The sequence below is a fragment of the Podarcis erhardii genome, assembly GCF_964252035.2.
Source record: "Podarcis erhardii genome assembly, chromosome: 10".
In the NCBI taxonomy this organism is placed as follows: Eukaryota; Metazoa; Chordata; class Lepidosauria; order Squamata; family Lacertidae; genus Podarcis; species Podarcis erhardii.
In genome coordinates, this window is record NC_138500.1 from 43678232 (window position 1) to 43741459 (window position 63228).

General features: G+C 41.0%; 4 protein-coding genes and 2 long non-coding RNA genes across 13 annotated transcripts; 3 read left to right on the plus strand and 3 right to left on the minus strand.

Moving 5' to 3' along the window:
* The first annotated feature begins 11430 nt into the window (after positions 1-11430).
* Positions 11431-18573, plus strand: KRR1 (KRR1 small subunit processome component homolog). 2 transcript variants are annotated; one of them, XM_081878703.1, is made up of 10 exons: positions 11431-11583; positions 12424-12602; positions 13427-13561; positions 13807-13932; positions 14112-14195; positions 15013-15069; positions 15425-15595; positions 16874-16951; positions 17045-17138; positions 18180-18573. In XM_081878703.1, exons 1-10 carry the CDS (start codon positions 11505-11507, stop codon positions 18311-18313), a joined length of 1137 nt encoding a protein of 378 aa, XP_081734829.1. In that variant the 5' UTR covers positions 11431-11504; the 3' UTR covers positions 18314-18573. The 2 variants fall into 2 exon arrangements, with proteins under 2 accessions (XP_081734829.1, XP_081734830.1); XM_081878704.1 differs by having other exon boundaries at positions 12427-12602.
* A 373-nt stretch (positions 18574-18946) lies between these two features.
* GLIPR1 (GLI pathogenesis related 1) lies at positions 18947-30671 on the minus strand. 7 transcript variants are annotated; one of them, XM_081878716.1, is made up of 7 exons: positions 30177-30662; positions 29230-29289; positions 28651-29109; positions 25161-25406; positions 23572-23678; positions 20722-20804; positions 18947-19479 (listed from the first exon to the last, which is right to left on the minus strand). In XM_081878716.1, exons 3-7 carry the CDS (start codon positions 28831-28833, stop codon positions 19301-19303), a joined length of 798 nt encoding a protein of 265 aa, XP_081734842.1. In that variant the 5' UTR covers positions 28834-29109; positions 29230-29289; positions 30177-30662; the 3' UTR covers positions 18947-19300. The 7 variants fall into 7 exon arrangements, with proteins under 7 accessions (XP_081734842.1, XP_081734839.1, XP_081734843.1 ...); XM_081878713.1 differs by having other exon boundaries at positions 30067-30662; XM_081878717.1 differs by lacking the exon at positions 29230-29289.
* Positions 30672-32923: 2252 nt separating this feature from the next.
* LOC309351262 lies at positions 32924-33525 on the plus strand. The gene is made up of 2 exons (XR_014160768.1): positions 32924-33286; positions 33354-33525. It is a non-coding gene; the product is annotated as an uncharacterized lncRNA (long non-coding RNA).
* Positions 33526-34499: 974 nt separating this feature from the next.
* LOC309351253 (GLIPR1-like protein 1) lies at positions 34500-44960 on the minus strand. The gene is made up of 6 exons (XM_081878706.1): positions 44726-44960; positions 41194-41451; positions 37335-37438; positions 36168-36253; positions 34886-34918; positions 34500-34796 (listed from the first exon to the last, which is right to left on the minus strand). Exons 1-6 carry the CDS (start codon positions 44909-44911, stop codon positions 34633-34635), a joined length of 831 nt encoding a protein of 276 aa, XP_081734832.1. The 5' UTR covers positions 44912-44960; the 3' UTR covers positions 34500-34632.
* A 2377-nt stretch (positions 44961-47337) lies between these two features.
* Positions 47338-56001, minus strand: LOC309351254 (glioma pathogenesis-related protein 1-like). The gene is made up of 6 exons (XM_081878707.1): positions 55698-56001; positions 53251-53496; positions 51637-51755; positions 48659-48747; positions 47970-48002; positions 47338-47879 (listed from the first exon to the last, which is right to left on the minus strand). The coding sequence occupies exons 1-6, from the start codon at positions 55869-55871 to the stop codon at positions 47725-47727; spliced, it is 816 nt and encodes a 271-aa protein (XP_081734833.1). The 5' UTR covers positions 55872-56001; the 3' UTR covers positions 47338-47724.
* Positions 56002-56141: 140 nt separating this feature from the next.
* On the plus strand, positions 56142-60714 carry LOC309351260. Its single transcript, XR_014160766.1, has 2 exons — positions 56142-56238; positions 60507-60714. It is a non-coding gene; the product is annotated as an uncharacterized lncRNA (long non-coding RNA).
* The last annotated feature ends 2514 nt before the right edge of the window (positions 60715-63228 follow it).

Here is a 63228-nt window from a genome sequence, read left to right on the forward strand (position 1 = left end):
CATGAGTTAACAGGAGATTGCAATCAAGAACTGGAAAGGGGGAAACAGCCAATTTACACAGCGGACTTCCTCAACCAAGAAGATGAACTGCCACACAGGAAGTTCTGTATTTATATCCTGTCCAAAAATATACAAGGTCTTTCCTAAACCGATTAGTATTAGCTGCTCCTATGGAGAGGGTAGGAATGTGCAGCTGTGCTCAACAGTCTGATCCTTCAGGGATCATAATGTTGAAGGAGGGGGAAAACCCAAACATTTGCAGACTGACAAAAGGGAATATAAATGTGATCAATTATGGCATAACAGTGTCTGCTCCAGTGATGATTTTGGAGAAGATCACATGAACATTTATGAACACATTGGAAAATTATGCTAGGATGGGTTGTTCACATACGTCTTGAAACAATGGGATCCTCAGACTGCAGCCATTCATAAAACACGGCTGTGTAACATGAATTTTGGAACTCCCTGCCTATTGATATCATTCACTGTATTCTTTTCAGCACCTGCTGAATACATTATTATGTATAAGTTTTAATTATTTTTTGTCTATGCTATTGTAGTTTTAACTTTCATCATCAATATATAAATTTATTATTTATACCCTGCCCATCTGGCTGGGTTTCCCCAGCCACTCTGGGCGGCTTCCAACAAAAGATTAAAAATTCATTAAAGTATCAGTCATTAAAAACTTCCCTAAACAGGGCTGCCTTCTGATGTCTTCTAAACGTCAGATAGTTGTTTATTGCCTTGACATCTGATGGGAGGGCATTCGGCAGGATGGGCGCCACTACCAAGAAGGCCCTCTGCCTGGTTCCCTGTAACTTTGCTTCTCGCAGTGAGGGAAGACAGCGCAGGCTGAATATGTCACTTGCACTCTGGTGTGCAGGCAGCAGATTGGTGACGATACAGACAATAGCCTATAAATCGGGCAGAAATAAGGCTGTGTAAAAAGTCAAAGGCTTAGCCAGAGATTTCCTGGCTCATGGAGAATGTATATAGCAAAAAACCATCTCTCACAGCCCTACCTGGAGATGCCAGGGATTGAACCTGGAACCTTCTGCATGCAAGGCAGAAGTTCTTGCCATGAGCTATAGCCCTTCTCCATGTCAACTGTTGAAAGTTACCTGGGGTGACTGCTTGCATAATGAGAGACAGGATGCATTTAGCGCATTCCCCTGTCACTTTCCTAACTGCAAAAGGTCTTTGTGTGTTTGTTACAGTGGGTTTGCTGCACCAGAGCACTTAAATCCGCTTTAATTGCACAAGCCTAAATTTCTGGTATGCAAGTGAATCCCTTCTGCCATTTACTGAAAGTCTGGCAGTGGCTCAACTCTTGTGTGAGTTGGCCTTTTCCAGGTTGAAATGGGAGCTTTCCACAACACTTCCAGATTGCAGGTGAAATCTTCTTGATATAGAAGATTTGGATCAAAAGGCTAAAGTTCTGGGCCCTCATTCTAATCTGGAATGGGCCCTCTAAGCTAATTATTTCTTCAAGAAGAGTTGTGCCTTTTTCAAGGGCAAACCATGTGATTAGCACCACATGAATTTGGGCTTTCTAGAAGCCACAGCACCCTGGACCAATGAGAGGGCAATTATTTCTCACCTAGGAAACTAGCTGGTACCTCATAGAAATGTCCCAAAGCTGATTAGAAAGGCTGTTTGTGCCAACTATAGCAGATAAGAGTTCCCTGAGCTACCATTAAAAATGACTGCAAATAGTTTGTTTTTCCGTTTTCTCTCATCCTCTTGGATTTAATGCTGCTGCCAAATAGTTCTCAGAAAATAACCACATCCCTTTGCCACATATGCTGCAAACAGTGGGAGTTAAGAAGTTTGAAATAAAGCCAGCTTGAGGCCTTGAAAACAAAATAATTTTTGTGCTGTGCTGTTTTTTCTTTAAAAATGAATCGGCTGTTTGTGCAAGTGTGGACTGAATGTTTGATTTTATTTTCCGAAAGTAGATGTCACTGGTACTTCTGCTTTGCCGTCCTCTTGCTATGCATTCTACAAATGCATGAACTTTTGCCCTTTATCATGTTACAATATTGTCGGATGCAAAGGAAATGAGAATTCTGTACCTCCAATAGCTGCAGAGAAGAGAGAATTTGGCTCCCTCTTCTACTTGGGCATTTGTTGACATCAGTCCGTCTCGAGAGACAATGGAGTGTCCCTCTGGGGGTGAAGTGAAACCACTGTGTTAGCAGCATTTGGGCATAAAGGTATGGAACTGTACCCTCATTGCAGCCACTCACTCTAAGGGTGCCTACAGACTGTCATGATTTTATGACATGTACTATAAATTTAGGTTAGAGCAATTAAAATTGATTAGACTGTTCTGTTGCCCTGGTGCAACAAATACACTTTAAAAAAAAAAAAAAACCAACACCTGACTTTTTGCAGTTTGGAAAGTGACAAGGAAATGCATTGAAAAGCATGGGAGGAATAAATGGTTAAATGGAAGGTGTGGAAACACTCCATAGGCAAATCAGGATGAGTGTTCTTTGTCATATAATCGGCTGAATAAAGATCAGGCATAGTCAAACCACCATGTCAGCTAAGTGCAAACAAATCAGGATAAATACGGAATAAAAATGTCATCTGGAAAAGCCCTGAATATTGTACAGCTAAACATATTTTGTATCCTCCTGATCAGCATCATTTCTTTAACAGGGGCAATTTCTTCCTCCCTAAGAACAAAAGGCAGATCCACACACCGTACATTTAACGCTCAGCCAATGCACATTTAAGGTACACAACTTTTCTCAAAGAATCTTGGGAACTGTAAAGGGGGCTGGGAATTGTAACTCTGTAGGGGCAAAGTACAGCTCCTAGAATTCTTTGGATGAACTGACATTCTTTGCAAAAATGTCCATTAGGCAAAATTGCATACAAAAGCGTGTTCGTCAGGAGAAATTCTCACTAAAATGCTGGTGAATTTTCATGAGGATTTAAGAAGAGAGACAAATTGCTGCAGAAAGGTGAAGAACTGAATTTAAGATTGGAAAAACAGAGAAAACCAAGATGGAGAGCTCCATTGATCCTTGCATAGCTGTGATGACCAACAAAATTCAGGGTAATAGGTGATGATATTCCAGAGCCTTGCTACTTTACACAAAACAGGCTGAATCCTGGGACTTCACACATGGAAAACTCTAGTCTTTTCTAAACACCAATATCTCCTTTCACTAAGTACGTGAGAATATCCCATTGATTTAACAAGCAGTACTCATCAACTTCACTTTAAGCCTTTACTTTAAATGCTTTGCGGAACTTGGGTTGGAGACTGCCGTGGAGCTTCCTTGCATTGAAAAGCCATCAGTAGTTCAAGTGATTACTGAACAAGCTGTAAACACCACCTGTTGATTATTCTCCTTCCTTGGAATCTCAGGTTACAACTCTGTCCACTGACAACAGCTGTGTTGTCGACTACGTTGTTTTATCAGGAGCGGATCTATTCATAAGCTTCTGAACATTCTGGGGCTGCATTCTGCAGAGCTTTTGGGAAGATGCCTTCGCTGTCTGGTAGCTAATGATTTGGCAAGGCTACTTATTTTAATGTCTGCTTCTGTGTTTTTGAAGGAAATGTTCAGTTGGTGGTACGCAACTTGCATTAATGGGAATAGGAACCATGCAAGGAAAAGGATCTGTGTACATCGTTGATGTACAGATATTGTGTACATTTAGACAAGCACACTATGCATGAGAAGGCCTTTTAAAATGGTTTGGAAACTTCTTTATAGTTATGACTCAGAATAGACTAACTGGTGCTGGGTGTTGAAATTGTGTCAGTGCTATGTCATTTGTGCTTTCCTCTTGGTCCATTTCTGGCCTCAAAGTGCTGGTGTTGACCTCTACCAGAGGGAGCACAACCAGTTTGCCTGCACTGGGCACTGAGCTGAGAGGGCAACAATGGAAGGTGAGAGGCACAGGGTGCTGATTTTTGGTGCTGCTGGACTGTGAAGTCCACCACTGCCACCACTTCTTAAGAGCAGGGTACAATCTCCTCTCCAGGAGTCGGCATGTTTGCAGTGCCATGGTTTGAGATAGCGTAGCATGTGAACCAGACCACTGTGTGAAAAACCATCTCCTCCTCTCTAGAACAGCAAGGGGGAAATCATAACTTTATACGAAAATAATTGGCCATATTTACAAAATAATTGGGTAATACTGATCTTGAACTAACCGAATTAACTATCACGACCTAATGTAAAAGCAACCTGATAAATCTAATCTGTTCCCTGAAATCCTTCAGAGAGATGCCCCTTTAGCTACTTACAGAATGTAATATACATACTTCTAAAATGTCCTCTGCTTAATGAACAGCTGTTGTTTTCTTGGCTCATTGAAGTCAGAAAATAAGAACCAGCTGCCAAATGTATTCAATGAGTGGTGAAACTAGCAGTTTGTATAGTACAAAGTATAATATTTTATGCAAGTTATTTCCTGCCTCTTGAATAGCGAAGATGTGTAAGGAGTATTGGTGCTGGAGTTATGGAATTCGCTTTCACTGTCGATGGGAGCTATTTATTCTGCCATAATGTTGTAATAAAGGAAACAAGACAGCGATGCTTTCACCCTTTGTGTAGTAGCTATGAATTATTCAGGTAGGGGTGTCTTCCTTTGATGGCAACCTTTGGCAGACTGCTGTGTCATAACAGGTGGGTGGCAGGGAGAAATGCAACAGGGGAGCTTTCCATCTCCACTTGGCTATCTTGCGGAAAGCCACACTTGTTGAACTTCTGCCTGCTGCACAGAAACAGAATACAGAAGAACAGAGCAGAAAAAGGTGGCAGATGTTATTACTTCCTCCCTTCATCTACTTTAAACAATAACAGTCAAGCACAGTTAGGGCAATTTGAACATATTTCAAATCTATAAATTACATGATTAGAAGATAATAACGGCCGGTCAATTCTGTGCTATTGATCAAGGTGCAAAACATGTACTGGGGAGTAATAACAATCTAGAAAGAGTGAATCACTTACCGCTTAAGTTATTAAAGTCAGAACAATCATTATCCCCTGTGTAGAAATAATAAATGTGTGTTTCAATTTTTATTTAATGGCTGGATGGGGGAAATATGCTGCTGTTGTCTTTTGGAATTATTACCACACAAGGTATCTTAGAATCATTGTGGCTAATTTCCTGGAGCACTGGAAGGCAAGCAAAGTATTTGGGACTTAGGAATGTGATAGAAATAATACAGAAGTACATAGTATACATTTAAACCAATCTATTTTAAAAGCTTCTGGACATTTAGAGTGTAAAGGGGGGGGGAATAAACCAGAGATAAAAGTCAAGGGGAGAAGCACTGTAGAGAGCACGAGATTTTGGGGGATTTCCACATGCTGGCTTTCAAATTGTCTTTGTGTGGCATTATTTTTGGTTATCAATGGAGCTAGATAGTTTGTGGGGTATGGAAGATACTATGTTGGGCAAAACAGCAACACTGACACCTCTGTGTCCCTCTGTGTCCCTGCACCCTTTCTGCTGTTTTGGTACATTTGAAAGCACCATTTCAGGCACTCCCAAGTGCTGTGCTTCTCTGGAATCTGGTCTGAAACAAATATGAAGTGATTTCTGTGACTCAAATATCCTTAAAAAAATGAGAGGCGAGAGTTCATATTTGGCTTGGGAGAGGAGTTGATAAATGCATCTGTGGTGTTGTCATTTTCTGAGTGTGCATTTTAAAGTTAAACATTACTAGTTGTGTAAATGATTTTATGTCTACCCAGTGTTTGAGTTTTGTGTGTATGTGGGTGTGCACGCACAAACAAATATGTGTGTATGTGTTTTTAATTTCAATCAGTAAACTTTTTCATTGATTGGGTAAATCTTATGGCAATAGGGAAATTTAATTACTATCAAAGGAGGATGGTATAGACACCCAGAGTTTAGCATTTATTAGAGGGTTTCAGAATTGCTGTCTAGCTGATTTTTTTTTTACTTAACTCTTTTAGATTAGTGGCAGGTTTAACCAGCAGTCATCTTCTCCTCCTGACTCTCTTGCAAGCCAAACATGCTGCTGCGCCTACAAAAATAATCAAACTGCAAAAAGTACGGAAGTCATAATGAAAGGAAAAGAACAAATACTAACCCAGCTTCAAATAAATGGAAACGACTCCCACCTAGTGGTAGGAATTTTTTTAAAAGCCCTCTGATGTTACAAGACATTCCTCTCTTCTCCCACCCTTTGTCTCTTCCACTTTGCACATACAAGACTGTTAGAATCAATTCTCATCTGCATCAACTTTATGTGTGCGGGGTTTTTTGTTTTTGTTTTGGCTTTCCAAAAGGCAGTTGTTCCAAGAGATGTTAGCAGAGTTTTACCTGCACACACTATACATTTGCCTACAATACTCAGTTCGCATTGGAAAATTAAATTGTCGGTGTCAGAAAAGGAGACTGTTATCAGTGTTTGTTTTCCTATACCGGCTGTTTAATTTCTCAGTACAGACTGCCCTATCTTTTCAGAGCATTTTGTGGTTTCAGGACAAGGTCATGCAAGAAGAAGGAACTGCAAATGAAACAGTCCCAAATCCTTCCTGACCCATTAAACTCTCCCTTTGCATCCTACATCTTCTCACATGTTCCCTGGGTTGCTGAGTATTTACTGCACTAACCCTCTTTATTGATGCTTTTGAATTATGGTGCTGGAGGAGACTCTTGAGAGTCCCATGGACTGCAAGAAGATCAAACGTATCCATATCCATTCTTAAGGAAATCAGGCCTGAATGCTCACTGGAAGGACAGATCGTGAAGCTGAGGCTCCAATACTTTGGCCACCTCATGAGAAGAGAAGACTCCCTGGAAAAGACCCTGATGTTGGGAAAGATGGAGGGCACAAGGAGAAGGGGATGACAGAGGACGAGATGGTTGGACAGTGTTCTCGAAGCTACAAACATGAGTCTGACCAAACTGCGGGAGGCAGAGGAAGACAGGAGTGCCTGGCGTGCTCTGGTCCATGGGGTCACGAAGAGTCTGACATGACTAAACTACTAAACAAACCCTCTTTAACTATAGAATGTCCAGATTATTGTTCTCAACATCTCCAGATTATAAATGTGTTATTATTATTTAACATGTAATAAAATACAGTCTAACATTATTATAGGACTATCACACTGTCAGAAATCTGGCAGTAGTATGAGACTCAGTGCAATCCTATAAATGTATATTTGAACTAAAGTCCAACTGTTCAGTGAAGCTTCTCAGAATAAGCTTTAATTCATTCCCATGAATAAAAGCAATAGCTCTAAAATCACACTTCATGTGCTTTTGGTTTATTTTTGCTCATATTTGACAAGCCTCATAATTTGCTCACATTCTGAAAGAGGAATGTTCTGTGAGAGAGAGAAGGGTTAAGGTATCAGTTTCTGGAAGTGATTGCCAATTAACTGTGGACATTTTTAATCAGTGGGAAATCTTTGATGTAATGAGTTCAGAGCAGTAGAGGCAGCAGGAAAACCTGAAGGACTGGACAGATTCTCTTTGTTGCTGCCACAGCTTGGGGGCCATATGGTACTGTTTTTTATATATGATCTGATTTTATTGTGAATTATTACTATGAATTAATATTTTAAACGTTCAATTTAAGAGTGGTTTACTAATATTGTAAATAATCAGAATGTGGGAATGCAGTGTGTCATGTCCCGCCACCCCCGCCCCCGTATTAATTGATGAACATTTGTTTGGAATATATTGTTATGAACTCGGAGGCAGGGTAAACTGTATATTCCTGGAATACCTGGCTAGCTACCCAGTGAGGTGAAGTCTAGGTAATGGGCCATTAAGAAAACAAAGGAAGTGGCTCAGTGCCAGAGGACAAAGGGATGGGCCCTCTCCCTCAACTCACTGGCAATTAGAAAGATAAAGGCCAGGAGAAAAGTTGAGGGATGTGAGCTAGAAGCTAGATGCAGGAAGCACCAGGCTGCAAAGCTAGAGAGGTAAAGTGATGCCTGATTTCTGTTGGAATCCAAGGCTGCAGCTATGGGGGAAGCAAGGCCCCCTTGGGGTGTTAATGCTGTGAGCTCCTCCTCCATCTTTCAGGTTGTATATATGTGTGAACAAACCATCTATCATAAAGACACCACAGTCTCTGCTGTCCCTCATTCCGAAGGAAACACGAACCCTGGGTAAGCACCTGGCACCCCTGGAATCTTGCAGTGCTCAGAGGTGTGGTGTGCAACAATATCTTTTTGCAAAGGGCCCCAGCAACTTTTAAGAGGGCATGTTGCTGACTTGCTTTCCAACAGACTTCAAGGATTCTTCCTGTTTTATATGCAGGGGGGGGGGGGGAATGAGACGGAATACCTGCTTGGCATGCATACAAGAACTCGCCACCAAAACTATCAGCAAGATCAGCATATTTTGTACTTCACGGATCAAATTGAATATTCATGTGTGTTCTTTAAAAGCTCTCTAGGTTATAGTTGAATCTAATATAGTGGAGTTGTAACCTTTTCTCAATTACAAAGCTATGAAAGCTTCTATATGATTCATTGGGCACTAGGCAATTGTAATGGTGAAGATAATCTATACAGGGCACACAACCGAAGCGTGCCAGACAAAGGCATCTCTCTCAAGCTCCAAGTAATTGAATTTTACAGGACAGTGTAACGAACGAAAGCAATCCGATCACCTGGGACATTAAAGACCCTATTTCCAGAAAACTGGCTATGTGTGAAATAATCATAATGTCTCTTAGCAAGGAGAGGAATGTAAATTTCTCGGGGGTATATAATAAGTGGTACAGTAAAGTGCCACACGAAAAGGAAACCAATAGAACAAGGAACTGCATTCATAGGTTCACCACTCTATTTGTCTTGCTGCCGCTGAGTTTCAAGGTTGGAAAAAGTTGCAGTGGCTGATACTGGTAATGCTTCAAGGAGAAGGTCATGCTGCAAGCTCAATTCAAACTGCTGACCTACTAAATCCCACCCCCCTACCAGGAATCCAAGGGCTCACCATCTGAGACTCAGAGAAGCTTCATGAGGTTTGCATAATATGCTCATTTGCATATGGCATTTCATTATGGTTCGATCATAAGGTTACTGAGAAAGCAGGCTTTGTGATTGTTTCAAAGTGATTTAGTGTAGCATTTATATAAGCATTCCCACCCCCACCCCCATGTTGTCCTTCTCGAGGAAACAAGATGAAGAAGACTGCCCAGATAGCTCAGTTGGTTAGAGCATGGTGCTGATAATGCCAAGGATGCCGGTTTGATCCCCTTAGAGGGCAGCTGCATAGTCCTGCGTTGCAGGGGGTTGGACTTTCAACTCTATGATTCTAGGTATTTCTGTTCCAATATGTACTGAGTGGGCTATTCATGTACAGATACTATCACTGCATTTATCCAACTCCCGCCTTGAATGGTTAGAACTTATGAAATACAGAACATAGGGAAATCAGAATCTTAATTGGAATTTCTTTTATTATTATTTTTATTTCCTTTATTCTTAGACTGAGAATTGCAGTAAGAGAGCAATTGTTGTATAGTTGCTAGAGTATTGGACTGAGAAGGCCAGTGTTTGAATCTCTGCTCCAGGTGACTTTGGGGAAATCAGAGTTTCTCAGCCTCACATACCTCTCTTAGTCATGTTGTAGGGATACTATGGATCATTCACTCAGTGTATGCCACCCTTAGCCTAACGAAAGAAGAGTGGAATGGAAATGGAAATTTGCAGATGTAAAGTGCTTCTCATTGAAAAGCCATTCTAACTGAAGCTGAGAGCAAGCTCCTGAGTCACCCCCCAAACCTTTTATATCCACATCCATATGTGCACATGACTGCCAAAAAATTCCTTTTTGAGGAATACAGATGTCCTGAACATTTGAATAACCACATTCTTTTTTCTTTTTTACAAATAGGAGTACTGAAGTGTCATATAGGTAGTTGGCTACCTAAAAAGACACTAAAAAGTCTGGTTGTAACCAGAGGATTTGAATAACTAAGGCTTGGATATGTGTTGTGAGTTGAAGGCATTTTTGCTAAGTAAATTTTCACCAAATGAACAGTGAATTCTAGTCTGAGAACATGGAGTTCTTTAAAAGTTTAGGTCCTCGCTTGCTGAAACTGACCTCAAATGATTGCCCAAACTATTACTCAGTAAGATTTATTTCCATGTTTGGAAAGAGATCACATTCTTTTTATTGTTGTGGGACATGCATGGTAAATCTTGGGCTTTGATGAAGTAAAATATGCTATCAGTACAGAGATGTGTATGTAAAATGTAACATTAGTGAGAACTACAAACAGTAGCTACATGTATTGAATACATGTATCAGTACAATCCTTTCCTTTTTTGGGGGGGAGGGGGTACATCAAGGTTTCAGTGCCTGCTTTGAAGTTAGGGATAAAAGTACTGTGTTCTGCTGCATATTTACCTGAAACTGATTGCCACTGAGTTCAAACGGATTTATTCCGTTGTAAACGACTATCGGGTTTCAGACTGCCATTTCAGTATGAATTGCTTTTGAGTTCATGCATGCTGCATATCTAACAGGGGTGCCGACTTGAATAAAATATTGGGGAGGGGGAGGTAAACCCCGCCCCACATAATCCATCACAAGATGTGGCATACGCATACTATTTGAATGGCAACTTTTGGGGGGGGGCAGGACAGCCCCCCAAATATTTTATGGGGGGCCCTAGGAGTTGGCTCCTATGATGTCTAATCACTATGCATGATTCCAGTTACAGATAGGTAGCCGTGTTGGTCTGCCATAGTCAAAACAAAATAAAAAAATTCCTTCCAGTAGCACCTTAAAGACCAACTAAGTTAGTTCTAGGTATGAGCTTTCGTGTGCATGCACACTTCTTCAGAACTAACTTAGTTGGTCTTTAAGGTGCTACTGGAAGGAATTTTTTTATTTTGTTTTCACTATGCATGACTTGGTGCAATGGTCTGATCCTGAGAGTCGGTACCAAAGGAGGAGATTTAAAAGGTAATACATTTTAGGGGAGACCTATTTCTTTTGGTAAAACGAGCGTGCAAAGTTCTGAAATCGCGCTCTGAATCTGTTGCGGGTTGCCTTGGCAGCGGCAACACACACAAAAAGAAACCCGCGTGCCCAGCGGTTTATATGCGTCCAGGAGCTAATGATGAAAACTGCAAAGCCCAGAAGGCATGGCTGCTGGGCGGGGCGAGGAGAGGTAAGAGGCCATAGAGGTAGAAAGAACAAGAGGCGCGCCCCATCTCTATCCTAAAAATAGAATGAGGTTTCCACTTCCAACGCAGAGTAAAGTGCTTTTTTTAAAACAACAACCACCTGGCTCTGGTATCAGTTGGCGCAACGGCACGATAGTCCTAGAAAACCTGTGGCGGCTTTTCGCTTTTTGGTTCCGTTAAGTTTTCAGCCTGTTCTCTATTTTCCTATCTCTACATAACAAATCCTAGAGGCAAGATGGCGGCTCCCAGGAGGCATCGCGCTCTTCCTCTTCCGCGCTGCGCTTCCGGGTCGCCCGTGTGGAACGTTTGCCGGGTGGAGCGAGGGGTACCATGGCGACCCCCAAGGAGGCTGAGAGTGGGGAGGGAGCCGCGGGGGGAAGGACCCCCAAGGCCAAGAAAGCGAGCAAAGGTGACGTCATATCCCCACCCCACGCGAAGGCGTTTCACGTGGGTTCCTCCCGCCACGTGTGGCGCCTTTTCGAGGCTTGGATCTGTTTTGGTCGCTTCTTCTTCTATAGACCCCCGTGAAACCCGCCTTGGTCTTGGCACGCCTTGGCTGCTTTTGTTGTTGTTGTTAGTGCCTTGTTTCCTTTGGGGGAGAGGGAAGAAGGATTAGGAATGAGTATTAAAAAAATTGGCAACTTCTTGTTTGTGTTTTTCAATAATAATAATAATAATTTTTTATACCCTGCCCATCTGGCTGGGTTTCCCCAGCCACTCTGGGCAGCTTTCAACAAAAGATTAAAAATACATTAAAACATCAGTCATTAAAAACTTCACTAAACAAGGCTGCCTTCAGATGTCTTCTAAACGTCAGGTAGTTGTTTATTTCTTTGACATCTGATGTCTGCTTCTTGGGAAACATATAGAAATTGCGCTATTTTCTGGTGGTGTGAGCTTTCTTGGTATGCAGAAAAGTTGTGCCCAGTGGGTAGAGGACTAAATCGAGGCCGAGACGGATAACATGAGTGTGAACTAACTTGTAATAGTAATGTTTTGCTTGGGAATGATTTCCTAGAAGCCAAGTTGCATATGTTTCTTTAAGGTTGTGGTTTGGAATATTGCAGGGCATTTTTGTACCCTGGTTTATTTTTTTTACAGCTGTTGTACTGCACCTCACGTGTTTTTCTCACTTCAGAGTTCAGAAAAAGTCTAGAGCAATAGTTGTGGCACCTTCCTTGGTCTCTCCTGCATTACACCCTTCCCACTTTTTCATTTAGGGAAAACTAATATGTTTCTTTATTGCTAGCAGTGGACGATTCTGAACTTCTCACTGTTCCTGATGGGTGGAAAGAGCCAGCATTTGCAAGAGAAGATAATCCTAGAGGTCTCCTGGAAGAAAGCAGCTTTGCCACTCTGTTCCCAAAATACAGAGAAGCTTATCTGAAAGAATGCTGGCCACTGGTGCAGAAAACTTTGACGGAACATGTAAGAATACTTTCTATTCTTAAATGGAGTGTGTTAACTTTCTACTTAAGAGTCTAGATTGCTGATGGCCCAGGTTATGTTCTTATTTCTGCTTCCATGAATGGAAATGGGCACAGGTTTCAAGCTACTTAAAATAATAAATGACTGTTTTCACAGCATTTTACATTACTCTGTGAGTGTCTAGCTACTGTTTAGAAGTTGGAGCAGCCTGCAAGATCCATTGGAAATAAATCACATGTGTCTCTGCAGCAGATGTTTGAAGTAACATGAGATCTATGTGATGTTAATGGACATTTTTGCAGTTAGCAGGAATAATTATTGGGGAATCCTTAATGCTGGTTGCACATTTTGTTTGGAGGGTCCTTTGGCCAATATGTTCTCAATGGGATTTTTTATCTGCATGTGTCCACTTCCTCCTCATTGTTGTAAGTTTGTTTAGCTGCCTCTCTGGGCCCATTCTGACCTCTTTTCAGAGGGAGAGGATAAGCCATGTGCAGACTACTGCTCTTCTTTGCTCCTCTCTTTGTTCTTTCACTCAGAGAGAGTAGGTAAATAAGCTGCAAAAGCAAGGAGGAACAGCAGTAACAAGACCAAGAATGATCTTCCTACTGGAGCATGAAACCAGTCCTGAAAGTCCTGTTAATTTAAAAAATACATTTTCTTTACAATTCCTATGTCATGAAAATTATTGAAATAACATCTTTTTTGTTCGTTTGGTATTCATATATATTCTGACTGTAAAATTTGTTTTTCAATTTAAAACTCTGAGGCTGTTAAACAGTAAAGTTTTTATATAGACTGTTACTTCCATCTTTGTCTTACAGCACATCAATGCAGCTTTAGACTTAATAGAAGGAAGCATGACTGTCAGCACAACAAAGAAGACCTTTGACCCATATATAATCATCAGAGCCAGAGACTTAATAAAGCTTTTAGCAAGAAGTGTTCCATTTGAGCAGGTTTGCCATTGCTACATTTCTATTAAATTGTCAATTAATATTGTCAGGAAACCCCCCCCCCCACAAATCTGTGAATTAATAATCTGATAGATATCCTGGATTTATTAGAATAGTCATTCAGTGGAAGTGGCAGTCTAACTTGAATATAGAATCATTTTGCAGAATAGTTTCTCAGAGTGAAGTGATATTAAATATCTTTCTGCCTATATTTGTGTCTGTTTAACTGTCTCTGCTGTTCCATTTAGGCTGTACGTATCCTTGAAGATGACGTTGCATGTGACATCATTAAAATTGGGTCCTTGGTCAGAAACAGAGAAAGATTTATAAAAAGAAGACAAAGACTTATTGGTCCCAATGGATCTACTCTCAAGGTTGGTCTTACATACTTACTGATCAATCATATGTATGTTTACTTAGAAATAAGTCAAAGTCTGTGCAGTGGGTTTTACTTCCTGTGCGTGAATTTAAGACTGAAGCCTTAGCGTTTGTTAAGAAAGCTGCTTACATGATTTGAGTCCTGAAATATTTCCCATATCTTTTTCTGACATAGGCCCTGGAACTGCTAACAAACTGCTACATCATGGTTCAGGGAAATACTGTTTCAGCTCTTGGACCTTTTAATGGCTTAAAAGAGGTAAGATCTCTTTTCCACAGGAAATAATGTTTTAGAAGTTCCATGCATTTAACCCCCCCCCCCAAAATCTGGTAATTATACCTTATTTAAATGTTCAGTTTTTGTCCAAGAAATTCACTTTGTTATTACACTGTTGGTTGCTGGCATAGAACTTTTATCATGCAGCTAAGTTCTGTGGTCCTTTTGTACAGGGTGAGTCCTTTAAAAGAGGCCCCGTGGATACAGAGTACACATGTTCCATGGGGCCTTTTTTAAAAGGCTCACCCTGTATTAGACAAAAAGTGCTTTAAGCACCAAGTATTTGCATCCATGCAAGCTGAAAAGTAGTGGAAGTGCACTAGGACAAGTGGAAAACATGATGACAAAGTTTTTGCTACACACAAATTTCCTTACATGGGTGCAGTATTGCTTCAGGGTACAAGTACCAAAAATCTTACTATTGCTTAAACCAGGCTTCCTCAGCCTCGGCCCTCCAGATGTTTTTGGCATACAGTTCCCATGATCCCTAGCTACCAGGACCAGTGGTCACGGATGATGGGAACTGTAGTCTCAAAACGTCTGGAGGGCCGAGGTTGAGGAAGCCTGGCTTAAATTGTCCATAGCATGCAAGCTTTTGTGTAAACTAAAGGATCAGTTTTTCGGTCTGCTTCTTCTGAAACTTAGTGAATGGTTCTGAAAAGATCAATTAAATATAAGATTAATTAAATAAGCTTTGCTTATTGAAATAGGCTTGTTCTTAGTATTATCTTTTAAAATACAGTGATTTATAAATTTAGCCATTAAAACTACTCCATTTGCATTCTTAAAAAAAATCTAGGTTAGGAAAGTTGTTCTTGATACAATGAAGAATATTCATCCCATATACAACATCAAGGTCAGTGCAGTTTTCTTTATTGTATAAGATGTTTTATGTAAGTATCACTCTTTCCTTACTGTAACAATTTTCAGTTGAGGTGCTGGTTACCTTTTAAACATTCTCCTATAACAAAATTCTTTTGTCATTGGTCATGTTAAAAAACATGAAAAGAACATGGCATAATTAGGCTTGATTACTTAGTTTATAAATTTGATCATTCTCACATTTGATACCTTATGTTATCTGCTATAATTAAATTATGTTGTTTTTATCTACTATAACCTCGCTTTCCCTGTGTCTCTGAATGTATTTTTTTAAAAGGAGCAGAGCAAATATTATGTTCTAATTTCTTGTTGTTTTAATGTGATTGAAGACTCTGATGATTAAAAGGGAATTGTCAAAAGACCCCGAATTACGATTGCAGAACTGGGAACGGTTTTTGCCTAAATTCAAACACAAGAATTTAAATAAACGGAAAGAACCACAGAAGAAAAATGTCAAGAAGGAATATACTCCCTTCCCACCACCACAACCAGAGAGTCAGGTCTGTTATATCTCACTTGAATTTTACTGCAGAACTTTGATGAGTTTGAATTAAATTGATTGCACGTCAAGGAATCCAAATATACATTTAAAAGGGAATTTGCTTGCCTTTCTGTCTCAACAAAGGAAATCTCAAGGCAGTGGCAAAGAAGAATTAATATTCAGAAGAGTGGAATGCTATCTACAATCTATATAAAAGTGTTGCAGTCCTAACACTTGACAGAGCTGTGCAGTGTTCACAGCATCTAGAGCTCCACTGCTTGTGCCAGCCAGTGGCTTGAAAAAGTCTATATGTTTCCTGTGCCAGCTCTAGGTTGTCACAGCAAACCAGCCTAAATGAAGCCTCTTGCTATAGTTTGCTGGAAGCTGAAGCAGCTTAGGAACCAGGGCTGCTTCTTGCTGACAGAGGCAGACATAACTCTTCTGCTTCACTCAAGACCACCTCTAGTTTGGTGGATCAGGGGTTTGGATTGCTCTGTAAAGCAGTTGACAATTTCCTACCAGAACGATAGCAAATGTATGCAGGCTGTTTTGAATTTATTTTGTTTCACTTAGGTGTGAGTGAAAATTATGCTGGCTTTAGGGTGGGCAGTTGAGAAAGGAAAACAGGGCTTCTGCATTCTTAATAGTCATGTAACGGGAAATTTCAGCAGGGGTTGCTTACATGTTAAGTTAACCCCCTGCTGAAATTTCCATGGTCACTGTTGATGGGTTTAGTGAGTTGTAGTGTTTAAAAAATGTTTCCTCATATGTACAAATGACTGCACAATTGTATATTTATTTGGTGCTGGTGATTAAATATTATTTAGTATTATTTATAAAGACATTTTAGTTTTTATTAAACAGTTTAAGTAAAACAGTTTAAGCTACCATTCAGTTTTAAAACTCACACGACCATTCATATAAAATTATTTGCCATACAAAAGAAATTTGTTGATTGCTTGACTCTGCATGCTTCACTCAGAAATAAGTCCCATTGAGTTAAGTGGATTTTATTCATAGTACTGTACAGTATATGGGTATTAGAACTGCAGTCTAAGTTATGGTAGTACTTAATCCATTTATGATCCTTTGTGTATTGTGTGCTCTTACATAAAACCTTGGTTAAACACTGCCAATTTTGTAGAATTTGCTGGAGCTTCATTTCAATATGTACTTTTGGGAGAAAGGAAAGAATACAGATTTAATGAATTTTTTAAAAAATGCTTTCTGATTATTTTATAGTTTTTTTAAAAAAAATCAGTATGGAACATGCTAATCATAATTTTTATTTTTACAGATTGATAAGGAATTGGCAAGTGGTGAATATTTCTTGAAAGAAAGTCAAAAGAAGCGTAAGAGGGTAGAGGAGATAAAGGTATGGCCACTCTGATGTCTTTTGAAGTTGTTTTAAAATATGCATGTTAATTGTATGTGCTCTGTCTGAAATGTATGACCTTTTTAAACTTAGGCAAAACAAGCAGAAGCAATCAGTCGGAGGCAAGAAGAGAGAAACAAAGCTTTTATTCCACCCAAGGAAAAAACAGTTGTAAAACCAAAGAAAGGTAAGATGAGTTCAAATTATTATTTGTTGTAAAAAACAACACCTTTTATAATTGAGTTCTCTTTTCAGTATTGACATGATGAAGGGAAATTATTTTGGCCTTTCTGTGTAATGAATTAACATTGGTCTTCTATGTTGACATAGTAACAAGTTCTTCTGAGGAAGAGAAAAGTGAAGAATTATGTTTCTGGTTAGTGATGTATCACACCAAAGGCTCATCTCGTCTAGCATCCTGTTCTCACAGAGGCCAAACAGGCCTGCTGCAAGGCCATGAGCCCACCCTGAGTGCTGCATCCATGCTGCCTGTCCCACTTGTGATTCCCAGCAGCTTGTGTATGGAAGCATACAGTTTTGCTACCGCCAGGGGAGGGAAAACATAGCCAGTATGGCTAGTAGTCATTGATGGCTTTAACATTAATGAAGGATAACACCAAGTAACAAGTAGTGCCATAGTTCTGGGGAGTTGCTTCAAACTACTTGATCATTTTGGTTGCTTATTTTTGAACCTTTTCCAGCGCTACAGTATAATTTTGAGGTGAGAGGACCAGAACTGTTCACAATATTTCAGATGCAGTTGCACTATATATTTGTTTAATGGCACTGTATTGGCAGTTGTATTTTTTAAATCCCTTTCTTAATGACTGCTAATGTAAATTGCTTTTCACAGCTGCAACACACAGGGTCAACACTGTAGTCAAAGTTAGTCCTGTGGTTAAAGAAGAGAGCCTTTAACCACCATCACAGGTTCTGATGACACACTAAACCCAAATCTTTGCTTAACTGCCGTCCTGTGCTGCCCTAAAAGAGCCTGAGGAGGAGCAAAGTTGGTGCAATCTCTTCTCTGGGAGGCAGTACATTCACATGGTCATGGTAATTCACTCTAGCCGATCATGACATGTGAATCAGGACAGTTGTTTGCTAAGCACAACTTGATGTCATGTTACTTGGTTCAGTGGATGTGTGTAAAAGTTTTGAATATACATTGGGTCTAATTTGTTTACCTACAAATACATAACCCATATTTTATCTTTTTTTTATGTAGCTTCGGCTGAAACAAAAATTGATATCCAAGCTATTAAAGAAAAGGTTAAAAAGGCAAAGAAGAAGAAGTTGGGAGCACTTTCAGAGGAAGAAGTAAAGTTAAAAATTGCAGCAGATGCAAAGAAAAAGAAATGATCTTTCCTTAAGGTTGTAGTGCTCCATTTTTTCCCCTGGAGGAAGTTTTCATAAACTGCAGATTTATAATTGACTAGATGCATTGTCGTAGTGCACATCAAACTACTTGCAAATTTTGCTTTCTCCGTGGCCTGGAAAACCCCCTCAGTGATTTCAAGGTTTGCAGAAAGTAAAATTGGCAGCTTGTTCTTTGCATTGAAAGTTTTTGGTATGAAGGTTTTTAGCATACACAATATTACCAGATATTATTTTGTACAGTATATTGTGGTGTCATTTGTCAGAATGAATGGAAACACTTACCACAGCCCCTGATCTCTGTGGGGAAAGTCTGCCAGGGGGCTTCTACTTGGTTTTGTTGAAACTGTGCAGTCACAAGTCCTGTTTTATCAGGTCTCCCTTATGGTATAGACTAGTATTCATATCTCTTGCAGGCCTTCCCTCTGTAACAGAGGAATTTGGGGTGGGGATAGCAAAGCAAGACTTGTTTGCATGCCCACTCTATCCAGCTACCTGCACACCTGTACTTGGCATTTATTTGTGGTATTGTGATGTGTGACTTATGGAAAGAAGGCAGCGTCTGAGAAAATGTTAAATCTTATTTTCCCCAAGTACTGTTTACATTATCACTGCTCATTTTTAAAATAATACAACATTTTATTAATATTGTGGTCAAGATGTCATAAATTATGCCTCCCTGTTATGTGTTCATGTACATCAATAAAGCATAACAAATGCATTAAAATCAGGTAAGTAAAGAAATAACCCACCCCAGAAACAGACATCACTTTTGAACCATGAACTAAAAGGGTGCATTGTTTTCTGCTATCAATTGTTAAACAAAACAGGCAGGGATAGCCAGTGTGGTGTCCTGCGTCTGACTACAGTTCATGGGATTTGTTGACTAGCCTGCTCTAAAGCATTTAATCGTTAATGCCATATACCAGCTGACTATGCTTAATCCACCAGCTCTTTATCTCCATTGCTAGTTTATTCATAAAAAAATATTGTGGGATAACGTTGCTTCACAAAGAAGACTGCTGCTAAAGTCCCTAAAGCAAAAGATGGTCTCAGTATTAGAATGGTGATACAGTACTGGTCACAAATTGACCCCTTCTGGGTACGAGTTGATTCATCCTGGTCAGAAATTGACTCCTCCTGGACTTTACCTATAAATAAAAGTAAAAAGACATTAAGAGTAGTTCAAGTTTGAAACTTCCTCGATTATTAGGCTTGTAAATTATGAATCATTCTAAAGCTGACAAAACTTCTTGGGGTCTATGTAAAAAGCCAAAGTTCATGGTCTTCATTCTAGGACCCTAGGCAGCCTGCTGTTTATGAAATAAATATGTGACCCCCCTCCCCCCCGGTTCTTCCATGTGTACAGCAAATGCATCTTCCGTGCCTCTACAAAGTCAAAAGTCCCTGGAGTGTGCTGAAAATATTAGTCAACTAATTAGTTTTCTGCATGTATCTAATTCTACAGCATGCATCAGATTTGCAAGGGAGTCTGCATTCACAGCTGTCTAGATATCTGAAACAACATTTAATCTGGTGTAGCCTAAATTCTATCAAGATCTTATAGACTGGGGGTTATACATATGTTGTCTCTGAAAAACAAATCACGTTCTAAGAAACCACATTTCTCACTACAGGGTGCATTGTGGAATGTATCTGGCTGGATATTGGCTGCTGCTGGAAAACTAGCAAAGAGGTTCCAGCTCTCACTATGTTCTAGCTCACCTAAAATAATGGGGAACTTTTTCCCCATGTAAATATTCTGCATGGAGAAACTTCAGTATGAACAAAGCTGTACACTAACAGCCCAGTTCCAGCACTACTTTGCAAAGCTGCTACAAGTACAGCAATTATTGGTGGCAGGTGGCAACACACAACCAACTACATAATTGCAATTAAAAACCATTGTGCAGGCACAAAAATGGACATAAGAGCACTCCCCAGGATTATACTTCCTTCCAAGCAAATAGATACTTCACCATAAATTTGCTTTGTGGTCCATTGTGAAGGGGTGGAGTTCCACAACAGACATACCACCACTGAAAAAAAGCCTGAAAATGTGTGCTGATTGTCTTCTCCACACTGAACTTTTATAAAGTATCACCTCCACATGATCCAATAGACAGTAATGAGCTTAAGTCATCTGTTCTCATATGAGCTTCTCCTACAAACTTTACATTTCCAGCTTCAGGACCTTGAATATTTACAGCCATCTCTGGCTATAATGGTGTGACGTAGGATTTCCCTATTTTTCCAAGAGGAGGTGGGACTTAACATTAGAACTAGGAGAGGAATCTACTATGGCAAGTTCTAAATATAATACCTTGTAACAAATGCTCAAACGATCGTCACACTTTGTTTTCGCCATGCAAGTCCAATTCATTTTCACTTACCACATAGTTTGTCTACACACGGTTCTTCGTCACACTCGCTGCAGGGTGTTCCTCTTTTGTATGGCCATGTTGGAAAATTGCCACTGTAAAAGAACAGCTTTGTCAGATCACTTTGTGGAAAGGGGGGGTACAGAATGTGATTTAAAGATTCTTATTCCAGTTACATTCAAACTGCTTGCTGTCTGTATAAATTCTTAATAATAGAGAGTAGGAATAATTAGATACTTTCTCAGCCAGACATAAGAAGGGACATTTCAGGGCATTAAACTGGTGATGCAGCCACCTTTTCGAAATCAAGACTGAACCTACTACACTCATCAAGTATCAATTCCCAGCTATGTGCCTGAGTTTAATGATAGGTTAAACCACAGTTTGGATTCTTGCTGTTATCTATTCGACAACTGCTGAAAGTGGCACACGAGCTTTCAACTCCACCTAAGGTATTGATGTATCATGATCCCTTTCTTCTACACACTCATTTAACTCATACATTTTGAAAATTAACATAAACCGAGAGGTGATGCATTTGTCATGCAATAGCTGAAAGGAATTGTTTTATATTGATAGTGCTGATACTGGTCTAGCCATCCCAATGATTAACTGGGAATTCAAACCCTCTCCTCCAATTTAAGATAGGAACCATACATTTGGAGATTTAATTTGAGACCAGGTAGGGACATCAATGTACGAGGCTAGGGAAACAAAAAGAGAAAGGGCATTTAATGATTTTCTGTTGAGTTCTATTTCCCCCTTTTGTTTATGTATTTACATTTGCTGAAACCTGGAGACTGGGAATTAGCAAACTAAATAAATATTAATGTTCTTAATGTACAATGGAATACGTTTGTTTCCATGTCAACTTGTTTTAATTAAGATGTTTTGGGGAAATATTTGTCTCTAATGAACTCTCAAACCAAAGCACTGGTTTAAGGAATGCCAGAGAGTGATAATCTGCAATATTACACAAAAGCTCTGGTATTTATAGCACACTGAGCCAGGCCACTGCTTACAATGGTAAATAGTTTGTGAGAGTCTTGAACTCTAGTCTTCAGGAACGTTTTGCCTCCCTTCCTCACCATATTCATAAGGAGTATGGTAGAAACACAAGGCACAAGGAGAAGGGGACGACAGAGGACAAGATGGTTGGACAGTGTTCTCAAAGCTACCAACTTGAGTTTGACCAAACTGCGGGAGGCAGTGGAAGACAGGAGTGCTCTGGTCCATGGGGTCACGAAGAGTTGGACACGACTAAACAATAAATGGTAGAGACAGGCCGCCTCCATCATCCTGTCTAGGACCAACTTCCATTGACCCTTCCTCTCCTGGAACTTTCTGTCCCCAGCTATTCCACCTACCTCTATTAGCATTGAAAAATATATTCCCCACCCAGGGATCAGTAACTATTTTATGATGGACCAGAGAGCAGGCTTAGAATGGTTCATATGTGCAGCATCGGTTCTTAAGATAACCTGATCTTGAACAATTCAGAGCTCTCTAGGGTTAACATATTCACTTTAAGCCTGGATAGAAACTGGTAACCCATGTGATTTGTGTGTTACATGCTGCCTTGCTCCCCCAACATCCTAGTAATGGTGTCTTCAATTAACATTGTATTTAAAAGCAGTCCTGTGTAGAGAGCTTTACAATAAACTACTCTTCTTGGCAGTGGCACCCTCCCGGTGGGATGCCCTCCCAACTTTTAGAAGACATCTGAAGGCAGCCCTGTATCAGGATTTTTAAAAATGTTTGACCTTTAATTATGCTTTTATATATGGTGGAAGCCACCCAGAGTGACTGAGGAAACCCATCCAGACGGGCTGGGTATAAATAATATTATTATTATTATGGATGAAATCAGTATACAGTGGTGCCCCACAAGACGAATGCCTCGCAAGACAGAAAACTCGCTAGACGAAAGAGTTTTCCATTTTGGAGGTGCTTCGCAAAACGAATTTCCTATGGGCTTGCTTCGCAAGACGAAAATGTCTTGCTAGTTCCTGCGTTGTTTTTCCCCCTTCCCCCCCCCTTTTTCTAAGCCGCTTATCCGCTAAGCCGCTAATAGCGCTAATCCGCTAAGCCGTCAATGGGCTTGCTTCGCAAGACGAAAAAAACGCTAGACGAAGAGAATCGCGGAACGGATTCTTTTCGTCTTACGAGGCACCACTGTATATGTGTAATGAAGACTATGTCTACATTCGCCAGACTAGGTCTATTGCTGGATATGCTGTTCATCTTGAAACTGAACTTTAATTCTTACCATGATCAGAAAGGACTTGCTGGCCTTAACCCAGAGTTGCCAGCTTCTTGATTCTGGAAGATGCAAGAGTATTTCCTTCACAAGAAAACTTCTTGCATTAATTATAAATCAAAAAGCTCCCTGTAATGTTGCAGGAGTTCCATACCATGCCCTGAGTGCTCAAGATCACTGGGTCCAGACTCCCTGCAGCCTTAACCAAAATAAACAGCTGCCACCACATTATTCTCCTGCTGTTTGGTGTACTCTGCATATCAAAGCTAACACATGGGATGAGATATACCGGTATTTTTCTTAGAATTCTTCAGACCAGAACAAATCATTCATAATTTTAAAAAAGCAAGCAAGAGAAGCACAAGCTGTGATTTTATAAATAAAATAAATCATCATCATCAATTCTGTCTACTATCCTACCATACTTGACTTTCCTCTGTTTACTATACGGACCATCAACCTTTAATGAACAGAACAACCAACCTCCTCTCCTCTGCCTAATCCCATTAAGCTCCTCTAATTGTCCAACTGTGCTTCTCAACTGACCCTCTCCAACTCCACCACATACCCCTTGCGGTAACTCATTCTTCCTTGACACTTACCTAGGCCCATAGTTACAAATGAAATGTGCAGCATTCGACGTAAAGCCTGTTACTTGACGACAGAAGATAACGGCACAACCAACTTTGTATGTTGTTGCCCAAACCATCTGAAATTAAATGGATAGATTGTGAAGATTATTTAGTATTAAGACTTCTCTAGAGCAGTGTGCCATGGCACCCTGGGGTGCCTTAATTGGTCAGCGGTGCTGCAGGCAACACTGGCCTTCTTGTTCCCTCCCCTCTCTGATGCCCCCTCTCAACTCTGCCTCCCAAAGGCTTGCACAGCTATTTGTTGCAGCAGCTCCCCAGGCGAATGGTGTCTCAGGTGCTGGTTGCCAGGAGCTGAGGCGGCCTTGGAGTAAGCAAGCAAGCAAGCAAGCGGGCAAGGGAGCCCAGCTAGCCAATCCGCCAGCCCTTGCTGTTGGGAACAGACATGAAGTTCCAGAGCCCTGTGGGCAGTGTGAGGAGGCACCTCTCTTTGAGGGAGGGCAGTTCAGAGACCAGGGGCAGCAGCTGCGGCTGCCCAGAGGACTCTGAACGAGAGGAGGCTGTTCAAAAGGGAGCATGTTAAAAAAAAAAAAGGGTGAGAGGCTGCCAGTTCTGCAGGCTAAGTGTGACATAACTGGGCTCCTGAGCCCCACAGGGGTGCCGCAGAAAGAATGTAGTTGGTCAAGGGAGCAGTGGACTCAAAAAGGTTGTAAACCTCTGATCTAGAGTAACAGCTAACTTACCCAGCTGCTTTGTTTTTCAAAGCAAAGCAGATTAAGGGATATTGAGGGCTCCCTCCCCCTTTCAGAGTCGGAACTGTAAACTAGACTACTACTTTCTCTGCAATTAAGTGTGTGCAACTAAGATTTCAGTGCTGCTTTCCCTCTGACCAGAAAATAATCATAACACTATTGATGTTTCAGTGGAAAAACCTTGAGATTTAGATGGGAAAATATAACATGGAGCACTTATACAGTGGTGCCTCGCAAGACGAAAAGAATCCGTTCCGCGATTCTCTTTGGCTAGCGGTTTTTTTGTCTTGCGAAGCAAGCCCATTGACGGCTTAGCGGATTAGCACTATTAGCGGCTTAGCGGATCAGCTGATAAGCGGCTTAGCGGCTTAGAAAAAGGGGGGGAAAGGAAAAAAAAACCCGCAGGAACTCGCAAGACATTTTCGTCTTGCGAAGCAAGCCCATAGGGAAATTCGTTTTGCGAAGCACCTCCAAAATGGAAAACCCTTTCGTCTAGCGGGTTTTCCGTCTTGCGAGGCGTTCGTCTTGCGGGGCACCACTGTACTGCGCTTCAGAATGTTCAATGCTTCACATATACGAATTAACTTTAGAATAACCCTGTTATCATCAATTCAGCTTCTTTCTTACACTTCACAAGGTTCCAGGACAGATTACTGCTATTTAAAGATACATTAACAGTTTAAAACATCTGTTAGTAGGTTACTACTCATATCTGCATCTGTGGGATACTGTTATGCTTACTGATTAGTAAAAAAATCCGAAGCAAAATCCGAAGCAGAGATTTTCTGACTCACAGCACATGTTAGAAAGCATACAACATGAGCTCTCAAGATGTAAGCATTGGCTTACCTGAGTGTAATGTCCACATACATCACTGCAGTATCTGGTATCATAGTTGTAATGCACGACTTCATTGTACCAATCAGTGAGGGCCGAAGTCACATTAAAAATCTGAAAGGAGCCAGTCCAAATATTTTCTCCAGCTGTTGTGAAGTTGGGGTGTACCTTCCCTGGTATTTTGATGTCAGAATTATGTTGAAATAGGCACTTCTTTGCCCAGCCTTTGGCAGTCTCTGCTAGTTTGTGGTCCCAGCTCTACAGAAAAGACAGATTATTTCATTTACAATGTAATTTTTAAAATCCTAAAATTTAGAAGAATTAAGGCTCTTACAAATTTAGTCACCACCCCTCCCCCAAAACATGGAAATAAATGCCAAATTAAGTCTTCTGTGTTAACTTGAATGCATGGGTGGAGATCACAAACCATATTGTGCTGATCCCACTCCTCCACTACTTGTTATGTAAAGGTACCTTGCACCTTTAGATTTTATTTTCTTAAGCTATAATTTTTTACTTATTTTTCTAACCCCTTTACTGTTGGCACCATATATCCACGTACCAATTTATGCCCTACGTTTACCTACCAGCAGCTATAAGTGTAGGACAAAATAGCACAGTATCAACTCAAAATATAATTTGCTTCATTTTCACTTTAATTTCAAATAATTACTGTTATAAACAGATGATATTAGCTTGTATGGTTACTATATGTTGAAGTTCACTATGCTACCGTTTTTTGTTTAAATCAGAAATGTTACACTATAAGGCTATTGTTGTGTTTCAAAAGGAAGATGGGAGATTCAGTTCCATCCCTCTTCAGCTTTATAGCCAGTTCCCCTAAACCATGCATACCCAGGTAACACTCAGCTAGGCACTGAGAACTTGCACTCTTCACTCAGGTCCACCACCTCTTCCCTATAGAGCAGGATGGTCGAAATTTTCATACCAAGTAGGCCACAATAGTACTTCAACATGGAACCTGTGGGCCACACACTGCCTTGTTGCAGTGACACCCCCTCAGCCCCTGCACTGCCTTCTCAAAGGCGGCTAAGTGGGGCGCCAGGCTTTGGGAAGGAGGTACAAGTCTCTGGCAGGGTCCTACCACCTCCTTCCCAAAGCTGGGAAAGCGCTAACTAGGCTTTGGGAAGGAGGTGGGAGGACTCTAAGACTCTGAGCCCTCATATTTCCTTCCCAAAGCCCAGTACCTCCTTACTTGCAGCTCTCTGGCTCTAGAGTCCTCTAGGTTTTTCTCAAAACTTCTGATGCAGTCTTCATCCTGGTCCAGCACTCTCTGCTACCTCAGGCATTCAGCATCTGACTGACTTGCCTATAGAACTCTCTTGAAGGCTGCCTCTTGGGATGTATGTTCTTCAATGGTTGGATCCAAGGAGGTTTGCAGAGATTTCTGCTCTTGGATTTTCTTAGACTTCCCAAACCTCTAAGCCCCAGTGCCCCCTGCCTGCCTCCAGCTCCTAGTTCTTCCTGCAACTGATATTCTGTCATCTTCATGTTTCCTCTGACTAAGCATGATTGAAGTCTTAAACAACCCTTTTATTTTGAGGCAAGGTCTCTTTCCAGCCAATCATTTCAAATTTCAGCGCGTCCCCGCAAATCAGGTCATGACTATGGTCAAATGGGTTGAAGAAGAACATACAATGACTGGCTAGTTAGAACCCACAAGTTTTTACTCTACTGTGCCTGTATATAAAGACAGAAACTTTGCTCCCAAACCTATCCTTGTTTTGAAAGAATTTAACTGGCAGTTAAACAGCCAAACTACCTTATTATCTCCACAACTCTCAACAGAAAGTCAAAATAGTTTACCTACAGTTAGCCATCTTCATTCAACAGTGTGAACTAACACCAACACCAACTTTCTTGTACCCCACCCATCTAACTGGGTTTCCCCAGCCACTCGGCAGTTTCCAACAAAATATAATGGAAAACAATGAAACATCAACATTAAAAGCTTCCTGAAAGAGGAACTATATATTCATTTAAAACAAAATCTTTACCTTAGAAATAAAAATGATAAGAGTGCTACATACAGTTTTAATTTAGTTTAGGCTTTATGCATCCATACTTCAGCCCACTCTCTCTTCTGCAAGCTAGGGAGTGGCAACATGAAATTAAGGCCAATATAGGAAACAGTGAGCACCTGCTAGCTGCTAAATGATTCCTTGCTCTTCTCAGGTGATAACTGAGTGAGCTATTGCAGAGTTGGTTATGTGGGGCAGGCAGGAGTGGGGGAATTGTGTTGGCAATGGACATGGAACCTGGAAGTCATCCAGTACCTTATGGGGAAGGGTGGGTAAGGTAAATGAACAAATAATGTTCTGTGTTAATAGCAGATTCTCTCCCGTAGCTCACAGCCGCTGGGGGATTTTGTTTTTGAAGGAAAGGGTTAGCTACCCTACACTGTCCTGATCTCTCCCCGCAGCAGCAATTTAACTAAATTTTTTTTCCAACATCTGTTTAATGTAACATGTAGTTTGATCTTCAAAAGGAAGTTGGATCTACGCCTGATCATCATCCCTGAAGTTTTAAAGAAAATTAGGGGAAATTGCTGCTAGAAGCATAAGCATAAAAACAGAGTGGATTCTAGTTTGGCTATTGACACCAATTAGTGCTGGCTAGTCTAGCAGCAACCTTAAAAGGAAACTGTAAGATCCAATTTGTTTTAGAGAGCAATCCAAATAAATGCAGATTTTATAATTTTCAATAGTTGTGTCAATATGCTTTAAAGCCATCTACAGTTGAATCTAAGGGGCACATTGCAAAGTTTTGAATCACTATCTTAAAACTGTAAGCATGAAGACAAGCCTCCTTCCACTATCAACAATGTATCATTTCCTCATAATCCTTTCTCTAAAGAATAATTTATTTTTGTACATTGCTTTGGGTTGCATTGGCAACAAAAGGCAAACAATAAGCTTAATTAATAAAATAATAAAAATAATAATAGTTGTTGTGGAAGAGTTCTTTAAAACTCAAAAGCAATGACTTTTTGTTCTGATGCATAGCTGTTCCTAATAAAGGTATTGAATTCTTATCTTGTCAGGATTTACCCATAGTTAGTGCTGTGTGCTTTTCAAGCTCCCAAATAAATCCAAACATTATCATGCAAAAGGCACCAGTTTTACAAGGCACCAGTGTATTCATTTGGACTTTGCTACCCAGGTTGAGCCCCTTAATTCCGATAAGTTTGCATCAGATGATGCTCTGAAAGCAGCATTGGTGCTATAAAGGAAATAAGTGCCTAAGAAACCCCTTTCAGTTAAAAACAAAAATGCAGAAATGCATTCGAAAGAACTTTAGAGGCCATGGCTAATAAAACACAACATACGTTTCATTAGGAAATGTGATAATTTAGGGTTACGCACACACCTGTAGCATCTAATACCTTAATTAAAAACACCTGCCAGTAAGTAATTTTAAATCTTCAAGACACATAATGCAATGTTTACATTTTCCATAGCTACAGTGAAGATTCCCTTACCATTCGTTTCATGTTGGCAGCTGGTGGATTCACGTTGGATCGGAATTTGTTATGCACTCTGACACATTCCTCAATAAACTGTGCATTTCCAATGTCTGGGAAAGTATTTGACTCATAAAAGTAGCATGAGAGAGAGAGATTCAGGAAAAGCAAAACACCAAAGAAAAAATGGATTTCTGGCATTCTCTAATCACTGTGTTGATTTCTTAGAGTGCCAAAATGTATTAGCTTTTTTAAAAATGCTCTTTGTTGTGCATTTGATATTTAGCTTGAAAACATCAGGCTGCCTTTTTCTCACTTGTTCTGCTTTATAAGCATAAAGACTACAGGAAATTAGTCATCGGAAGGAGCTTCAGTAGAAGGCGGAGACCATGAGTCAATTTTGCATCTGAACTGTTCCTTTTCTTATACTTCCTTATATGCTTCTCTAACATCTCTTCGTATGGTATAAGTCCATTACTATTTAAGAACCATAAGAAGCATTATAAAATGTCTCATGTGAGCATGTACAATAATCCTTTTTCAGTAGCTTCTTGATGCAATTTTTTTAAATGAAATAAATAAACTTCATAAAAGCACCTCTTTGGCACTGGAAATGTGTTTTCCGGATCCACTCTATTCTTTTTACTAATTTGTTTGCTGGGGAAGAGCAGGAAATAACAACAACAACAACAACAACAACATGAAGTAAATAATTAAAACAAATATGAAATATAAAAAAGCAAGTAAACTTTCAAAAATCCACAACTGATTACTTGTCCAACAGAATATTGGAATTGCAGTGTCCATATACAGAAAAAATTGAATCACTACAAATAATATAGTAATTTAAGTAATAATAGTTCACAATGTCAAAATATTGATAGTTGCCAAGTCTGCAGATCTGTCCATATTCCAGAATTGCATGTATAAGATGTGCAATAATTTTAAAACCTCTTCACTCCCCCCCTCCCATTTTGGCTTCTACACCAGTCCTAGCCACATTTTGAAGTGGTTTATGATTTTAGGACTCTTTAGGGAAAAAATTACAGTACTACACACAACAGTAAAATATGCAGTCCAGAATATCTAGTTCTCTCAGCAGCATTTTCTATCAACACAGGTTTAGGTACCTGCACTTATTTAATTTGCTCCTGCCACCAGTTTCCCTCAGGCGGCTTTCAAAACCTCCTAATGGCATGTATATAAAACTTAGATGTGAGATGGGCACCTACACTATAGACAGAATGAACTTGAAATTAAGATCGTTCGTTTATTAAAAGGATACTGTGTTATGTAACAGGATACTGACACTTACGGTATATTGGGGACCTCAAAGGCACTAGTTGACAATATCTGAGGACTCAATAGACAGCAGCCTCTAAACAGCTTTTACCTCAGGCAATATTCTTTATACCTCCCACCCTAGCCAAATACCTTCAATATCCTAGTCCTGCTACTGGATACAACCTGCCTCCTCACCCCAAGTCTCCTCTGGTTGTATTTCTGGCTTGCTTGGACAGCTTAGTCAACTTTAAAAAACCTGCCTGTGTAACCATCCTCTGGTAAGACTTAAAATAGATCAGCATCTCAGACCAACTCAGTCACCAGCTCCCTTCCCTTGATCTTCGCCAGAAGGGAAAAAAATAATTCAATGGGTATAAATACCCATGCCTGTTTTTTCTTCTGTTTTTCTTTGGTCTATTCGTCACCCCCTCCTCATCAACTCTCTTTCTCCCCTTCAACTCAACTGACTAAACTCAACTGTCTCCCGTATTGATGGTTAACTCCCAACTGACTGGAACTTCCATTCAGTTGGATTCTGCTGTCAGCCAGATCAGAGAGAATTTACCTGATCCTGGCTCCACCTAGTAAATTCACAAAGCGATCGTGTCTCTCTCCCCACCCTACAGAACCTTGCCACCAAGATCTACTGCCACAGGCCTGCAACACTGCAAGCCCCAAACCTTTACAGTCGCAGAATATATTTTTTTCTTTCAAAAAACACAGACATATATACAGCATTTTCCCATATCGATATTTTATATTTTCTGTTTGCCCTAGTAGAAAAACCATGTGGCCACCAAATATTTCACTATTATAGAAAATAATGACTAACCACATAGAGACATATTACTGGAAGAATTTATGAATCTCTCCATTCCAGGGTCAATGTGCAAATTCACGTGTTTCAGCTATGTTTTTTTAAATGAATGTGAGAATGCCAGATGTACAAGTAATGATCCATTTGTGACACAAAATAATACACAAAGCAGGTGCCGTGGGTAGACAAAGGGGTGGGGGGCAGCTGCCCTCCCCCAATCAAGTAAATAAATAAAAATACTTAACTGACCAATCATGTCACAGATAGCTCGGTTTTGCCCCCCCCCCCCCAAAAAAACATAAATCCTGGCTACACCCATGGTAGACACCACTGCATTTTCAAAAGTGTGATGTTCTAAGCATGCAATTCCGTATTGATTGAATTGGACCCAAAATATATATGAACAGTATGTGAAGTGGAAGTTAAGCAGCATCAACAGATTTTACAATATATAGTTGGATATGTAATTTTGAGTGGGGCTATGGATCTCAATAAGAAATTCCCAATTTTGGGGGGGGGGTTGCACATTTCCCCTTGACAGCTAGACTATTAATACAATTTAAGTTCCTATTCTCAGCATCATTCAATGACAGTTGATGCCCACTGGACCTGCCAGAACTGCTAGTAAGTCATGTAGGAGTGGCCCATGGGATCACATAGGCATGGCAACTTGTTCAGGTTTTCTCCCCATTCTCTTCCATGCAAACAAACAATGGACACTTAAGCAGCAGGATTATGGATACTTAGGACACAACTAAGGGCCCATCTGCACTATACCTTTAAAGCATTATCATATCACAGTCATGGCTTCCCTGCAAAGAAGCATGACAGCTGTAGTTTGTTAAGCGTGCGGAGAGATATTAGGGAGACGTCTATTCACCCTATAGAGCTACACAGAATGGTTTAACAATTGTAGCTTTCTGAGATCAATAGAGGTCTGCTAACAATGGAGTGTGTGGATTTGATGGGGGGTTTTTTTGGAGGGGGGGTAGTTAATGTCTGGCATTCTTCTTGGCAGTGCTGTGCTACACCAGCTCTAGTGTGGAAGAGCCTCCACTGGCATCATTGTTAATATTGTTGGGAAGTTTGTTTACAATTATTAGTGTTCAAGTATTATGAAGTGTAGAAAGCAGAGGTATCAACTAGTATCTTAGCATAGGATCCCCAGACCACATTAATATAGACAGACAGAAATACAAGAAAGTTAGTGATCACATACTGTCTAGGCATTTGCACACCAGTCCCAAATATGTGTTTGGCAGTAATACAACCACAACAATTCATTCATGGGCAAAAGATTCAATTCCAGATTAGTGAAACTAATTAAATATAAGGTGTATATTTTGGAAAACTGATCACTTGTACTTCAAACATATTTTTAAAAAACAGGAAAGAGTTGCATCAGTATTCTGAAACATTTGTACAGGAAGTGGCTTCTCTAACATGCACGTTGAAACAAAACCAAAACAGGGAAGCCCAGATACAGCATTTTAATCTGATGAATAAAAAATGTTTCTGGTGTATAGCAAGCTAGGACCAATTCTGAGACAGGGTGCAATTAATTAAGGGCTTATCCAGAGAAGATGGAGGTATGTTTCATAGAATCATAGAATTTGTAATCTAGTCCAACCGCCTGCAATGCAGGAATCTTTTGCTCAACATGGGATTTGAACCCACAACCCTGAGATTAACAGGATTAGTAGTAGTAGTAGTAGTAGTAGTAGTAGTAGTAGTAGTAGTATCATGCTCTACCAACTGAGCAAGACAGTGGTGGTTTGTCAAGCCACCTTTAACTTTCTTAAACCCTGTTGGAGCTCCAAATGCCCACATGCAATGCTTTGGGAATTGTAGAACTTAAAGGAGAAACAATGAATTGGTTGTTTGGTTTTTAAGACTGTGGGCTGAATTTAGAACCATTCTTGTGTGAACTGGCCCTAAAGCACTCTGGCTATATAGATCTCACTCATTTGAATAGGACTTCCTCCAAACAAAATATGAAGTGGATTCTGCCCATAGAAGAATACACAAGTAAAATATTGTTTAAATCCTACATTAGATTCTTTCTTTGAAGAAGCACTTTCCCATATTCAGGCCCTTCTACAGGATGGGGAAGCTGTTTGGCCAGCACTCCTGCCAGACAGAAAGAGAAACGTGACTTATTTAGAAGAACATTTGGCCTAGTTGAAGACGCCAATGAAGTGAGACTATATCTCCCTCCCCCCACCCCAAATAAATTATTGCTAGCTTATCGAAGGCTGTGACCAAGGCCTCACATTTGTGAGGTCACAAATCCACTGATATTCCCCAGCTCAGCATTGTAATAGTCAAATAGGATGAACACAATAGCTGAGTTGCTGAAAAGCTCTTGTCAGTCATCTTGTCAGTACTAGGAGTGCATGCAACCTGGTTTAGACCCTATCCCAATTATAGACATTAATGTCCCATGGTAACTATATTTATTCAGTGTGGGCTTGCACTGGCCATTGTGTAAGGACTAGGAGGAGCTGTTCCCGTATCTGATGTGTGTTCCTCAGCTGAAGGCTCCTGAGTTCAGTGCCTTGAACCAGTACAGTTAGCAGGAGACACTGCTCAGCAGGCTAGGGAAACACGTGTATACCAGGCCTGGCTACTCTGCAGTCTTCCTACTACCTGTCAGTTGCAGGGGTTGAAGGTGTACATTTTTGTTTCTTTCTGCACCTGAAGAGTCTTTTGCACGTGCAGGGGCTCACTTGATTATCCCTGCAGATTTTACTGTTCAAGCCCTGGGTTGCTTCCACACTTTGGGTCTAAGGTATTGCTTTATCACAATTAACTGGAAATGGAATTAAAACAGTACACTAATTAACGCAATGCACTCTTCCATAGACAAGTTTTTCTTATGATATTTACTTACAAGTAGAATCCCATTAAGCAAAGATCTGTGGTAACTTCAATTTAAAGTATATGGTTTTAAAATGTAGCTAGTTTTATTGTTTCCTGTTCATCCCTGCAGATGAATAGCCTGTTAATTACCCTTTGACTAACCACTTTGAATTGCCCAGTAGGAGTTTCTGGTACACTTCTGTGCATGCGTAGGAATCCTCTACAGTCATACCTTGGAAGTTAAACGGAATCCGTTCCGGAAGTCCGTTCAACTTCCAAAACGTTCGCAAACCAAATGGTTCGCAAACCAAATGGTGGCTTCTGACTGGCTGCAGGAAGTTCCTGCAGCCAATCAGAAGCCATGGAAGCCCCATTGGACGTTTGGGTTCCAAAAAAAGTTTGTAAACCGGAACAATCACTTCTAGGTTTGCGGTGTTTGGGAACCAAAATGTACTCCAGCCAAGGTTGATGAAGTGAGCAAGTTCCTCTTTTCATTTATGTTGAAAACAATGTGAGTTGATCCACAGGGTAATCAACAGGTAGCCTATACTTAATATCCCAGCTAGAAACAAAACGTAGCAATAAAGTGGGCTGAATTTGTAAAGAAGTGTTTAATTTAAAGGCACAAGTCTTCAGAAAAACCCTTGTAGTGTTTTGTGTGCCAAAACAGACATACTGCTGTTACAATTACATGAAGAAAAAAACCTGCAACGAACTTCGGAGGGTAACATGAAAAGAACTGGACTGCTCCAGAAAAAGAGAACAATAAAAGAATGGCAATTCCAGAGACAGGTTTCTACGGATCAGTAAAACCCATAATATTGCACACTGACACACACACACAATATTAGTATTCATTTTTCTGCTTTTAAAAATATCCCCAAGTCATTAAAATGAAACAATAAACTTTTAAATAATTTTATTAAATTGAAAATATATAAAACAATGTAATTAACCAAATCTATTTTTAAAAACATAAACATCCATGTACATATGAGTCTTAGATATTAAGGATAATGTTTTGTGTTATATGCATCTCATACAGTTTCTGTTTGCAGCATTAAATCTGGATAACATTTCTGTAAACAGTAAACAGTAACAAATGCTAGAAGTGTTAGTGATGGCCTTAAAACTGCAAGTACAATACAGGAGTCATCACATATAAGCTTGTGTTCCCATGGAGGATACCATCGTGAATAGCCTATTTAAAACAAACAAACATATTTTTACTAGGCAAGAATGTCATTTTAAATGTAAACTTGAGCTATATAATCTAATTGTAATACATACGCTTGATGTATATTTTGTCACGACTTGAATTTCCTGCACAAGGAGAAAAGTAGCATTATAACTAGTGGAGAAACCTGCTTCACAATATTAATATATTATCAATGGGTTTTACTTGTTTTCAGTCAGAGCGCGGCAGGTAACTCATAGCATTTCTACAGAATTTCAGCATCCAGAGTGTGCAATCATCAGTGTATGACACAATCATTTACCGTATTTTTCGCCCTATAGGACGCACTTTTCCCCCTCCAAAAATGAAGGGGAAATGTGTGTGCGTCCTATGGGGTGAATGCAGGCTTTCGCTGAAGCCTGGAGAGCGAGAGGGGTCGGTGCGCACCAACCCTTCTCGCTCTCCAGGCTTCAGGAAGCTATCCCCCAAACCCGGCAAGCTCCGGGAGCGATGGCGAGGTAGCACAACCTCGCCTTCGCTCCCGGACCTGTTCTGGGGGCTGGGGAAGCTCGGGCTTTCCCCGCCCCCAGCCCGCAAACGATGACGAGGTTGCGCAAGTGATGGCGAGGTCCCGCTCGCTGTCATGGCTTCTTTGCTCTTTGGGGCTTGGGGGGGGGATATTTTTTTCTATATTCCCCCCCCCAAAAAAAATAAGTGCGCCCTATGGGCCGGTGCGCCCTATAGGGCGAAAAATACGGTATTTGGTAAAAATAAACTCATCTCCAAACTCTTGAACTTTAATTAGGCATGAATTAACAAAGAAGTCAGGATACAGCCTGAAAGCATCTCCATAGATTATGAGTTGTGTAAGCAAATCTGTGGTAGTGCAATGCCTGTGATTGCATTGTCTGACACCATTGTCACACTATCATTGTCGTATCATTATGATATGAGGTGTAAAAATACATGGATTTTTGGGGGGAAGGGAGTGGGAATCCCCCCCCCCCTTTGAGTTCTTCCTAGCAGAATCTAAGACATACAGTATTAGATTGGGAGGCAGGCTTTCTTCCCATTGGAATAGTGCAGCACTTTACTTTTTCACAGTGTTGTGAAATTGCAGCCATTTACTATAATATATTTAAAAGATTGGGTTTCCTTCCAGGTCTTGCAGATTGTTTGCTTTGACAACCAAACCTGCCTTGCTCCAAGTTCCATGACTTGAACTTAACAGAAATATATATGTGTGTGCATACACACACATAGACACATGCATATACATACATATATATATACACACAAGAGAAGCTCGTATTGCTTTAAAGTTAATAGAAATATATACATATGTGCGTGAGAAAGCCTTTCATGAATGTTCATTTTACTCAGATCTGTACTTACTACAGAGATGGTCTTGACAAGTGTCTCCTTCTGGGCATGCACTACAGGGCTGTCCTGTTTTGTAAGGTCTTGAAGGGTAGGTGTCACTAAGGAGCATAATTTCCAGAATGTAATAAAGTACTCAATTCACAAGCTAAACTGACGACTAAAGGACAAGCTATTCTGAATATACCGTACTTTTTGCTCTATAAGACTTTTTCCCTCCTAAAAAGTAAGGGGAAATGTGTGCGCGTCTTATGGAGCGAATGCAGGCTGTGCAGCTATCCCAGAAGCCAGAACAGGAAGAGGGATTGCTGCTTTCACTGCGCAGCAATCCCTCTTGCTGTTCTGGCTTCTGAGATTCAGAATATTTTTTTTCTTGTTTTCCTCCTCCAAAAACTAGGTGCGTCTTGTGGTCTGGTGCGTCTTATAGAGCGAAAAATACGGTTAATTATTTAGTTGTAACAAATAAACTGCCTATGCGCTGAGGCATCGACTAAAAAAAATTAGGTTATACACTGGATTTTCCTGAGTTAAAATAGTTGAACAGTCCTATGCTGTGGATTAGATATAGACTGTGATATATACACAATTAATAAATCTGTGAAGAGAATATTTAGGACTGCCAAATGTGACCTTTAAAGTTACAGCAAAGAGGCCAACCACTGCACTGCAACCTTGATCAGTTCAGTAATGACTACATGAACTTCAACCCCTATGAGTAATTGCTTATGTGAGGGGTCTGCAATGTGAACTTCTGAGCCTCTTCTTCTTTTTTTTGCAGTGCGATTCTTTTAAGAAGCCATCACCGATTTAAAATTAAATTTGAATTAAGTGCAAGACAAATAACATGTACATTTAATTCTATGTACTTCAGAAACACTTATTTGCTTAATATCTACCGGCACTCATTTATGGAAAAAAAATTGGACACTTACAGCCAAATCCTATACATGTCTATGAAGAAGTGAGCCCTATTAGGTCCAATAAAACTTATACTCAGCTATCTATTCATAGGACTCCCTCCTTAAATATTTACAGTACTTAAGCTAAATAAAATACCAAAGCCTTAGAAAATTTACACAGCCACTTTGTGCACGGTCAATGAAAAAAATCACCTAAAATCCTACACTTCTTAGGTCACTGGCTGGGTTTATCTCTTATTCTCTTAAACGTTTGTTAACTTACGTCGGACCATAATTGCAAACGAAATATTCAGTATTTCTATGTCGATCAAGTCTACGACAGAAAACAACAGCACAGCCAACCTTATAAGTAGAAGCCCGAACAACCTGGGGGGGGGGGGGAGCAGATTTTATTTTACAAAGAAAGGTACAATTTGTGTTAATAGTTACCAAGTCCAGGTATTTAGGCTTTAGAGATTTAGTACAAATCCTCCAGTTTTCAGAACAAAGAACTGTGAATGGTTTTCCTTTTTGGGGTCAGGATGTGGCAGAAGTGCCTTCGCTGGTGGAAAGGAACTTCTCTTAAGCTACAGCAACATCTTGCAGTGGATCAGCCTTCACCAGCTGAACCTTATCAGCCTATCTGTGTCCCCTAAAAGTTACATACGGGATCTGCCTACACAGGTGTATGTATTATTGATTATCTTCAATCTAGGGATTGTTACCTGCCACAGAGGCTGCTACATGGTATTTCCACTCACTTAATTATTTGGTGGAATTAGCAAAGACAGCCAATTCCCAATTTGGGTTAATACAGAGTAATATTTATTTATTTACACTGCCAAAATTGCAGTCAATAAGTACCGTAATACTGTGTTGTGGTTTGAACAAAAATTACAGGATAAAAAGATCATGGGCCTAGCCAAGGGGGGTGGGGGTGGACAGCTGCTCCCCCCTTCAAGTAAAACAATAGAAATACTTAACAAACTGACCAATCATGTCAGTTCTGCCCCCCTCCTCCCCAAAAAAACAAAAATCCTGGCTACACCCATGAAAAATATTGTTAGTTATCACAAGATTATACACGGGGCATCTAAATCCACATTCCCTTGACAAACAGATTATACTTCTATTATACAGACTAGGGTTGTCATACGTTCAGAATTTCCCGGATATTGCCGGGATTCAGCCATCGGAAACAGTGTCTGGGTGGAAATCACTTTAATGTTTGGGAAAATCCGGACATATGGCAACACATGTTGGAAGTGTAGATTTTGGCGAATTTCCTTAAAAATAGCTCAGAAACTACTTCCTCTTCTAGATCTTACAAAAAAAGCTCAACAGCTTTGGGCAAAACTAAAAACAAAACAAAAAGCTGGGTCTGGACCACACAAAGACAGAAGGATATCAAGATTTACAGGAGGGCTCTCCATATGCCACATCCCCCCTCCTCCCCTATCCCTAGGCCACGCTATTAAACCCTGCTCCACTTCCTTCTCTAGTGCCGAACTTTGATGATGTCTCTTGCTTGTCATGACAGAGGGAGTGCACAAATCTCTGACGTTTGTGTGGCTGGAATGTGGTTTATTGTATGGAGGTAAAATTCATAGCCTTTGCTCTGCCCATTTTTGCCTCTGGTCCCACCCAGCACCGGTGTGTGGTATGTAGCATCCAGAATGTGGGCCTTGGGCTGAAAAAGATTCTTCACCCCACCTCAAGAGGCAGTAACCACGACAAATAAAACAACAAAACACAGATAAGATGAAAGGGTACAGTGAAGAGGATACAAGGCAGAAAATAGCTACAACTGGACATTTCTGTTTTCAGGGAGAAGTTTGGGTGCCAAGGATTGTGGAGCAGCCTCCATAGGGAAGACTGAATGAAATGGTATTTTAAAAAACTAGGTTTCCTTAAGAGAGAGGGTTCCTGAGAGACAAAGGATTAAGACTGAAGATGAAGCAAGACAGAATAGATACTGAGTTACAGCATAGAGAACAGGTTTCTGCCTGACTGGGAGGTCTCAGGAGTGCCTTGAGCCAATCAAAACAAGGTGCTCAGGTGACCAGAGGTAACTGACTTGTACTAAATGTTAATGATAAGATGATTTTAAAAATGATGGACCATTTTATTCAGAAGGAGGCTGATTAATGATCGAATGAAAGTATATGCTTCTCAGAAGTGGCAAATGGTGCAGGTGCATAATTATGCGTTCCTCTCCATCCCATGTGTATTGCTTGAAAGCAGCAAGCTTAAACCAAGCTTTGCTTCTTCTGTTCTGTTTGCAAGAATGTACATTACCATTCACCTTTAGAGTGGATCCAACTTGTACAGAGTGCTGGCCAAACCAAAGCTTGAATATTTGTGCAGCATGGATTCAGAAAAGATAATAGAAATGGCACGTCTCATATGCAGCAGAAGGAAGTTCCAATGGATAGGTGACACCACACTAAAGGCCCAATTCCTACATCATATGGAGTGGATCTCCTCATGAGGTGGCATATACATAAAGTCCTCTCCTGCAGAGTGCAGTGATTGGTTGGGTATATAAGGGATGAGAGAGCATTTTAGGATATACAGGGCTAACCTTCAATCATCATTCATGCCTTGGAGGTGCAAAGCCTGAGTGATTAAAGCAAACTAATCCTTCCAATACACAAATCAGGTATGGATCCAAGCCACCACATTGCTGCACCAAAGGCAGGTACTGGCACAGCAAATTAACTCCACGTGTAGCTATCCTATATCTCCTGTAAGCAAGGGTCCTTTGCTGCCGCTTGATGTTGTTTTATTATTTGTTTTAATATTGTATGCTGCTTTGTGTATGCCAACAGAAAAGTGGTACAAAAGCATCATTCATTCATTCATTCATTCATAAATAACTTCCTTGGGTGCCCATGGGGCTTGGAAAGGGGAAGATCCCAAGTTTTTACAGATATTTCAAGGAGCTTCCAGCATCCTGAGCTATACATCTTGCAATTTATATACTTTGATTAAAGCTATAATTCTTGCAATTTATATAATCTCATTAAAATTATATAATTTCATTAAAATTATATAATCTCATTAAAACTGAAGTTGACAAAAATGTAGTCAGAAATTTTAGAAATGATCTCTACATTAATTTCTACCATTCTATGACTTGGAAGCAGACTAGAGCCAGGACAAGGTGATTTCCACCAGTCTTTCTCCCAGCAACAATCATCACCAGGTCGCAATTCCTCAAAGCCTCTTTGGAAGGGTTGGGAGACCCTACTGAGTAGGGTGGGCTATGACATGGGGAACTGAAAGGGGCTCTAGTAGACAAGGTGCTGAAAACCAGGCAGAGAAATATTCTGTGAATGAGAATTTCTCTCTGGAAGGTGCCTGATTTTTAGTAATCTCCTCTTCCCCTGTGCCACAGTCCACTCCATTCAGTAGGATTTCTTGACCCACTTCGGTAGAGGTTTATCAGGTGGCTTAGGTGCAAAGGGGATGGGAAAGTCCCGTTCTACCTCTTCTCTTCAGGTAGTGCTTCTTTGGATGCTGATGATGATGCTGATGATTTAAATTTGTGTACTGCCCTTCATCTGAAGCTAACAGGGTGGTTCACAAGATAAAAATACAAAATGAGAACACAAAATACACCATAAAACCAAAACCAGAACAAACCCCAACTCCCACAAACACATTTAAAAGGCCATAGAATATTAATCAGCCGAAGGCCTGGTTACAGAGAAACATTTCTGCCTGGTGCCTAAAGATATGCAAAGAAGGTGCCAGCCGAGCTTCCCTGGAAAGAGCATTCCATAAATGGGGAGCCAATGCAGAAAAGGCCTGTTCATATGTTGCCACCCTCCAGACCTCTTGTGGAGGAGGCACATGAAGAAGAGATTCAGATGATGATCACAGGGTCCTGGTTGATTCATATGGGGAGAGGTGATCCCTGAGGTATTGGGATCCTGACATCATGACATTAGTTATAAATTCAATATCCAATGTCATTTATAACTAAATGGATATTTATAACTAAATGTGATAGCCTTCAGATTACTTTTAAAAGTATTATATAGCACCATTATAACAGTCACTTTATGTACTTGCTGTCTTAAGTGATCAATGTTTCTTGATGTTTTAAGACTATCTTAACTGAGAACGGAAGTTACCTGTTTATAATGTCTGCATACTTGTGAACACGAATTGTCCTGGTAATCATAGAAATCTTTATCCGAGTACCATGAATAGATGGCATTAGAAGAATTAAATGGCACTCTGCGGGCAGGTCCAAACCATATATTTTCTCCCACAGGATGAAGTTTAGGATCAGGATGGCCAGCTCCTTTTTCCTTCATAAAATGGTTATGTTGAAAAATACATTTCTGTCCCCATGCTCTAGCAGTTCTAGCTAAAGCTAGATCCCATGTCTGCAGGATACAAGAAATATATAATGCATTTTTAAATCACATTTTCATTAGCTAACTCCCACGAGTGACTATAAATTTATTATTATTATTATGCCCCACCCATCTGGCTAGGTTTCCACATCCACATTTCAACAGAACTGCAAAAATTATGCAAATATTTATTTGGATCAAGCACTTAAAGCAGAACAATCTTATACTGTACATAATATCCTCAGAAGTAAGTCCTGTTGAGTTCAATGGGGCATATGCCAAGAGAAGTAGGTATAGATTGCAGTCTAAGTTGGTTTCATCCTGAAACTTGGCATTATCTAGTCAACAGTATCATAGCAACCCAGGCACTTATGCATATTAATTTAGGACAGGGCTAATTAGGTCCTCCAGGCCTCCCCATTTGACCAGCCAAAACCAGCCAAGCCATGCTCATTTATGGCATTTGGGTTCAGGCAGGGAAAGTTGCACCTGAACCCAAAAACCATTTGTGCTTACCACTGATCAGCAGGACCTACAAAGATCTTTACAAGGCACTCTGAAGCTCTGATGATTATCATTGCTTGAAGAGAGCCCTAACAGCCAAAGCCCCAAGGGGATTTGCTAACTACAGCTGCACTACATGAGAGTTAAATTTTCAGGAGCTTAACTTTTAAAGATGAAAGTATAGTATTAAGGTTTTTTCTTTCAAAAATGTACATCCCACTTATCCCAAATTGTCTAACACTAGAGGCTTAAAACAATCATCAAGAAAAATAACACAATGAAAAATAAAACAAAGCAGCAGAAAAATTACTAAAAAGAACAGTAGGAGGTCTCAGCCAGCCTTCCTGGAAAAACTCTGTTCTTCAGCACAATCTACTCAGAAGTACAGTAATACCTCTGTTTGCAAACTGTCCTCCTTGCAAACTCTTTAGGTTATGAGCTCTGCTAACCCAGAAGTAGCTGCTCCCAGAAGCAAACTTTGCCCTGGGATGCAAGTGGAAATCACACACCAGAGGCGCACACACAGCAGAAGGCCCCATTCATGAAAGCATGCCTCAGGATAAGAACGGTTTCTGGTTATGAATGGATCTCCAGAACGAATTAAGTTCATAACAGGAGGTACCTCTGTATATCCTACAATGGAAGGCACACTCTTCCATTATATCCCAAATGGATGCCAACCAACTCCCAGGTAAGTGGGTTTAGAACTGCAGCCTCAACAAGCTAGCAAATTTAAAAAGTGATGAGACCAGACAGGTTTCTCTAAGGAGGACAGTTGAAAGGCCTGAAACAACTGGCAACTGCTTCTTGTATTAACTATACAGTATTTCCTTTGTGTGTGTTTTCAGATTGTAAGCCCCTTAGAGACCTGCCACCTCATGTTTCCAAACTACTACACATTAGTGTGTTGGCTGCAGTGTGTAGGTATGTTGTACAAATGTTCCCTGTGCTCCTCCCGGGGCTAGAAAGGGTTTAGTAGTTTAATCTCTGATTTCCTAATTGAACTGAATTACTGTGTGACAAAATAATGCATGTCTAAAAAGTGTGTCACCAAATGAAAAGTTTGTTTTAGATGGTGCTATAATAATTGCTATTATTTATCAGCAATGCACTATGATTATTTTAAAATGTATCAGCAAAATAACACATTTGCCAAAGCAACTGAAGTGTAATCTATTCTCAGCAAATAATATCTACTTTCTCTTTTATCATAAATGGAAGGTGAATATTTGTACAGTAGTTGCATTTGGGATGCAGGTGGCGCTGTGGGTAAAAGCCTCAGCGCCTAGGACTTGCCGATCGAAAGGTCGGCGGTTTGAATCCCCGCGGCGGGGTGCGCTCCCATCGCTCAGTCCCAGCACCTGCCAACCTAGCAGTTTGAAAGCACCCCCGGGTGCAAGTAGATAAATAGGGACCGCTTACTAGCGGGAAGGTAAACGGCGTTCCGTGTGCTGTGCTAGCTGGCCAGATGCAGCTTGTCAAGCTGGCCACGTGACCCGGAGGTGTCTTCGGACAGCGCTGGCTCCCGGCCTCTAGAGTGGGATGAGCGCACAACCCTAGAGTCTGTCAAGACTGGCCCGTACGGGCAGGGGTACCTTTACCTTTACCTACTTGCATTTGAAGGTCCTGCAGGACATAAGCTGGCTCCTATATTGGGGGGGTTTGGAGTAGTTGACCCTTTGGGTCCCTTCCAACTCTACAATTTTATAATTCTAAACACCTATAAGATGTTGTACAAAGGTGCAGATTTACATAGGTAGGGGGCATCCTTTTCCCAAATGCAGCAGAGGCAGACTTTCACCCAGTGTAACTTGGGTGTGATTTGTTCCTGTTTGCCAATATAGCTATCCCACAGAAGGTGCCATTCTTGGCTCAGCTTTGCTATTAAAAGTGTGTCAAACATCAGCCTGGGCTTAACTGGTTGGCATTCATCTGTCTCAGGAGACAATGGAGAAGTGAGCTTTTGGGGGTGAGGTCAAACTCCTGCAAGATTGCAGTGTCTGATGTGGCTGTAGCGACTGATACGGGAGAGACATGTTTTGTTGCAGGTGGGGCAGATGAAGGCGTCTAGTTGTGCTGCTGCAGATGGAGATGCACCACAGAGTTTCTTCTCTCTCCGCTCCTCCCAGCGGTCATTACTCCCCCTTACTATGGATACATGACTTAGGCTGCCTGTCTCCAGGCACTGCGGTCCTCTGCAAGGGATTCCCTCATCCTTCCGGCCTTCATGTCACCTTTGCAGCCATCTTTGTACCTCAGAGATGGTCTGCCAAGTGGCCTGGTGCCAGAAGCCAGCTCCCCGCAGAGCACGTCTATGGGGACCCTGCTATCTTCCATTTTGTGGACACGCCTAGGCCAGCGCATTTGTCTAATAGGTTTCAGCGCTGGGATGTTTTCCTTGCCAGGACTAAGCCCTGGAAAACGCAAATGCATACAAACAACAGAAGGCTGCGGCCCTCGAGTTACCTCACAGCTCGCTCTCACGAAGTTCGGGGGCCTGAGCACGCCAGTACCTTCCTACTGTGGTGAAAACCCCGAAATCCGCAACAGCCTGCGCATTAGGCACAGCAGCCACTTCAGAAGGCACGTCGCTGGGTTCAATGAAGCCCCGCAAGAGCAGACTTGGTTTACCCCCCCCCCCGCCCCGCATTTTAAAAAGCGGTGGGCAACGCGGAGCAGCGCTTGCCTCGCCTTCCCTTCCTCCGCGCCTGAGGAAAGGGCGGCGGAGCGAGCGGCGAGCTCCCCTTCGAGCGCCTTCCCCCGCCCGCCCGCCCCCCGCCCGCATTCCGGGCACACACACCATGTAAAGCATGTCGGCGGCCTGGGGCTGCACTTCGGAGCGAAGCCTATTGTGGATGTCGACGTACTGACCGATAAAGGTCTTGTTGGTAATTCCGGGGTAAGTCTGCGGCCGAAACCTCTTCCTCCCGCGCGCGCCTTCGAGGGCGACGAGCCCAAGCAGCACCCACGGCCACAGCCTCGGCATGGCGGCAGCTGCGCCCTCGCACGTCGGAAGCGCCAGTCCGGCGTGCGCGCGGGAGGGTGCGCATGCGCGGCTGCTCTCCTTCAACGGTCGGCGCGCGGGGTCTGCTGCACGCTTCATCCGAAGTCGACCCCATTGCGTTCTGCGGGGCTTATTTCTAACCAGGCGTGTACAGTACAGGATTTTAGCCTTACTCTGTTCTCTGATCTTTTGCTGTTCCTCAGCTTCAAGGGTTTATCTCTCGCGAGCTTTGGCTCAAATCAAGCCCTAGCCTGCCCCGCTCTCCACGCGTGTTGGTCTGATGCTGTGCGCGTGTCTGCAGCTCCGTTCAATTCGAAGGGAATTTCTCCTAGACTTGCCTCCAACTCATCGCTGCTGTGCACTGCCATTCTAACCGAGTTTACTCTTGCGGAGTAAGATGGTGGTCGTTCCAAGTGTCCTGTGGCTCGCAGTCGGTTGCTCCTAGCGTCTAAACAGTGGTGCAGGATCTAAACCACGCATGGCTGTCAACGTTTCCGTTTTTTTAAGGAAAATTCCCCTTTTCCGAATAGGATTCCTCGCAAGAAAAGGGAAACGTTGACAGCTATGAAACCACGGTGTTCCTTTTGTCCGGTACGCTGCCTTTGAGACCTCATGGTCAGCCCTGGAGGCACTGAAAGCAACGGGCAGAGCACTCAAGAAACTGAAGTCGATAGCAGAAGCAGTGGTGGTGGTGCTGTTGCTTCCCATCGGCTCCACTGGGCCATTTCAAACGCCATTGGGAAGGGGAGAGAAGGAGATGAGTTCAGCAATAGCAATGAAGCCCACCAAGAGAGAACGACACAGGAATGTTACTGGCTTACTGGCACCAGACCAGCCGGAAACTAATTTGAGGAGGGAATTGGTTACACTGAAGGAGGTAATGGCCTCCTCCTGGGATTGGGGCATTGGAAGATAGTAGTTCTTTCTGCAATTAGGCATCAGAGCACAGATGGGAACTGTAAGATACATGTTAGTTAATAAAATCTCTTGTCCAGATAGGCTTGGCTTTTTTATTGTGGAAGTTCCCCGTTGTACCAGGCAGATAGGGACAGAGGGACAGTGGCAGGCAGGTGGGGGGAGGCATTCTTATTAACAATGACACCACTCTGCTGTCTTTTCTTTTTCTTTTCAGCACAAATCCATTCCTTTGAATATTCACTGTGTTCACTTTGCTTACAGTGCAATCCCAGCCCCCAGATACACCATTTGAGATGGCCCCAGAGTATCTTTTTACACTGACTGGGGGAAAGCCTAGTTGGTGTAAACTAAGCCAGTGTAAGTAACATTGGTGTAGATGGCAAAAAAGGGCCATAGCCAAGGTGGGGAGTGGTTATGCCAAGTCAGGGTGAGGGCCGAACAAAGTTGCACTGCTTCCGAACTCCCTGAGTTCACTGGTCTCGTCTACACCGCTTGATATAAAATACACCACCAGGTTTAACTAAATTCACTAAAGGAGTAAATGGAAGGGTAGAAGATGAAAGTTCACCTTGCCTCCCTGGCCACATACATTCTGGTCAGAAGCAGTTAGGATACAGGTGAACATACACAGGAGATACACTAGCAAATCTACCTAGTAAGGATTGCTCTGTAAAGCTGCAGTTTATACACAATTACTTGAGAGTAAATCTTGATTGTTAGCACAACTCACATCTGAGTAAACACATGGACATGGAGGCTCATTTTCTGACTGTAGTTGTAAGATGGGTTCATAGAAAGGATCAGTGGCGTAGCGTGGGGGGTGCAGGGGGGGCCGGCCGCACCGGGCGCAACATCTGGGGGTTAGGGAAATCCACGGGTTAGGGGGCGCAAATCCACGGGTTAGGGGGCGCAAATCCATGGGTTAGGGGGCACAAATTACTTGCCTTGCCCCGGGTGCTGATAACCCACGCTACGCCACTGGAAAGGATATAGTCATATGCACAGTTTCCTGATACATGAGCAGGTTGTAGTATCTCTGAAGCCTTAATTTTCCCCAGACATAGGACATAAGGCTGGTACTCATGTAAAAACTGTGGACGATTCTCTGCCATATAGATGGCTAATCTTAGGCTAATCACACACACTAAACCTCATAAAGAGAGAAATGAAGGGCTCTTTCAAACTGTTGCTATTTTTGAGTGGGATCTAATCACATACCAGAAAATTCAGGTTAGGTGATTAAAGTTGATTTGATGGTCTTCCCAGCAAATCAAATTTAATCACCTAACCTTTGTGATAAATAAAGGAATGACACGGGACAGTGCAGTGGAAAGTGCTCACAGGATAAGAACGTAAAAAGTTGGGGAAAACTTTATATGGAACATGTTAAGCCAGATGGACCACTTTGTGACATTGTATCACATCAATATTCATTCATTCATTGCATCCTGTTAATCATGCAAAATAAATAATACAATAAATAAATAAACTTCTTTTAATATGCTTAGCCTTTATTTTCACTTAATGTTGAACATGGCATACTAGATATGGCCATGGATAGCATTCAGCTAAGCTTTACTCAGAATAAATCCATTAAAATTAATGAAACTAACTTAATCATGTTCATTAACTTAAATGAGTCTACTCTGAGTAAAACACAGTTGAACACCACTCCATATATTCTACTTACACTAATGTATTCTAGTTTTAAAAGTATTTACAACTCATTAATATGCAACAAGTAACTTTTTACAAGTTAAGAAAAATTGAAGTATCGTAGAAACAAACCAAATCTACTTTTAAAATATAAAATGCAGGAAAATATTCTTATAAATATTATTGTTAGTTATATTCAAGTTATATACGCCTATCAAAAATTATGCTTTATAACCTAAACCTGGATAACGGAGTTTTAAGTAATAAACAGCTGCAAAAGCAAGAAACATTAATAACGGTCTTAAAATTGCAACTGCAATGCAGGATTCATCACATATAATCCGGGATTCAAAGGGTGGATACCATCGTGAATAGCCTATTTAAAAAAAAAGAAAAGCATTCTTATGAAATGTGAGTTTTGTTCTTGAAGTAAATTTAAACTATAATACAGATATATAATACATACGTATGCTGTTTTCTTTCTCACGTTCAGGATTTCCTGGAAGAGAGAATAGTTATAACAAATGAAGAAAGGCTTTAAAATAGGATAAATGTAATGCACTTGTTCTGCAAAAGCCTTTGAAGACTATTGAAGACTGTTCAGAAACTGAAGCTACTGCAGAATTCAGCAGCCTGATTATTGGTAGGCCTAAGACAAACCAGTCATATAACACTGGTTCTGACAGGGCCACATTGGCTAACTTACGTTTTGAAGCTCAATTTATACTGTTGGCTTTGACCTGTAACTGCTTAGGACCCCAAATGGCAGAAGGAGTCTGGGCCCTGTCCTGGAGAAGCACTACCACTGCCAAGGACCCATGCAATTGGTAAAGGACAACTGGCCCCACACAAGGAGAGACTAGCTTTGCCCTGATCACCTTTCCTCAGCACTACATAACTGGACTGACCTGCTGCCTACCTCCCATGGAAAGGACTCACATGCCTTTGCACATGACTTTTGTCTTCTGGGTTTCTGCTGTTGTTATTCTGTCTCTCACAGCTACAATAAACCTACCATTAAAATTATGGACTCGTCATTTCTTCGTCAGAGAGCAAACTTAGCAGAGGATTAAATACTTTCCCCCCTCACTGTATGTGATGGTTGATATCAGCATCTTTTCCATGACTGTTTGCATCATTTAATTCTATACTTACTGCAGAGTTTCTTTTGACAAGTGTCTCCTTTTGGGCACTGGCTACATGGAGCTCCCGCTTTATAAGGACGAACTCCCGCGTAGTTGCCCCTAAAGAACAAAATATTACATAACGTTATGTATTCAGTATACAAAGTGCACAAAACTAAAAATGAAAATGCAAGCTACTGGATATGTAATAAAAGGTTTTAGATGTAATGAATCAGTTGTCTAGGTCTGGGGGCTAAATGCAGACCTCCAGGCCTATCTGGTACTTGGAACTCCCCCAACGTTGCATTCTCTCTTCTCACCAGCCCTGCACTGCACTCTCAAATGTTTTTGCCTGTCTGTAATGTGTTCATGAACTATGATCATGCTTCTTATTTATCTGGATGGTGAAGGGCGTGTGTGTACAGAGCACAGAAATCTGACTTTTGTTATGGATGGAAGCCTGTGGCACAAAGGTCACATCCATTCTTCTTCCTATTTCCTAGTTGCCCCTGAAAAACAGTTTCAGGATGTAATAATGTATTCATTACATAAATTAAACTGAAGATCAAAATGTTTTGTGCTTTCTATTGGTTCCAGCAAGTTGCAAATCATTCCAGGTGCTATTATCCAGGCAATGCTAGTCTGTGTATCATCATGATTAATCCATGGAACTGACCTTGCACAGTGGTACCTTGGGTTACAGACGCTTCAGGTTACAGATGCTTCAGGTTACATACGCTTCAGGTTACAAACTCCGCTAACCCAGAAATAGTACCTTGGGTTAAGAACTTTGCTTCAGGATGAGAACAGAAATCGCGTGGTGTCGGCACGGCATCAGCGGGAGGCCCCATTAACTAAAGTGGTACCTCAGTTAAGAACAGTTTCAGGTTAAGAACGGACCTCCAGAACAAATAAAGTTCTTAACCCGAGGTACCACTGTACTGGTATTTTATGTCCTGCAGCTACCTGACCCCTGTAATTATTTGTTTTCAAATTAATATTATTTATACAGTGGTACGTCTGGATACGAAGTTAATTCGTTCCGGAGGTCCGTTCTTATCCTGAAACTGTTCTTAACATGAGGCTCCATTAGTGAAAGTGTATCTCCTGCGTGCGCACGTGCGCCTCTGGTACACAATTTCCACTCGCATCCCGGGGCAAAGTTCGCATCCGGGAGCAACTACTTCCAGATTAGCACAGCTCGTAACCCGACACGTGTGCAACCAGAAGCGTTCGTATCCAGAGGTACCACTGTGTTTCTGTTAACTGGAGAACATTTACTTTCTATGTTACTAACAAACAATATTTTGTATATAGAAGCCTTTGTTTAGGGAATCACAGAGCTGTAGCTAGGTGATCTTGCGCCCCTGGCAGATTGCGCCCCCTAGCTACAGACAAATTAGCTCTTCTTTCCACCTCTCCTCCAACCCCCCCATTCTATTCATCCTCTATTTAAAACCTTTTCTTATGAGGCAATAATATTTTAATTTATAGACATATTTTAGACAATTTGCGCCCCCCTCACCTGTGCCCCTGGTGAGAGCCCACCTCACTACCCCCTAGCTACGGCCTTGGCTCTTCAGTCAGTTAACAAATTTATACTGATAATTTTTGAAACTGTTCTGCAATTAAGAACTGATAGCTCCTAGCTCAGGTGGAGGTTTTTTTTAATATTTGTTGTTGTTTAGTGGTTTACTCGTGTCAATATACTGGTGCTTTATTACAACATTCTGTTTCCCCCACCTTTAGTTTTTAGCTTTTATGCGTGTAAAATGATACTCTTACTACATCTAATTTTACTTTTTTGTACAATAAGTGTGTTTGAATAAATTTAATTTTAAACCGAAGTCCTACATGCTCCACTGTTTTGACCACTCCTCAAGTGTTTAGAATTTTGTTTTTTCTCCATAATAATTGAGGTGTTTTTACAAGAGGGTCCCCAACACTTTAAAAAGTGGGGTAATGGCAGCTCTTTGTATTCATATTCTAATACTGAGATCTTGAGAAGATGTCTGTACTTCTAATATACAAGACATCACCATTAAGATATATATACAAGACATCTCCAGCCCCGCCCCCGCTTGCTCTCCACCCCCTGGTGCTGGAGCATGAAGTTCCGCCACTGCTTCCCAGACGGATGAAGCGGCAGCACATTATATGAGATTCTATGTAAGAATAAAGTGCTGCATCAGAACTAAACTATTCTAACTAACAGGACTAAACTGTTGTAGCTTCATATAGTTAATGAGGGCTGAGGCAACTCTGGAAGGAAAGACAAATTCAGTGTTACAAAGTAAAAAGTGTGTGTGTGTACACACACACACACACACACACAGGCGGTGACAATTCTGTGTGCAACCAATTGATGCACGATCGCCAATGCGTGGGTCCTTTTGGATCAGGAAAAGGGCAAAGCAGGCTTATACATGCTCCACCAAAGTGCATGGGGGCCAGGAACAGAACCCCTGTGCAAAATGGTTGCTGCCTCTCTCTCTCTTCTGCCCCCATGTATAAGATGCCAGGTATTTTTGGGGTCTCCAAAGTTAGAAAACACCCCTCAGCACTACCCATGTATAAGACAAACCCCAATTTTAAACCTAATTTTTGGGTAAAAAAACCAAGTCTTAGAAAAATACGGTAAATTGAGTATAATGCCGCCTATCATGCAGCCTACCGTAATTTGCAATATTGTTTATTGTATACAACTGTACATTATTTAAGTTCAAGATACAGGTGGGACAGAACTAAAGCTATTTCTGATCATTTTCTTGGTTTCCTAACTGTTTTGAGAACTTTTTACCGTTCTTGATATTTTAGTTCACAGAATATAATGTTTAAAATTGTAAAGGCTGAAAAGCATAGCTGTTAAGTTTTCTGGTTGCTTTTCAATTAAAAAATAACCGAAATGTAAATTAGCTTACAAAATCCAAAATTAATGCATACAGTTTGGTGTTTTATGATTACTAAGTGTAACACAAGTTTAGATCGCTTTAAAATTTGTTAACTTACGGTGGACCATAAGTACAAACGAAATATGAAAAATTCTTGGTTTTGGCTCCTTTGCTATTAGTTGATGCAGGACAGTGAACAATAGCACAGCCAATCTTATAAGTATTAGCCCAAACAACCTGAAAAAAACATGTTTGATTATACAATATAAAGTCCAAGCTTCGTTCAACAGTATCATTTCTTACATTCATTTTTTTTCTCCAGATTTTGCTCTCCCTCCCTCCACTTTTATTGACATTTAGCTAAAGGCACATTTATACCTTAGATTAATATTCAAGTATCCTATTCTGTACTCCTAAAGTTTTCAGAAAGGCATCTCCCAGCGCTACCTGGAGATGCTGGGGACTGAACCTGAGACCTTCTGCATGCAAAGCAAATGCTCTACCACTGAACCATGTAAATGGAGTAGTATTTCTGCTAATCCTGGCTGATGAATGATCTGTCTTAGATGTCTTATTTCAAGCTTCACTGATTGTTTTTCCTGTCAGGAAAATGTATAAATTCATGGTGATTCAGTTTTTGAAGACAGAGCTAGCATTCTGCTGAGGACTATAAGTATTTTAAGTCATTCATATATTCCAAATCAGGGGGCCGTGCCCCCCCCCAACTTTGACAGTGGCAGCAGGCGCATGCGGCAGGGCATCCAAACGACGCATCAGCATGCACTGTGGTGTGTGCGACAGCATGCCCTGCGGCATATGATGTTAGTATGCCGCGGGGCACGATGATGTCATGCGCACACACCACAGGGCACACACCACACTGATCAAATAGGGCCCTAGGGTCCCTCAATCACGGGGCCAAGGTGATGCATATTATATACAGTGGTACCTTGGTTTGCAACCATTTTGGATTATAACCGTTTTGGATTACAACCGTTTTGTATTACAACAACGTCAAACCCGGAAGTGCGTATCCCTTTTTTTGGATTACTACCAATTGGGGGGGGGGGGGGAAGCCCCATTGGCGAAATTGCTAGCCTTGGGTTACAACCTGTTTTGGTTTACAACCGGACCTCCGGAACGGATTATGGTTGTAAACCAAGGTACCACTATATATGCATGTGTGTGTGTTAAAATTTTCCACAATAAAAGACATGCCAGCCCCAACAAATAACAAAATAATAATAATAGAAAAACACCAGATTCTCCCCAATAAGTATCCCAACTTTTTGTCCCATATTTAAGTCTTATAGTATCTGACATAATTGAAACTAAACAGAAGTGGGCTACAAACAAAACTCAATGCCCTTCCTTTTCTTAGTAAGAACTCTGCTGTTATGTATATGCCCTGTAACATTTAATGCTGGCCAGGTGCTAGTAGCTCAGTTTTTACAAATCTTACCACCATCAGCAATACATGTTAACTTAATATTGGAACTGAAATAAAGTAGAGGTTTGTTTTGTCAGTTGCCTCTAAATTAATTGTAAACACTCCATATACTTTATAACTAAGTATCCTTGATAATAACAGAATGCAATTATTCCTTCACGGTTTATGATCACAGAGCAACTACAATATTTACTTCATACTTTTATTGTCTGAAATAATTAAAGTTATTGCATTTTGCTTCAAATTCTGTGGACTATGTAAGCAGAGAAGAGAAGAACTTACCTGAGTATAATGACCACAAACACGTGTACATTTGTGGGTTTTGTAGGTGTAGTATATTACCTCATCATAAAAATCTTCAATAGGGCCAGCAGGATCAAATGGGTATTTATAGCCAGTTACAGCCCATATATTTTCTCCAAAAGGCCTAAATTTAGGATCAGGGTGGACCATATCAGTTGGATTATGCATAATAATGCATTTTTGTGCCCATGCTCTAGCTATTCTAGCCAAAGCTAGATCAAATGTCTGCAAAATATAAAAAATTATGACATTATCACAACATTATACATGTATAGTAAACATGCTGATAATACATCTTGAGTTCTAGCAAGTATTTCTTCAGAAATATTTATTTGCATCAAGCTGTCGAATGATGAAATTCTATACGTCTACTCAGAAGAAAGCCCCATTGAGTTCAAGGGAATCTACCCACAAGCATGGGTATAGCCAGAATTTGTGTTGGGACAGGCTTCATGTTGGGGGGCAGAGCCTCAGTTAAGTATTTTATTGCTTTTCTTGATGGGGGAGGGGACACAGCGAATTGTATAGGAACTAAAATGTCAAAGAAACTGAATGAATTAAAATACATTTTCATTACTTTCATGCTGTTATTTAGAGGAATGTGTGGCCAAAAGGAAACTGATTGTTGAAACTACAGAAATCTTAGTCTTTATGTTCATGCTGAAATACTGTCAAGAAAAAATGATTTTCAGTTCTTACTAGAGAAACTGCAAATATGGGATCCTCTATAACTGGAGTGTGTCATTCAAATTAAAAATCTATATTAATAATGAATAGGTCTGGGTAAAAACAATCAAGAGATGCAAAACAAGTGGCTGCCTTAGATAATCAACAATTTAAACAAATACTCCCAAAGGTGGAAGTGATTCAAACTATTTTTTTTGTTTGTTTTGATTTGGTCATTTTAAAACAATAAAATAATGAATTAATTTTATATTCCACTTAATGAACAGTCTGGACTTTCTTTACAGAAGGAAAAATATGTAAAGTTATTGATATAAGAAAAAGCATATATATTGTTTGAAAGAAATGCATATAAAGAAAGCCAAAGAAAAGCATCTAGAACTATACTCATATTTGGTGCAATAAAAGAGAGGGTTGCAGTTATAGTAAAAGTCATAACATCCTATTAAAGAATTATAAAAAGGATAGGTTTCTTCTTCTTCTCTGATCCTTCACTCTTTTTGTCACATAAACAGTTATTTGAAATACTAACAAGATGACTTAATCAGTTACAAGTAAGCAACCTATTATTCTTAGTTTCTGTGGGTAACCCCCCTGTGGGTAACAAGCTACTGTAACTTAGATGCAGGACAGGTGATAGTCAGTCTTGGCTCAACCTAAAAAAGCCACTAGTCAGGGCTCAATTTATGAAGGGATTGAGTTCTGGAATCAATTAAACCCTGGAAAATGTAATCATCACCCAGGAACCTGAAGGCAATATTTATTTATTTAAGGAAGGCACGCCATGACCCACCTCATAGAGAATCGGGGCCTGAGCCCTGGTACTTCTATACTTAAACATTATTTTAAATAAAGCATTACACACTTAGCAGCTGTAAATATAACTGCTAGGTCTTTTAAGAGCCAACAAGTTTTCCTCATTCGACTATGTAAAAATTATGTCTGTGGTTCAGAAGCAAGACATGAGGTGTAACTCTAAATGGACAGAAATCCCTAAAAAAGAGAAAAGATTGTCGTCGCTGCTGGCAACAATGCATCAAGGTATTTAGTAAACCAAGGCTGGTCTGTTATTCTGTAATCTGTGGCAAAAAAAACCCCCAGCCATTCACAAAGGCTTCTCCCATGGGAGTAGCCAGGATTTATTGGGGGGGGGGGGACAGGTTTCATATACCCTTTTAAAATATGGCTCTTTTCTGAGGCAGGGTGTTATTAGGTTGTTGTTTTTATTCTGATTATATATGTTGTGATCTTTTCTATGAACCGCCCTGAGACTTCTGGGTATAGGGTGGCATATAAACTCTAATAATAATAATAATAATAATAATAATAATATGGGGGCCAGAACCTCAGCTAGTCAACTATTTTTATTGATTTACAGTGGTACCTCGGGTTACATACGCTTCAGGTTACACACATCTAACTCAGAAATAGTGCTTCAGGTTAAGAACTTTGCTTCAGGGTGAGAACAGAAATCGCGCAGCGGCAGCAGGAGGCCCCATTGGCTAAAGTGGTGCTTCGGGTTAAGAACGGTTTCAGGTTAAGAACGGACCTCCGGAACGAATTAAGTACTTAACCTGAGGTTACTCGATTTAGAGGGTCAGTTTCCCCTTGCCCCCCTTGGCGAAGCCTTCTCCCGGCACTCCCAACACCGGCTGCCTGAGGCAGGGGCATATGACAGGCGCAGCTTCTCAACACTCCCCGCCCTCGGCTCCCTTTCCCCCTTCCACCCCGCGGACACACACCATGTACAGCATGTTGGAAGCGGGGGGATTGACCCCGCTGCGGTAGTTGTTGTGGCTGTCGAGATACTGGTTGATGAAGGTCCTGTTCCTGATGCTGGGGAAGCTGCGCCCGCTGCTCGCGACCTCCAAGGCGACGAGCGCCAGCGCCACCCGCGGCCACCACAGCAAACCCATGGCTTGCTTGGAAAAAAAGCGCGCGTCGGGCGGCGGCGCGCGCAGCAAGCATAGCTGCCCTCTAACGGTCGCCGCCGCCGCCGCCGCCTCCTGCTCCCTGCGCAGCGGGCCGCTCAGACTGCAGGAGACGGTCAGGAGAACGGATGATTAAACGGCTAGAACTTTGCGCGCGCGCTGCCTGCGTTCTCGCGCCACTTTGAGTGCGCGCGTGGCCCGCGGGTCTTCCTCCTCTCCCGCCCCCGCCCTTTCAAAGTCCGTTACTGTATGCATCCCTGCCATATCCAGAGCGCGCTGACTTGCATCAGCGCCACAAGGTGGGGCAGCCCCACTAGGAAGCGTCCGGGAAACACAGGAAGGAGGCTATGAGGTCATAGAATCGTAGAATTGTAGAGTAGGAAGTGGAAGGGACCCCTAGAAGTCATCTAGTCCAACCCCCTGCAATGCCCGTTTGGGTGCAGCGACATCTAACTTTGTTTAGGGGAGGAGTTCCGCTTGGTTCCCAGTCACTTTGGCAAGCGGTCTGAGGAGAAGCGGGGGTCTGCGATGAGTATTTTTATTTTTTATAAAACCCTTACCGTTGGGAAAAGCGCAGTTGGACATCTCATCTGAGTGCTGCTGCTATTAATTAATTAATTAATTAATTAATTAATTAATAATAGCAGCAGCACTCAGATGAGATGTCCAACTGCGCTTCAATTAATTAATTAATTAATTGTTGTTGCTAAACCAAACCCGGGAGACAGGTCAAGACAGCAAAGGCTTCATTTGAGTCAGAATCCAACCTTGGGCTCGGAAAGGATCCCTGAAAGTGTGAAAGCCCATTTCATCTGTGCCCGTTTTCTCCAGGGACACTAGGATGGAAGCCGGGTGGAACTACGTTAAAGTCTGTAAATCACAATTTGTTTATTCCGCTGAGAAGGCAAGACTTGTGGTATGATCCAGGGCTGGATTTAGGTTTGATGAGGCCCTAAGCTACTGAAGGTAATGGGGCCCTTTATAGGTCCAGCTGTCCTTTGTCAACAACAAATTGTCGCTGTTTTTTTGTGTTGAATATATTCTATATGGGACGCGGGTGGCGCTGTCGGTAAAACCTCAGCGCCTAGGGCTTGCCGATCGCATGGTCGGCGGTTCGAATCCCCGCGGCGGGGTGAGCTCCCGTCTTTCGGTCCCAGCTCCTGCCCACCTAGCAGTTCGAAAGCACCCCTAAGTGCAAGTAGATAAATAGGTGCCGCTTTATAGTGGGAAGGTAAACGGCGTTTCCGTGTGCTGTGCTGGCTCGCCAGAGCAGCTTTGTCACGCTAGCCACGTGAACCGGAAGTGTCTCCGGACAGCGCTGGCCCCCGGCCTCTTAAGTGAGATGGGCGCACAACCCTAGAGTCGGACACGACTGGCCCGTACGGGCAGGGGTACCTTTACCTTTTACTATATTCTATATGGTAATTTATGGACCTAATAGGTATCTAAAGCCATTTGCACAAAACAAAGTATGTATTTTATCAAAGTAATTGTTGAACTGAAATACAATTAAGTATATCAATAGTATATTAATAGTGAAATACAATTAAGAAGTGTATTAATACTGAAATAATTATTAAGCTCTAACTCAGTGTTTTTCAACCTTTTTTGGGCAAAGGCACACTTGTATCATGAAAAAAATCACGAGGCACACCACCATTAGAAAATGTTAAAAAATTTAACTCTGTGCCTATATTGACTATATATAAAATAATTCTCTTGAACAGGAATCAAATAAACACAAAGAAAGTATTTTATAATTACTTTATTATGAAATAGTAAGTAAACAGAAATATGAAAAATTATAAAAGACTTTATTTTTAAATCTTTCAAATTTTTCAATTTTTCCCACAGCACACCAGGCAACATCTCACGGCACACTAGTGTGCCGCGGAACAGTGGTTGAAAAACACTGCTCTAACTATGTAGGTTATATTTTATTTGTTTTTCATCTTATATTTTGGAAATGTACATCCAGTTTTTTTTTCCTTTAATTTTTTTGGGGCCCCCAAGAGAGTGGGGCCCTAAACTATAGCTTGTTTAGCTTATACGTAAATCCAGCACTGGTATGATCCCAGCAAAAGTGGCACCTGTGTGATCTGTATGTACCACAGTATATTCTGTGAATAAAGGGCAATGGGTGAAGCAGGGCATCTATGTCATAGAGCAGTGCAAACCCAACCCCCTGCAACTATTCATAACAAATCCCAGTTTACCCAAACTGAATTTAAACCACTTATATTTGATTTCACAGTGCTCAAATAATTTTACTTAGTAGTAATCTCTGTAAATTCCTTTTGCGTTATTGAAAATAATATAATATTGCTTACAAAAAAAGATTTAAGGTAATGTTCCTTCTCTTTCTTTTACCTAGACCGGAAAAAATAAGGAAATTGACTCTGTTGAAAGATGAGCTCCAGGTTTCTTCCTCAACAGCAGTCATTTCATCTGGCTCTCAGAGAGGAAGAAAGATGGGATTGGGGGACCCCTCCAATGGCTGAGCTGACAAACCATAAACTTTTGGCTTTTTCTTTCCTTTAGGATACTCTTAGAACCATATTTGTCACTTGGCACAGGTGCACTTGTTGTCTAGGAGAGCCTTTTATCAACTTCAGCAGCATGTAGACATAAATTTTGACTTCCCTTCACCTATATGTGGCTTCCTTTGTTTCTTTTCTTCTTTTCGCTGTGTTATCAATATTATTTTTGACTAACTCATCTTATACCCATTTCTTCTTAATTTTTTACTCTATAAGTTTCATTCATTGCATATTGATATATTAATACCAGAACAATGTTTTTTGGTGTATTCCTTCATGCAAGTCCACTCTATTAGTTTTTGGTCTGACTGGCCTCTTACCACTGCTGTAAGTCTTACTGATTCTATATATTCACAAAATCTTATTTGCCATTCTCTTATTGAGGGAGTTTTATCTCCCTTCCAATTTCTTGCTATAATCATTCTGGCTGCAGTGGTTGCATATAAGAAAACTTTTTTCCTAGCGGCAGGAAAGTCAGTCGATATAATTCCCAAGACGTACACCTCTGGGGTTTTTTTACATGCTGTTTTAAGCATTTTTTAAAGTTCCTCTTGAATGTCACTCCAAAATTGTTTAATATCTCTGTTTGGTTCCTATCTCTGTTTTGCATCTCCAGCACAAATTAGATTTTGATTTATTTTTGCCAATTTGACTGGGGTTAAGTACCAGTGATATATCATTTGCATTATATCTTCTCTGATTGTGACGCAGGCTGTGAATTTGATACATTTCCATAATTTCTCCCATTGGTCTAATCGAATCATGTGGCCTTTATCTCTGGCCTACTTACCGTAATCATAACTTCCTTCAGCTCTTCATCTTTTAAATCCCATTCTAATAATAGATTATACATTTTGGATAATATCTTTTAAGGATTTTTTTAATAACTCTGTTTGTAGTTTTGATTCTTCTTTGCCAAATCTGGTAATTTTATCCTGCTTGAATAGGTGGTCAATTTGATAATATTGTAGCCATGTGTTACAATATTGGCCAAGTTCTTCATATGATCTTAACCTTAATTGGCCTTGATCTTCTTTTACTAATTGCTGATATGTGACCCATTTGCCTTCCGTATTTTTCTTTTTAACAGGTAATACCTCTAATAGTGATATCCACCATGGTGTTTTGGGCTCTAACAATCTCCGATGTCTTTCCCAGACTTTATATAACGACCTTCTGATAACATGATTTAAAAATTCTTTATAGTACGCTAAATAGGCATGCCAGCCAAATCTATTGTTCCATCCCTCCAGATCCAAAACATCAATGTTTTCTAGTATGATCCATTCTCTGATCCAGCACAAACATGCAGCTTCATAATAAGTTCTCAAATCAGGGAGCCCAAACTTACCTCTTTCTTTCTTATCTGTTAATAATTTGTATTTAATAAGTGGCTTTCTGCCTTGCCATATAAATTTCGTCAAGTCCGATTTCCATTTGTTGAAGCATTCTACATTCCCAAGTATTTGACTTTTTTTACTATTTCTAGGCCGAATTTTCTTACTATTTCTGTTTTCTCCTGATTTCCCGTATCTAATCCTATTCCTTTTGTGACATGTATTTTAGATTGTAAGCCTGAGGGCAGGGACTGTCTTATTGACATATGTAAGCCATTCTGGGAGCCTTTTTGGCGACGAGTAAAACAATGATTTAAATAATTTATAAATTATAACATTAAAACTGGTTTGCAGAAAGCTGAAACAAAGTAGCTGCAAAAGCATGTTTTGTGTGTTTTTGTGCGCTAAAATGAGCTTGAAAAAAATGAAATAATATTTCTATTTCTCTCCAATAATAGAAAATAAAGTCTCCCAACCCCAAAGCCTATGGTTTTACAAAAACTATAGCAACTTGCATTTTCATATTTACTCTTTCTGATTTGCAATTGAAGTATAGATTGTTTTAATTCAAGATGGATAAAACAGACTTCTAAAATCTGGTTAACTGGTACAGCAAACTGCACTTGCCTATTTACAAATATTTCAAATGCGCCAGGTAATTTTTATAACTGTATCAAAATATTAACTTTAAAACTGTTCAAGTATACAGTTTTTATCAAATCTAAAATTCTGTTTTGCAATAGGCGATACCTTGATTGCTCTGGATTATCAACTTCTGGCTTTCTTTGTGGGAACAAAAGACAGTACCAGAAAATGTGCTACCCCAACAGATACAAACTATAGTATTAGCAGTGTGAAGTAGAAACGAATGAGGGTTATGCAAGGATTCTCAAAAAGCTGCAGAACAGATAGCAAACAGCAGTCAACCTCACAAGTGTCCAGGAAAAATGGCTGAGGAAAAGATAACTGGAAACTATACCAGTTCTATTTCCTAAAAGTACTATGCTAAGGCAAGGCCTACTGGGGAAAGCAAGATATATAGAAAGAAGCACTATTTGGAGGAGATATATATATCTATATATATATATATAGATATAAGAGAGAGAGAGAGAGATTCCATTATTTAATACTGTATACTGCTTTCATAAATAGCATACTGCCTTGATTCAAAGAACAAAATCAACACAGTAGAGACAAATTCCCATAGGTGGATCAGCTATACCAGATTTTCAAAATCCTACTGGATGGGAGAGAAAGACCACATCTAGTAATCAGTATCACACAGAACCTCATGCACATTTCCATGTGGAAAACTTTCTACAAATTTATGTGCACAGCCTTCTTTTTAAAGCTGCTTACTCAGTCTCTAGAGTCTGAGCATCCAGCCACTTGTTCAGTGTCTGTTGGTGAACTGTTTTCTCCACCAGGGAAATGCATAATAAAATATTTTTAAAGAGGAAGGACAACATGGAACAGTTCAAAGATCTTTCACGCTTTCACTTCACTTTATATACATGCCTGATTTTGTATAGCTCTTTCAAAACATACCTGCAGTTCTGAAACTACTATATACTCAGTTCCACTCATAAAAAGAATTTAAGGCTTACAACCTAAGATATGGTTACCATATTTTTTTCAATGAATCTGGGGACCCTTTTTTTTTTAAGCTAAGTAGCAACAGGGAGTCAGTAGTGGGGATGGTGAGGCAAAAGACCCTGGGCCCAAGCACACATGCATATTGTATAAAGGTGCAAAGCCCTTTTTTCACACCCTGTGAAACAAAAATGCACAAGTTTTTAAAAAACTGGGCAATGGCGTGCCGCCTGCCCGTGACTTCCAAGCCTTCCCTGATCTCCTGCCCCCTTTGTTTTGACAGATCAGGGGAGGCTCGGGAGTTGAGGGTGGGTGGCCGTTGCCCAGTTTCTTAAAAAACTGTGCATTTATGTTTTGCAGGGTGCGAAAGAAGGTCTTTGCACCTTGCCTGGCAGAGAAACTGCGCCCCTTGCGCCCCTCCTGGGCAACGGCGGTCCACCCGCGACTCCTGAGCCTCCCCTGATCTGTCAAAACAAAGGGGGCAGGGGGCAGGAGATCTGTACCACCAGACGTCCCCGGTTCACCTTTGGCAGTGGGGGCGGCAGCGAGCAGCTCCTGAAGCCAGCCAGAGCCAACTGCGCTACCAGACTGGCTCCAGGCTGTTGAGGCTGCTGCTGCCACGTTTCCCGGGGTCAGATTTGCAAATTTGGGGACATTCCAGGGACGGAATCTGTCCAGGACAGATTTGTAAATCTGGGGATGTCTGGTAACCCTAACCTAAGACAGCCAGCAGTCTGGATGCAGAATCATAATACTAAAGTCAGAGAGATCCATGGAACCATGTAAGCCTTATTGTGAAAGTTTGTGAAAGTTTCATATTTTGTTGTTAGAACCACTTAATTTTTCTTTTTTGTATAAATCTCTTCAATAATAAATACCTTTCTTAAAAATCATTAATAGCTTAAAACTCAAACAAACTTTATCTTTGTGCGCACCCATTCCATTGTGTAATTTTATCATTAACTTATTATAGCAGAAACAAAACCTGGCTAGCTAACAATCACAGGACTCAGCTACTTAGCAATAATAACTGTCTCAAGCTTCTATTCTACAGCATTTTAAAAAAATCATATTAAATTTATAAAAGCATGTATAAAACTAAAGTAGAACACTAAAAATTGTCGGTTTGTGATTTTGGAAGAAGAAAAAAGGACTCGTCAAATAATTAAGCTCATTTTAATATGCTCGATCTTTATTTTTTACACGATATTTAACATACAAGATATGACCATATATTTTTGTCAGGGAACTGCCATTGGGGCTCCAAATGGTGGAGGGGCTCCAGGATGCTGGGAGACCCTCGGATGCTGAGGAGGGAACCAGCAGGGGGAGAGGGGGAGTTTCAGCAGAAACAGAGTCGGAGGAACGGCTCCGAGACGCTTCTAGTGAGAACAGCGGGGAGAGCTCAGGACCTCCCCTTGGGACGCCCACTTTGCGCAGGAAGCTGTCACGTAGAGAATCTAGGCGTAGAGTTTCTGTCAAAGAACTCTTATGTTGGAGGAAATTCCGGAAACGCCCACTGACGGATTCTGCCAGCGATTAAGGCAGCCGTTCACCGATGGCTGCGCGGAGAGGAACAGTTTTAAAACTGATAACTAAACTCTAAGAGTGCAAGCGCCTACACACAAGTAGCCCCATAGTTCATCACAGCAATCCGTCAGTGCCTGACGCTACTTGTGCGAAGGAAGGCATCATGAGCAACCCAACTGGCGCCGGAGGAGCGGGAGGAGCTGGAGGAGGACCAACTCTGGAGGAGAGAAACAGAGACTTGGAACGCCAGCTGGCTCTGCTAACGGCGCGGCTCGATGAAAGGAGAGCTCAGGATGCACAGGGGAAACCCACCCCCATCGCAAGGAAGATACCGGGGTTGGT

Excerpts from the sequence above, each read along its gene's own strand:
- GLIPR1 (XM_081878717.1), bottom strand. The coding sequence starts at position 28,833 with ATGCCAGAAATCCATTTTTTCTTTGGTGTTTTGCTTTTCCTGAATCTC. Across the intron at positions 25,407-28,650 it reads CTGCCAACATGAAACGAATG|AGCTGGGACCACAAACTAGC; the intron begins GTAAGGGAATCT and ends TCTTTTCTGTAG. Across the intron at positions 23,679-25,160 it reads TATGTGGACATTACACTCAG|ATGGTTTGGGCAACAACATA; the intron begins GTAAGCCAATGC and ends ATTTAATTTCAG.
- KRR1 (XM_081878703.1), top strand. The coding sequence starts at position 11,505 with ATGGCGACCCCCAAGGAGGCTGAGAGTGGGGAGGGAGCCGCGGGGGGA. Across the intron at positions 11,584-12,423 it reads GGCCAAGAAAGCGAGCAAAG|CAGTGGACGATTCTGAACTT; the intron begins GTGACGTCATAT and ends CTTTATTGCTAG. Across the intron at positions 12,603-13,426 it reads AGAAAACTTTGACGGAACAT|CACATCAATGCAGCTTTAGA; the intron begins GTAAGAATACTT and ends TTTGTCTTACAG.
- LOC309351253 (XM_081878706.1), bottom strand. The coding sequence starts at position 44,911 with ATGCCGAGGCTGTGGCCGTGGGTGCTGCTTGGGCTCGTCGCCCTCGAA. Across the intron at positions 41,452-44,725 it reads CCGCCGACATGCTTTACATG|ACATGGGATCTAGCTTTAGC; the intron begins GTGTGTGTGCCC and ends TGTATCCTGCAG. Across the intron at positions 36,254-37,334 it reads GTTTGCAATTATGGTCCGAC|TGACACCTACCCTTCAAGAC; the intron begins GTAAGTTAACAA and ends TATGCTCCTTAG.
- LOC309351254 (XM_081878707.1), bottom strand. The coding sequence starts at position 55,871 with ATGGGTTTGCTGTGGTGGCCGCGGGTGGCGCTGGCGCTCGTCGCCTTG. Across the intron at positions 53,497-55,697 it reads CTTCCAACATGCTGTACATG|ACATTTGATCTAGCTTTGGC; the intron begins GTGTGTGTCCGC and ends TATATTTTGCAG. Across the intron at positions 51,756-53,250 it reads TTTGTGGTCATTATACTCAG|GTTGTTTGGGCTAATACTTA; the intron begins GTAAGTTCTTCT and ends TGTTTTTTTCAG.